This window comes from Sorex fumeus, unplaced genomic scaffold, assembly GCF_029834395.1.
Source record: "Sorex fumeus unplaced genomic scaffold, SorFum_2.1 ptg000073l, whole genome shotgun sequence".
In the NCBI taxonomy this organism is placed as follows: domain Eukaryota; kingdom Metazoa; phylum Chordata; class Mammalia; order Eulipotyphla; family Soricidae; genus Sorex; species Sorex fumeus.
In genome coordinates this window covers 1,432,123-1,504,211 of record NW_026606130.1, presented here as the reverse complement: position 1 = coordinate 1,504,211, position 72,089 = coordinate 1,432,123, and the positions used below count along the sequence as shown (strand labels likewise).

The 72,089-nt window shown below is 40.2% G+C and overlaps 1 protein-coding gene across 2 annotated transcripts; it reads left to right on the top strand.

The window, feature by feature from the left end:
• Positions 1-21,237: 21,237 nt before the first annotated feature.
• Positions 21,238-55,805, top strand: UPRT (uracil phosphoribosyltransferase homolog). Of its 2 annotated transcripts, XM_056130108.1 has the most exons (7): positions 21,238-21,711; positions 34,071-34,113; positions 36,061-36,130; positions 37,885-37,947; positions 41,431-41,592; positions 47,556-47,654; positions 55,594-55,805. In XM_056130108.1, the coding sequence occupies exons 1-7, from the start codon at positions 21,335-21,337 to the stop codon at positions 55,698-55,700; spliced, it is 921 nt and encodes a 306-aa protein (XP_055986083.1). In that variant the 5' UTR covers positions 21,238-21,334; the 3' UTR covers positions 55,701-55,805. The 2 variants fall into 2 exon arrangements, with proteins under 2 accessions (XP_055986083.1, XP_055986084.1); XM_056130109.1 differs by lacking the exon at positions 47,556-47,654.
• Positions 55,806-72,089: the final 16,284 nt, after the last annotated feature.

Genomic DNA, 72,089 nt, shown 5'->3' with positions numbered 1-72,089 from the left:
ACCATGCAGTTTTAATTATTACGGCTTTGTAGTAGAGTTTGAGGTTGGGAGGGTAATGCCTCCCCATGTCTTCTTCCCAAGAATTGCTTTAGTTATTCGTGGGCGTTTGTTTTTCATATGAATGTCAGGAGTGCTTGATCTATTTCTTTGAAGAATTTCATGGGTATCCTTATAGGGATCATGTTGAATTTGTATAATGCTTCGGGGAGTATTGCCATTTTGATGATGTTAATTCTTCCTATCCAAGAGCACGGGATATGTTTCCATTTCCTCGTGTCCTTTTTTATTTCATGGAGTAGCGCTTTGTAGTTTTCATTGTAGAGGTCCTTTACCTCTTTAGATAGGCTGATTCTGAGATATTTGATTTTCTGGAGCACAATTGTGAACGGGATTTTTTTCATGTCACTTTCCTCTGTCTCATTATTTGCGTATAGGAAGACCATGGATTTTTTGGCATTAATTTTATAGCCTGCGACTTTACTGTACAAGACTATTGTTTCTAGGAGTTTCTTCTTAGAGGATTTAGGGTTCTCGAGATATAGTATCATATCATCTGCGAATAGTGAGAATGTGATTTCTTCCTTTCCTATCTGGATGCATTTAATGTCTTTTTCTTGCCTAATCGCTATTGCAACTACTTCCAGTACTATATTGAACAGAAGTGGTGATAGTGGGCATCCTTTCTTGTCCCTGATCTTAGAGAAAAGCCCATAGATTTTCCCCATTGAGGATAATGCTTGCCATATAGTCAAAATGACATCTGAACTTCTATGTTCATTGCTGCACTGTTTACAATAGCCAAAAGCTGGAAAAAACCCGAGTGCCCGAGAACAGATGACTGGTTAAAGAAACTTTGGTACATCTACACAATGGAGTATGATGCAGCTGTTAGAAAAGATGAAGTCATGAAATTTACATACAAGTGGTACTACATGGAAAGTATCATGTTAAGTGAAATAAGTCAGAAAGAGAGAGATATACATAGAAAGATTGCATTCATCTGGGGAATATAAAGTAACAAAATAGGAGACTAACACCCAAGAATAATTGAGATAAGTTCTAGGAGGTTCACTCCATGGCCGGAGGCCAGCCTCACATGCTAGGGGAAAAGGCAGCTCAGATAGAGAAGGGAGCACCAAGTAAAGGGTGTTGGGAGGATCCTCCAGGATGGGAGATGTATGCTAAAAGTAGACTATAGGCCAAACATGATTGCCACTCAATGCCTCTTTTTTAAACCACAGCACCGAAAAGGAGAGAGAGAACAAAAGGGAATGCCCTGCCACAGAGGCGGGGTGAGATGGATGGGTGGGGGGATGGGAGGGATACTGGGATCATTGGTGGTGGAGAATGGGCACTGGTGGAGGGATGGGTACTTGATCGTTGTATAACTGAAACCCAAGCACAAAAATTTGTGAGTCTACAACTGTACCTCATGGTGTTTAACTAATAAAAAAATTTAAAAGTATGGGGGTATGGTGCTGCCAGCAGGTCAATCTGTACCTGTGAGGTGAGTGCATCACTAGCCTGATGGCGCCTTCAGACTTCCAGATACCCCAAAATTGTTGCTATGCCTTTGGCAAGACCCCAAAAACTTGAGGCAAAGTTTACCAAAAAGTAAACGGCCACAAGTTAGGTATGTGGGAGACATACCCACAAACCACCTACGGCTCAGCTATATAATTGGAGGCATGACCTCTCTGGTTCCTGATCGATCTGCTTAATGGCCATGATCCTAGAGACTCAGAAACAATTCTTGAAACCCAAAGGCTTTTGGCAGAAATGCGTCCGGTCCCTGCAGTAGGTTACTGGCGCTGGGCCACCCCAGGTGTGAATAGGTTTTGTACCTTGTCCTGTTCCCCTTGGCGGCCCGTTGGCCGCCATCCTCCAGAGGCCACTGAACAGTCAGAGTTAAGCCCACAGTGACGAGACACGTGGGGCCTCACGGAATGGAGGTGGAGCCAGCCATTTCCTCCCTGTCCCAACCAGACCCCGAGTCGCTGCCCACAAATGGCCTCTCTGGCTCCTGAACAAGCTGCTTAATGACCATGATCCCAGAGACTCAGAAACAAATTTGAAACTCAGTGGCTTTTGGCAGAAATGCATCTAAACCCCGCAGTAGGTTGCTGTTGCCAGGCCACTCCAGATGGGAAAGGGTGCTTTCCTTCCACCTGCTCCCCCTTGGAGGCTCGGTGGCCGCCATCCACCAGAGGCCATTGGACTTTCAGGTTTGGGCCCTCAGTGACGAGACAGGAGTGGCCTCACGGGATGGGTTGGAGCCGGCCCTTTCCTCCCCGTCCTAATGAGACCCCGAGTCGCCACCCATGAATGGCCTTTCTGGCTCTTGACCAAGCCACTTAACGGCCATGATCCAAGAGACTCAGGAACAAATCTTGGAACCCAGCAGGTTTTGGCAGAAATTCCTCCAGATTTAAGTGTTAAAATTTCAGAATTTCAAAATTGCCCAGCCACTGCTGCACCCACGCAACATCATATGTTATTCATAACCAGTAATAGAAAACAAATTGTCTACTGTTGCCTTTTCAGCAGATCTGAGTGTTGGGGTAAAATCCCAAATAATAATGGTGGGTCTGGTGTCAAAATATTGAATGTAATCAAAGTAGAGAGAGAGAGTAATGTGGAAATCACCTGCACAACAGGGAGAAGGAGGGTGTGGGATTGGGGTATACTGGGATTTTGGGGGGTAGAGAATGAACACTGTTGAAGGTATGGGTGTTTCATTGTATGACCGAGACTTTAACCCGAAAGCTTTGTAACTGCTCACACGGTGATTCAATAAATAAAATCATAAAAAATGGGGGAAAAATAAGGTGGAGTTCATGCCCAATTCAATCAGCTAATCGGTGGTTGAATAAATAGCAGTACTCCTACATAAAAAAATTTTTAAATAAATAAATTAATTAATCTTTTTATTTCTTGGGTGTAGATTCTCCAAAGTGAAATTGCTGTGTCACATAGCAACTCAATTCTATTTACTGAGGCCTCTCATTGTTTTGCACAAGACTTGAACTGACAACATTGCCACTAGCAGTAGGTGAGAGTTCATTTTTCACTACATCCCCTCTAGCACAGATTGTTCCTACTATTTTTGATATATGCCTTTCTCGCTGTTGTGAGATTGTATCTCATCAACATCTTGATTTTAATGTCCCTAGTGATAATTGATGCTGGGCACTTTTTTTGTGCCTGCTAGCCATCCTATTTTTCCTCTGACAAGTGTCTGTTTAATTCCTCTCCCTATTTTGATAGGGATTTTGAAATTTTTCATTGTTTTTTCTGAGTATTTTATATATCTTGAATATATATGATGTGTCGAATGCAAAAGTTTTTTCCCCATTTATTTCCCCATTTATATCTTTTAGTTTTAGCCTGTGTTTCTTTTGCCATGCAGAAAATTTTTAATTTGATGTAGTCCCATTTGTTAATTTTTTAATTTTGTTGTCATTGACAGTGATAACAGATCATTAAAAACGCCTTTGAGATTTAAATCTTGGAGTCGTCTGCCCACATTTTAGTCAATGTACTTTATAGTTTCTGGTCAGATATCAAGGTCTTTGATTTGCTTTGAATGGACTTTTGTGTAAAGTTATATATGAATCCAGCTATAATTTCTTACATGTAGTTAAGTAGTCTTCTCAGGAACATTTGTTGAAGAGGTATCTTTATTACACTTCATATACTTGGCTCCTTCATTGAAAATTAACTGTCCATGTATCTGGGGTTATGTCTTTGGGTGTTCAAGTCTGACCCACTGTTCAGAGAGCCCACCTTCATTCCAGTGCATTGCAGTTTTTATCTCTATAATTTTATAATATAGTTCCAAATTAGGTAATGAGATACCTCCAAATTTCCTATTTTTCTGTATGCCTTTGTCTATTCGTGGTCCCTTCTGAATCCATCCAAGCTTTATTATTTTTTTTGTAGACCACTGAAGAATGTTGTCTGAATTGGAGATTACATTGGGGATTACATTGAATCGATAGAATAGCTTATGAATGAGAGTCATTTTAACAATTTTGATTCTTTCCAGTATGGGATATTCTTTCATTTCCTAATGACTATTTTTACCCCTTTCTTAAGGGACTTAAAGTTTTCATTGTATAGATCTACCATGTATTTTGCTAAACTGATTTGGTTTTACTCTTTTTTTTTCACTTTATTTAAACACCATGGTTTATGACTTTGTTCAGTTGTTACAGGCTTTTGATGTTCCAACACCACCCCCACCACCTGAGTCACCTTCTTTCTACCATTGTTCCCATTTTTCCAACCACCCCCAAGGCTACCATTTTAGCTGGCACACATTATATTACTTGTTACAACCAAATGGCTAAAGGAATTATTAAACATACTTCAGTAAAAGAAAATTTGTGAAAATCATTATATCTCACCATGGGGTTGTTGAGTCTTTGAGATTTACAAGCTGTCCATTGCTTATAGAGTCTTTTGTGTTATTGTTTTTGTTTGCTGAGTTTACTTAACTTCTATGTTACTTTCTCATCTAAGTTGATATGCTCCTAATGGAACTATATGGCCATGTGGTCCAGAAACTTCAAGATCTGCAGAACTTGGGTGAGTTTGCAGAAATTCTGAGTGAAGCTGTGAAGTTAAACTATAGGCCCTTGGCATCGTGGCAGCAGTGGTGTGTGGGTGAGGCTGCTGGGTTTCGGCTGGGCAGGGACATGGCCTGATCCCTCCCAAGAGTGCCCCAAACTTTTCAGTCAGGGATACCAGTATGTCCATGAATTTCAGCGGTGTGGCTTGCATCTCCTCAGAAGTTTAGGCTGTGAATCTAAGAGCAGGGCTGGTGAGTAAGTCGACATAGTGATGGTTGTGGGAAGTGAGTGTTTTAATTTTAATGATGTTTTTGATAAAGAAAAGTGTTCAGTTATGTTAAGTGTAATATATCCACTTTTATTTTATTTCTGGTACTTACTGTTTTCTAGGAAGAATTCCATGCCTGTGTTGCAAAGATATTCTTTCATGATTTCTTCTAGTTGATTTGCAATTTTAGCTTTCTCATTTATGTCTATGATCCATTTGAAACTTATTTTTATGTATATTATGAGGTAGAAATTGAAGTTTATTTCTTATATGTAGATAAGAAGTTTATTTCTTATATGTAGATATCAAGTTGTCCCCAATCATTGGTTGAAAAAAATGTTTGCATCATTGAATTACTTTTGTGTTTTTATGTCTGTAAATATGTGAATCTTTTTCTTGAACCTCTCCTGTTTCATCAATCTCTTTATCTGTATACATGTAACTCAAATATGATTTAAACTATTTCTTACATCTATGTTGTTAACAAGAAATTAATTTCCAATGTCTTCTTTTTTGTAGTTTGTTTGTTTGGGGCCACATCCTGCTGTGCTCAGAGCTTACTTCTGGCTATGCACTCAGGGATCACTCCTGACAGTGCTCAGTGGACTATCTGGGGGCTGGGGATCAAATTGGGTCACCTGCATGCAAGACAAGCACCCTCTCTGTTACACTATTGCTTGGCCCCTCCAATCCCTTCTTTGGTAAAAATGATTTCAGAAAATGAGAAGGAAAAATATAAAAAGAAGCTTAAGTTCCAGTTTATAGGCATTTAGCATATATGCATATCCCCTTGTATTAACCTCATGCAAACAGGGTTAATTTCCATTTTTGTTCACTAAACAATGTCTAAGAAGAGTGTTTGACACAATGTTGGTCTCATTAAATATTTAAACATTTGTGAGGCATACAAAGGAAAGGCTCTCCTTTTTACCTCATAAGTTGGTAAAAAATCAATTTTGGATATTTATTATGAGTTGAATGCTATATCTTCTCAAAATGTATTCGTGAAATTTCAATCATACTTACAGTGGTATTTGGACATGGAACCTTTGAAAAATCATTAGATCATGAAGGTGGTTACCACATAAATAGCTGAATGCCTTCATCTGAAGAGATATGAGAGAAGTGATTTCTCTTTCCATCATTGTGAGAGCACAGTGAGAAGACACATGTCTGGGGCCAGAGCAATTGTACAGTGAGTAGCATATTTTCCTTGCATACTGCTGACCCAACTTCATCCCTAGAATCCCTGAACCCACCAGGAATGATCCATGAATGCAGAGCCAGGAATGAGTCCTGAGCATTGCTGGGTGTGGTCCAAAGACCAAAAAAGAAAAAAAGAAAGAAAGGAGGGAGAGAGGGAAGGTGGGAAGGAGAGAAGGAGGGAAGGAAGGAAGGAAGGAAAGAAGGAAGGAAGGAAGGTAGGAAGGAACGAAGGAATGAAGGAACGAATGAAGGGAAGGAAATATGACATGGATCTGCAAACCAGGAAGAGGATTAAGGGAATATGGATGAAGTCAGTGGGTGTGGTGTTTGGGATAAAAATGTGAAAGTGTTATTGACCTGGAGTCAAGCAACATTTTATCTATAGTTATTACTTTGCTTAGAACTTCATTATCCAACTCAGTTGTCTTCCACAGTTTGCTATAATAGCACTGTCCTCCCATTGTTCATCAATTTGCTCAAGTGAGCACCAGTAACGTCTCCATTGTGAGACTTGTTACTGTTTTTGGCATATCAAATACGTCACAGGTAGCTTGCCAGGCTTGGCCATGCGGGCAGGATACTCTCAGTAGCTTGCCGTGCTCTCCGAGACGGGTGGAGGAATCGAACCCTGGTCGGTGGTGTGCAAGGCAACGCCCTATCCACTGTGCTATTGCTCCAGCCGACTTTGCTATAATAGAATATATTATATAATTATATATTATCATATATTATATATTATATAATAGTATATAATACATAATATATTATTAATATATAATAATATATAATATATAATAATATATAATTATATATTATATATTATATAATAGAATATATTATATTAATTATATTGCAGGTGAATGTATCCCTATTAACAGATTCAGTGAAGAACTGGGGTCCTGAAAAGTGGGGGAAAACTTGCCTCTATTCCTATATAGATTAAAAATGTGAGAAATTGAAATCATTGTTTCTTATCTCCTAATGTGATAGCCTTTATTTCTTGCTTTCTTTCTTTATCTCTCTTTCTTTCTTTGTCTCTTTCTTTCTCTCTTTATCTCTTTCTTTCTCTGGTCTCTCTTTCTTTCTTTCTCTCTTCTCCCTTCCTTCCTTCCTTCCTTCCTTCCTTCCTTCCTTCCTTCCTTCCTTCCTTCTTTCTTTCTTTTCTGCTTGCTTTTTGGGTCACACCTAGCGATGCAATGTTCAGAGGTTGCTCCTGGCTCTACACTCAGGAATTACTCCTGGCTGTGCTTGGGGGGACATATGGGATGCCAGGGATTGAACTTGGGTCAGTCGCATGCAAGGCAAACACCCTACTCGCTGTACTATAGCTCCAGCCATCTGATAGCCTTTCAAGTAATACACGTTGAATTCTTTCTCATGGAGTGCTCCATTTACAAAGAACCTCTAAGATGAGCAGAATATTGTAACAGAATCCACCTGAAATACATAATATATGGTGCCATAATCGATCTGCAATATATGATAAGTGGTGCCATCGTATTTCTTCTTAGCAGTAATTAGAAAATATGTTGATACTTTTGAAAGCAGCTGCATATTAGTTCACAATCTTATCACTTCTTCCAACAAATCAAAATAAAACCAGAAAACACTGAATTAATATTTTAATGAAAATTCATTGTTAACTTGGTTTGACACTGCAACTTACAAAATGAGAATTTAATCCACTACAGAATTGTCTCTTTCCTTTTGATCTTTTTAACAATTTGAAGCATCAGTATCACATAGGATTTTTTCATATTTTCCCTAAATTTTATTTTATTTTTATAAAGTTGTTCACAATAATTCATTACATTTAATATTAAAATTTTCATTTCATTTCATCATCCTGTTAATCGTCGATTGCCTCGAGCAGGCCCCAGTAACGTCTCTTTCATCCTAGCCCTGAGATTATATTCACGGCTCTTTAGGAGAATGAGACCCATCATTGTTACTGGTATTTGGCATATTTGGTAGGCCACGGGGAGTTTGCCAGACTCTGCCCTGTGGGCAGGCTACATTCGACAGCCTGCAAGTTTGTCCAAAGTAGGAATGAGATAATAAGATGTCGCGCGGCCGCGAATGCGGCCGCGCGGTTCCGGGATCTGGATTTTATAGTCTCTGAGTCTTGGCCGCTGATGGGATTACACGGCGCCAGGGGGCCAGGTGGTGGGTGTGACCCCCGCCTACTGGAATTTGGAGGATCTGGGTGGAAGATGCTCGACTCCAATTCGAGTAGGCTTGGAGGTCTCGGCCCCGGAACCCGCGTGGCTTTGTCCCTCTGCCAGTACCTTCAGGTGTGCGGAGTGTGGTCTCAGCATGGTGGTGGCTGGTCCTGGAGGTCTTCGGCTGCCGGAGCCCTGGTCGGGGCGGGGAGGAAAGCTCAACCCGCTCCCCTCCAAGGGACTCCGGGAAGGAACACCGAGGCGCGGGGCCAGAGACTGCACTGCTCTCGTCCGGGATCTGGATTTTATAGTCTCTGAGTCTTGGCCGCTGATGGGATTACACGGCGCCAGGGGGCCAGGTGGTGGGTGTGACCCCCGCCTACTGGAATTTGGAGGATCTGGGTGGAAGATGCTCGACTCCAATTCGAGTAGGCTTGGAGGTCTCGGCCCCGGAACCCGCGTGGCTTTGTCCCTCTGCCAGTACCTTCAGGTGTGCGGAGTGTGGTCTCAGCATGGTGGTGGCTGGTCCTGGAGGTCTTCGGCTGCCGGAGCCCTGGTCGGGGCGGGGAGGAAAGCTCAACCCGCTCCCCTCCAAGGGACTCCGGGAAGGAACACCGAGGCGCGGGGCCAGAGACTGCACTGCTCTCGTCCGGGATCTGGATTTTATAGTCTCTGAGTCTTGGCCGCTGATGGGATTACACGGCGCCAGGGGGCCAGGTGGTGGGTGTGACCCCCGCCTACTGGAATTTGGAGGATCTGGGTGGAAGATGCTCGACTCCAATTCGAGTAGGCTTGGAGGTCTCGGCCCCGGAACCCGCGTGGCTTTGTCCCTCTGCCAGTACCTTCAGGTGTGCGGAGTGTGGTCTCAGCATGGTGGTGGCTGGTCCTGGAGGTCTTCGGCTGCCGGAGCCCTGGTCGGGGCGGGGAGGAAAGCTCAACCCGCTCCCCTCCAAGGGACTCCGGGAAGGAACACCGAGGCGCGGGGCCAGAGACTGCACTGCTCTCGTCCGGGATCTGGATTTTATAGTCTCTGAGTCTTGGCCGCTGATGGGATTACACGGCGCCAGGGGGCCAGGTGGTGGGTGTGACCCCCGCCTACTGGAATTTGGAGGATCTGGGTGGAAGATGCTCGACTCCAATTCGAGTAGGCTTGGAGGTCTCGGCCCCGGAACCCGCGTGGCTTTGTCCCTCTGCCAGTACCTTCAGGTGTGCGGAGTGTGGTCTCAGCATGGTGGTGGCTGGTCCTGGAGGTCTTCGGCTGCCGGAGCCCTGGTCGGGGCGGGGAGGAAAGCTCAACCCGCTCCCCTCCAAGGGACTCCGGGAAGGAACACCGAGGCGCGGGGCCAGAGACTGCACTGCTCTCGTCCGGGATCTGGATTTTATAGTCTCTGAGTCTTGGCCGCTGATGGGATTACACGGCGCCAGGGGGCCAGGTGGTGGGTGTGACCCCCGCCTACTGGAATTTGGAGGATCTGGGTGGAAGATGCTCGACTCCAATTCGAGTAGGCTTGGAGGTCTCGGCCCCGGAACCCGCGTGGCTTTGTCCCTCTGCCAGTACCTTCAGGTGTGCGGAGTGTGGTCTCAGCATGGTGGTGGCTGGTCCTGGAGGTCTTCGGCTGCCGGAGCCCTGGTCGGGGCGGGGAGGAAAGCTCAACCCGCTCCCCTCCAAGGGACTCCGGGAAGGAACACCGAGGCGCGGGGCCAGAGACTGCACTGCTCTCGTCCGGGATCTGGATTTTATAGTCTCTGAGTCTTGGCCGCTGATGGGATTACACGGCGCCAGGGGGCCAGGTGGTGGGTGTGACCCCCGCCTACTGGAATTTGGAGGATCTGGGTGGAAGATGCTCGACTCCAATTCGAGTAGGCTTGGAGGTCTCGGCCCCGGAACCCGCGTGGCTTTGTCCCTCTGCCAGTACCTTCAGGTGTGCGGAGTGTGGTCTCAGCATGGTGGTGGCTGGTCCTGGAGGTCTTCGGCTGCCGGAGCCCTGGTCGGGGCGGGGAGGAAAGCTCAACCCGCTCCCCTCCAAGGGACTCCGGGAAGGAACACCGAGGCGCGGGGCCAGAGACTGCACTGCTCTCGTCCGGGATCTGGATTTTATAGTCTCTGAGTCTTGGCCGCTGATGGGATTACACGGCGCCAGGGGGCCAGGTGGTGGGTGTGACCCCCGCCTACTGGAATTTGGAGGATCTGGGTGGAAGATGCTCGACTCCAATTCGAGTAGGCTTGGAGGTCTCGGCCCCGGAACCCGCGTGGCTTTGTCCCTCTGCCAGTACCTTCAGGTGTGCGGAGTGTGGTCTCAGCATGGTGGTGGCTGGTCCTGGAGGTCTTCGGCTGCCGGAGCCCTGGTCGGGGCGGGGAGGAAAGCTCAACCCGCTCCCCTCCAAGGGACTCCGGGAAGGAACACCGAGGCGCGGGGCCAGAGACTGCACTGCTCTCGTCCGGGATCTGGATTTTATAGTCTCTGAGTCTTGGCCGCTGATGGGATTACACGGCGCCAGGGGGCCAGGTGGTGGGTGTGACCCCCGCCTACTGGAATTTGGAGGATCTGGGTGGAAGATGCTCGACTCCAATTCGAGTAGGCTTGGAGGTCTCGGCCCCGGAACCCGCGTGGCTTTGTCCCTCTGCCAGTACCTTCAGGTGTGCGGAGTGTGGTCTCAGCATGGTGGTGGCTGGTCCTGGAGGTCTTCGGCTGCCGGAGCCCTGGTCGGGGCGGGGAGGAAAGCTCAACCCGCTCCCCTCCAAGGGACTCCGGGAAGGAACACCCAGGCGCGGGGGCAGAGACTGCACTGTTCTCGTCCGGGATCTGGATTTTATAGTCTCTGAGTCTTGGCCGCTGATGGGATTACACGGCGCCAGGGGGCCAGGTGGTGGGTGTGACCCCCGCCTACTGGAATTTGGAGGATCTGGGTGGAAGATGCTCGACTCCAATTCGAGTAGGCTTGGAGGTCTCGGCCCCGGAACCCGCGTGGCTTTGTCCCTCTGCCAGTACCTTCAGGTGTGCGGAGTGTGGTCTCAGCATGGTGGTGGCTGGTCCTGGAGGTCTTCGGCTGCCGGAGCCCTGGTCGGGGCGGGGAGGAAAGCTCAACCCGCTCCCCTCCAAGGGACTCCGGGAAGGAACACCCAGGCGCGGGGCCAGAGACTGCACTGCTCTCGTCCGGGATCTGGATTTTATAGTCTCTGAGTCTTGGCCGCTGATGGGATTACACGGCGCCAGGGGGCCAGGTGGTGGGTGTGACCCCCGCCTACTGGAATTTGGAGGATCTGGGTGGAAGATGCTCGACTCCAATTCGAGTAGGCTTGGAGGTCTCGGCCCCGGAACCCGCGTGGCTTTGTCCCTCTGCCAGTACCTTCAGGTGTGCGGAGTGTGGTCTCAGCATGGTGGTGGCTGGTCCTGGAGGTCTTCGGCTGCCGGAGCCCTGGTCGGGGCGGGGAGGAAAGCTCAACCCGCTCCCCTCCAAGGGACTCCGGGAAGGAACACCCAGGCGCGGGGGCAGAGACTGCACTGTTCTCGTCCGGGATCTGGATTTTATAGTCTCTGAGTCTTGGCCGCTGATGGGATTACACGGCGCCAGGGGGCCAGGTGGTGGGTGTGACCCCCGCCTACTGGAATTTGGAGGATCTGGGTGGAAGATGCTCGACTCCAATTCGAGTAGGCTTGGAGGTCTCGGCCCCGGAACCCGCGTGGCTTTGTCCCTCTGCCAGTACCTTCAGGTGTGCGGAGTGTGGTCTCAGCATGGTGGTGGCTGGTCCTGGAGGTCTTCGGCTGCCGGAGCCCTGGTCGGGGCGGGGAGGAAAGCTCAACCCGCTCCCCTCCAAGGGACTCCGGGAAGGAACACCCAGGCGCGGGGGCAGAGACTGCACTGTTCTCGTCCGGGATCTGGATTTTATAGTCTCTGAGTCTTGGCCGCTGATGGGATTACACGGCGCCAGGGGGCCAGGTGGTGGGTGTGACCCCCGCCTACTGGAATTTGGAGGATCTGGGTGGAAGATGCTCGACTCCAATTCGAGTAGGCTTGGAGGTCTCGGCCCCGGAACCCGCGTGGCTTTGTCCCTCTGCCAGTACCTTCAGGTGTGCGGAGAGTGGTCTCAGCATGGTGGTGGCTGGTCCTGGAGGTCTCCGGCTGCCGTAGCCCTGGCCGGGGCGGGGAGGAAAGCTCAACCCGCTCCCCTCCAAGGGACTCCGGGAAGGAACACCGAGGCGCGGGGCCAGAGACTGCACTGCTCTCGTCCGGGATCTGGATTTTATAGTCTCTGAGTCTTGGCCGCTGATGGGATTACACGGCGCCAGGGGGCCAGGTGGTGGGTGTGACCCCCGCCTACTGGAATTTGGAGGATCTGGGTGGAAGATGCTCGACTCCAATTCGAGTAGGCTTGGAGGTCTCGGCCCCGGAACCCGCGTGGCTTTGTCCCTCTGCCAGTACCTTCAGGTGTGCGGAGTGTGGTCTCAGCATGGTGGTGGCTGGTCCTGGAGGTCTTCGGCTGCCGGAGCCCTGGTCGGGGCGGGGAGGAAAGCTCAACCCGCTCCCCTCCAAGGGACTCCGGGAAGGAACACCCAGGCGCGGGGGCAGAGACTGCACTGTTCTCGTCCGGGATCTGGATTTTATAGTCTCTGAGTCTTGGCCGCTGATGGGATTACACGGCGCCAGGGGGCCAGGTGGTGGGTGTGACCCCCGCCTACTGGAATTTGGAGGATCTGGGTGGAAGATGCTCGACTCCAATTCGAGTAGGCTTGGAGGTCTCGGCCCCGGAACCCGCGTGGCTTTGTCCCTCTGCCAGTACCTTCAGGTGTGCGGAGTGTGGTCTCAGCATGGTGGTGGCTGGTCCTGGAGGTCTTCGGCTGCCTGAGCCCTGGTCGGGGCGGGGAGGAAAGCTCAACCCGCTCCCCTCCAAGGGACTCCGGGAAGGAACACCCAGGCGCGGGGGCAGAGACTGCACTGTTCTCGTCCGGGATCTGGATTTTATAGTCTCTGAGTCTTGGCCGCTGATGGGATTACACGGCGCCAGGGGGCCAGGTGGTGGGTGTGACCCCCGCCTACTGGAATTTGGAGGATCTGGGTGGAAGATGCTCGACTCCAATTCGAGTAGGCTTGGAGGTCTCGGCCCCGGAACCCGCGTGGCTTTGTCCCTCTGCCAGTACCTTCAGGTGTGCGGAGAGTGGTCTCAGCATGGTGGTGGCTGGTCCTGGAGGTCTCCGGCTGCCGTAGCCCTGGCCGGGGCGGGGAGGAAAGCTCAACCCGCTCCCCTCCAAGGGACTCCGGGAAGGAACACCGAGGCGCGGGGCCAGAGACTGCACTGCTCTCGTCCGGGATCTGGATTTTATAGTCTCTGAGTCTTGGCCGCTGATGGGATTACACGGCGCCAGGGGGCCAGGTGGTGGGTGTGACCCCCGCCTACTGGAATTTGGAGGATCTGGGTGGAAGATGCTCGACTCCAATTCGAGTAGGCTTGGAGGTCTCGGCCCCGGAACCCGCGTGGCTTTGTCCCTCTGCCAGTACCTTCAGGTGTGCGGAGAGTGGTCTCAGCATGGTGGTGGCTGGTCCTGGAGGTCTCCGGCTGCCGTAGCCCTGGCCGGGGCGGGGAGGAAAGCTCAACCCGCTCCCCTCCAAGGGACTCCGGGAAGGAACACCGAGGCGCGGGGGCAGAGACTGCACTGCTCTCGTCCGGGATCTGGATTTTATAGTCTCTGAGTCTTGGCCGCTGATGGGATTACACGGCGCCAGGGGGCCAGGTGGTGGGTGTGACCCCCGCCTACTGGAATTTGGAGGATCTGGGTGGAAGATGCTCGACTCCAATTCGAGTAGGCTTGGAGGTCTCGGCCCCGGAACCCGCGTGGCTTTGTCCCTCTGCCAGTACCTTCAGGTGTGCGGAGAGTGGTCTCAGCATGGTGGTGGCTGGTCCTGGAGGTCTCCGGCTGCCGTAGCCCTGGCCGGGGCGGGGAGGAAAGCTCAACCCGCTCCCCTCCAAGGGACTCCGGGAAGGAACACCGAGGCGCGGGGGCAGAGACTGCACTGCTCTCGTCCGGGATCTGGATTTTATAGTCTCTGAGTCTTGGCCGCTGATGGGATTACACGGCGCCAGGGGGCCAGGTGGTGGGTGTGACCCCCGCCTACTGGAATTTGGAGGATCTGAAATGAAATGAAAAAATATTAAAATACCAATCCCACCACCATTGCACCTTCCCACCACCATATTTCGAATGTTTCCACCCCCCAAATCCCAAATCATGCCCTCCAAAGCTTGGTACATCTGTGGTGTAGACTATGAGAGGTCACGTTGCTGTGAATGCAGCCACGTGCTCCAGTAATTCTAAAATTTAGAATAAAATTATACAGCAGACTCACTCATGGGTGAGGCCTATCTTGCTCTTTTGGGGAGCTTTATTTCTAAGTCTCTGGATCATGGCCCTTGGTGAGATTATATGGTGACAGGGGGCAGTTTGTGGGTGTGACAGTCAAGCTACTGGTAAATTTGGGAGATGGGGGAGGAGACCCATTTCCGCTCTGAGAGAGGTTGAAGATTTCAGTCACGGGTCTGCATACCTTGTTTTTTCTTCAGATCACTCATGGGTGAGGCTTGTCCAAGCCTGTGGAGAGCAACCATGAGGGTGGTGGCTGTTGGGTTCTGGAGGTTTTCGGCTGCTGGGGCTCTGTTGGAGGGGAGGGAAACTTAACCCGCCCCCTTCTGGGTTGCCCCACTGAAGGTATCCTGGTGTGGTGTCTGGACATTCTATATACATAGGATTTTAATAGTGAGGTTATTAGTAATTATATTTTTCTGCCTACATTTGGCAGTTTTTAAAAATCCAGTTGGAGATTTGTGTGTGGGAAATTTATTATGGAGTATTTTTGAGAACACAAGAAGGAATAAAAGAAGGATAGAGGGGAGTAGAAAATAAAGATAACTTTATGAGAATCTCTAAGTCTGAAATTGTCTAACAGAGACATGTCAAAATAAAGGAAATTGATCTTTATTGTTTGTTTTTGGTTTTGTGTCACACGTGGGTGTGTGGATTACTCAGGATTACTCCTGGTTCTCAAAACTCCTGAAGGGGCTCAGAGGATGATGTAGGGTGCCAATGAACCCAAGTCAGACATGTGCAAGCAAGTAGTCCTACCCACTCTATTATCTGTCCAGCCCTGGAACTTGATCTTTGTTCTCTGGCAAAGGAGTTGTTATTTTTTGAAAGAAAATGCAGTGCTACATTGAGTTAGGAAGAAGCAAGGAAAACTGACCACTGGACTCCTAATGCTTCAGATATTTTACAAAATCGTATGATAACTCTTAACATTTGGATAACTCATAGCCTCTTAAAATTCTAGTGTACATTATGTTATTATAGACTTCACAATGTTGAATGAGATAGCTTATATGAAAGCATTTAGTAATGGTGTTGGAGAGATAGTATGGTGGGTAGGGTACTTGCCTTGCATGTGACCCTCTGAATCCCATATGGTCTTTGTAGCACCACAAGAAGTGATTCCTGAGTGCAGAGCCAGGATAAAATAGAATGGAAAGCCTGGAAATAAACACACATACACATATATAGACATCTAAGTCTATGGAGAAGGAGCCAAAATCATACCACGTATGGGGAAGAAAGTCTCTTCAACAAATGATCCTGGGGAAACTGGAGAGAAAAATGCAAAATAATAAAACCAGATCACTATTTAGCACCATATATAACAACTCAAAATGGACTAGAGACTTGAATATTAGTTTTCACTGTTCACTGTTCACTGTCCTCCCGTTGTTCATCGATTTGCTCGAGCGGGCCCAGTAACGTCTCCATTGGAGACTTTGTTGTTACTGTGTCTGGCATATCGAATACGTCATGGGTAGCTTGCCAGGCTCTGCCGTGCGGGCGAGATACTCTCGGTAGCTTGCCAGGCTCTCCAAGAGGGGCGGAGGAATCAAACTCGGGTTGGCCATGTTGGTTGTGTGCAAGGCAAACGCCCTACCGCTGTGCTATCACTCCGGGCGTATTAGTTTTAAAACAGTAAAATACTGTTTTACTCGGGTGAAGACAGCTAGTGTGGGGCAGGAGATTCTGCGTTCTGGAGATTCTCTTCCAGGAGCTTTGTTTTATAGTCTCTGGATCTTGGCTGTTGATGAGGTTACATGGTGCTGGGCGCAGTTTGTAGGTGTGACTGCCAAGCTACTGGAAAATGGGGAATCTGGTTAGAGGAGGCCCAGTCCCCATCCGAGAAGGCTTGGTGATCTCAGTCATGGGTCCTGCATACTTGCGTTCCTCTACAAGTTCCTTCATGTGTGAGGCTCGTCTGAGCGTGTGGACTAGAGACTTGAGTGGACTAGAAACTTGAATGGACTAGAGTATGGCTGTGGCTGGGTTCTGGAGGTTTTCGGCCGTCAGGGTTCTGCTTGGGGCAGGGAGGGAAACTCAACCCGCCCCCCTCCCAGGGGCCCCGGTGAAGACAGCCTGGTGAGGGGGCAGGAGATTGGGCCAAGAGTAAACAACTAGGACTAGATAAAATTTAAAACCTTTTCTGTTTATTTTGTTTTGGGGCCACACCTAGATGTATTCAGGGTTTCTGGTGCTCCGTGATCACTCCTGGCAGTGCTTAGGGGACCATATGTGGTGCCAGGGATCAAAATTTGGTTTTCTTCATGTAAGGAAAACACCTTAACCCCTGTACTGTCTATCTGGCCCCAAAGTTTAAAAGATTTTATTCAGAAAAATAACCATAAAAACAAAAAGTCAACCTAGAAACTTTGAGAGGATTTTTGCACATCAACAACAAGTAAACAATGTTGTTGTTATTGATAACAACAACAAAACAGCAATCATCACAATTAAGAAGGGGACAAAATACTTGATACTTCTCAAAAACATGTAATGTATGGATCATAGACACATAAAACTGTTCATCATCAATTATTATTTTGAAAATGTAAATCGAAACAAGTGATATATCACCTCACACTTGTGAGTATGGCTTATATAAAAATGTTGGGGATAACAAGTACTTTAAGGATATGAAGAGAAAAGAACTCTAGCATGATTTTGGTTGGAAAGTAAGATGGTTTCCACTTTATAAGAAACAGAGAGTCTTTCTAAAATCAAAACTGAAAATTCCATGTCATCCAGCAGTACAATTTCTCAGCATTTATCTAAGGGATAAGAAAAAAATCAACTCAAAAAGATATTTGTAGGACTGGATAGATAGTTCAAAGGACAGGGGAGCATGCTTTGCATGAATCTGATCTGCAGTACCGCATGGCCTCCAAACACTGCCAGGTGTAGCCCTGCTGGCCCCCAGCTATGCTATATTTGAGCTTGGGATTGCCATACTGGAGCACTGACTCATCAGGACAGTACAAATAAGTATCACAGGAACTGCTCTCCCACCCATGTTCCTTCGGGGGATAAAAAACAGTAACAACAGATATTTTCACCTCTATGTTCATAGAAATATTATTTATAATAGGCAAAACATACAATCAACTGATGTGTTTATAGATAGATAGCAAGATAAAGAAGCTGTGGTTTATATACTGAGGCTATCATATTAAAAGGTAAAATCATGACTTTGGGGATTAAATGAATGGGCACTGAGGTGATTATGCTAAACTAAGGTAAATAATGGGCTGGAGCGATAGTATAGCGGGTAGGGCATCTACCTTGCACGCAGCCAACATGGCTGACCCGAGTTCGATTCCTCTGCCCCTCTCGGAGAGCCTGGCAAGCTACCGAGAGTATCTCTCCTGCATGGCAGAGCCTGGCAAGCTACCTGTGACGTATTGGATATGCCAAACACAGTAACAAGTCTCATGATAGAGGGGCCTGCTCGAGCAAATTGATGAACAATAGGAGGATAGTGATAGTGATAGTGAAGGTAAATAATAGGTGAAAGATAGTTCACCTATTATTGGATAGTTTCACTATATGTGTAATATGAATTACTGAAGTACACGAATTGTTCAAAACCAACAAAACTCTCAGGCTTTGAAAGCTATAATGGTTACTTAAAGGAAGAAGAAAGGCACTAGGAAGGAAAGGGAGAGGTGTCATTCTGGTACTGAATTGATGCTGAAGATTTGGTGGTGGCTGTGCTGAGTATTATATACAAATAGAGCTGTGGAAGCTATACCCCTGAAATCCTATGCTATTTTAAACCAACGATAAGTAAAAAGAATAAGTATTTTGTAAAGTTGTTATGTAGATGAATGTGATAGATTTCTCAGTAAATGCTGCTTCCTACAACTTTAGGAATCACATAGAATTTTAGTGCTTTAAACTGAAAATGAAGTTTACAGTCATCTTAACTGTTACAAGAGGTTCTTCCAACTTTTATCTGGTTCTGCACCTTCTTCAAGAAGTGGGAAACAAGAAAACTAAACCTGTTGATTTCTACGAACTGATTGACAAAATAGAGTTTAGCTTTGTTTTCTACTTCTTGGTTGGAACACACAGCCATATGAAAGAAAACAAACAAATAAACAAAAAGAGAGAATGAAAAGGTGGACTAGAAGTAACCTAAAGACAGTAGTACAAAGTCTTAGGCATACTGGTGATGGTGAGTTGCTATAATTGTGTCCATCAAAACTATGAATATTAACAATATTGTAACCATGCTGTAACCCAACTATAATTTAATAAAATCCATTCTTCATGATCATGAAATTCTCCCATTTTCGCATCTGTTTTTGCACCAAACAACAGTCTTGGCAAATATATAAAGACTCAACCAGTATTTAGATAAATGATTTCATGAATTTGTGGGTGTGTATGAAGAAGACTGGGTTAAAAGTCTGGAGATCCTCTATTGGTTTAACTCCCCTTTTTTGGATGTGTGGCCTCGGGCAAGTCCCTTAGGAAGAATTATACGAATAACGGAGGAATGGTAATTCTCAAATTTTGGGGTAGGTTTAAGAGACAAAGTATAAAATCTTTTGGTTTGTTTTTGGGGGGGGGGCACACCTGGTAGTGCTCAGGGCTTACTCCTTGCTCTGTGATAAGGATCATTTCTGGCTGTCTTGGGGTACCATAGGTATGCTGAGATTGAACCTGGGTCAGTTGCATGCAAGGCAAGTGCCTTTCCCACTGCACTATCTCTATGGCCTCTATAGAATTTGTTTGTAAATGATAAACCAATAAGTGTAAGGTGTTATTATGATTGATCATCATTAAGTTTTGCATTTAATAGCATCTTAATTAATCTGACTAAATAAGTACATTCTCTTATGGCAATTGATTAATATAGGTGTTTTCTACAGGAGTGAAAACACCAGACACATTTGCAGTTGTACTTTCTAATTCATGTTCTTTGGCATTGAGAACATGGTGACTGCCTGATGAGACACTAGACAAAAATAACTACAGTTCAGTTTTGGTCCTGGGATGTCACACCACATCATTTAGAATTCATTACTGCATTTAATTACTGATAATCATTCATACTACATTTCCATGTATTCCTCTAGAGAATTCTTGGGCAAAGTAGTAATTTAATAGTTCCTGCCCACATCAAGTTAGATTCATCCTTCAAGAGGTCCCCAAACTTACTTCATCTACTATTTCCTTTTAGAAAAAAAACCCTCAGCATCTCCCTACTTTCCCCTTAGGAAATATACAGAGTTGTTCACATACTTCCTTTAATCAAACAGATAGTGCCCCTCAATTGCACCTGAGGCTAATGACACCCCTGGATTGTATAAGCACCCTCCCAGGTCGGGAATAATACTGACTTTAGAAAACACAGACTCTAAATAACATTCTCTGCTGGGTGAAAGGATGCACAGACTCTCTAAAGTGGGTGGAACTACAGTTATTGTCTGCATTGCAACTCTTATCATCTGATTGAATTTAAAATCTGTAATTGCAGCTAAAATGTACTGACCTAGAGGTACAAGCACAATGCCGAGAAATTGGGAGGAGGGATAGAAATTCTATTATTACCAATACAAGATCAACAAACAAAAGCAGAAAATAGAGGGCCAAATGAAATCTCATTATCCAAATAAGGCCTGAATATTCCTATTATCTATCACTCATACTTCTCAGAATCCCTGCTTAGCTTTTGTTTTGTTCCTGTGTGGAAAAAGGAATTTTAAGTACTGTCTCTTTAAAAGACAAAACAGAATTACAGGATGTCAAAATCAGAAGAGTATTTAGCGGTCAACTAGTTAATGCATTTCACCTATTAATGGGATAAGTCAAGTGCAGAAAAGGGGAGAAGCTTGTTAGTTGTTGCTCAGTCTTTTTGTGTGTGTGCTCAGAATAAGCAGGTTTCTGAATTCCAGGTTATGACACTACACAAAGGGAGCCTGTATGCGCAAAGAGAACTATTTTTTAAAAGCATAGCAGCTGGGTTGCTTGTTAAAAATAAAGATTCTTAGATTCAAGCTCAGCTCTAATGAATTAGACTTTTTAAGGAAGGGCACAAGAATCCTCATTTTAAGAAGCTCTACAGTCGTTCACATACAGAGTGATGCTGAAAAATACTGCCATGGACACTGCTATCTTAGGCCTCTATACTGAGTCTGTACACTAAGCAAACAAAATATGTTTTTCCAAAACTTCAAAAAAGAATAAGGTAATGGATCTGAAAGGTATTAGGACCCCCAGCGTAACTGTATGATATAGGGCAATCAATAAAGGAAAGCTCTGGTAGTCAAGCACTTTTGAGAAGCTTTAGTTTGTAGAGCAGTCTAGTAGAGGGCAGGCTCTTAAGAGGCCTGCTAGGTATTTATCACATTTAATCACACCCCATCTCTAGCTTTATCCTGCTTCTACCACTCACCCAAATTTCTCAATACAGAATATCTTGGAGCTCCCAGAAGAATATCAACCGAGCATCCCTAGCCTCTCCCCATATGTCCGGCTAGTTGTGGGAACCCACATAGCAGAAGTGACTCAAAGGGTTAATGAGTAGTGCTCTGCCGAGTGGCAAGAAGAGAAGCCAATAGAGCGTCTGGAAAAGCAGTATGACTGTAGTAGGCGGGGCTGAGAAATGAAACCAGGGAGGCCTAGGGGTGAGAGGGCGGCGGGGGTTAGCAGTTCCGAGGAGGCGGGGGGGCCTTTTAGAGAGCGCACTTGAGCATTGGCCCCTCTCTCCTTTATCCTTAGGCGTTGGTAGCGCGGGTTAAACCCGGAACTCGGTGTATGGCCACGGAGTTACGGTGTACAGACTCCATGCCCTGTCACAACCAGCAAGTGAAATCTGTTTCAACTCCAAGCCTCGAGCTGCCGCGACCTGGCGACCTAATCCCGGACCATGCTGGGGGAAACAGCGCCTCCGTAACCAAATCGGCTCTCCTAACCGGGCACGCCCATTCTAGCCTACCGGACAAGCGGGACCCTGAGGCCTGCAGTGGCAAGAATCTCAACTCTGAGAGCAACGGCGGCAGTAGCAGTTATGACGCACCAGTCAGATACTCCCTCTTAGGTGACTGTGAACTCTCTCAGCAGATCGGGACGCAGCTTAAACTGCTGCCTATGAATGATCAGATCCGGGAGCTGCAGACCATCATCCGGGACAAGTGAGCAGAGAACAGGAGGGAAAAGGGAGGTGGAGGGTCTCTTAGGAGTTGCCTGGGATAGGAAGTTAAAGAACTAATGGGTGTAGTGTGCTTGATCTTGGGAAACCGGTGCCAAGAGCTCATACAGCCTCTCCGCCTTTTTTTTTTTTCCAAAAAGGAGGGGGATGTCATATGATACTGAGCTCCAACCCTCTTCCTTAGTTCCTGCGTTTAACATCGCTTTGTGTAAGAAGGCGGATGCTTTTCTGTTACCCTCTGTCTTCCTCTGTCTTCTACGCTAGCACTAATCCTCGGCTTTCCCAAGAAGATAAATTCGCCCATGTAATCTGCGGTATTTCTGTCCAAGTGGTAAATTTTATAGCCTAAAAATCGACACTCCCCAGATTTATGCTGTTCTTCCAATCACCACAGGCTTACATAGAAATGGAATATAAGTAATTACAAGGAAATTTTATTGTGCTCAACAGTCATCTTGCCCCTTTAGTTTTTGCTAGTAGAAAATTTGTCATATTGACAGGGATCTTTTGTCTTGGAGTTCGGTTTCACTCGGCCACGTGGAAGCTAATCAATCTTCCAACTTTCATCAGAATATTTTAATGTAAACTTCCAGAATTTAAAATGCTCCCACTATAGTAAATGGAGGCACCATTGCTGCCTATCCGAGTCTAGTAAACTTATATGGCCAAAACTTTGTTAAAATGTTATTTTAAGGAACTCTAAATTCATGTTGTAGTTGGAGTTCCTCTAGGAAATAGCTCACCGATGAGTGAACTACAATGGCTTTCTTTACAGATTATCCTTAAATGAATAACTACTGCATGCCAAAACGTGTTTTTCAGTGGATTATTTATCTTTTAAAATGGCCACTGAGTCAGGATGCCACTCCCTAAGTGAAACTCTAGTAACTTTTTCTTCAAACTATTGTAATAGGCTTCTGATTTGTTTCCTTGCCTCCAGTTTTTTCCTCTTCCACATGTACCCACACACTACAGCAAAATCAATCTTTTTAACATTCTACTTTGATGAGTAACTGCCTTCCTCAACAGCCTTCTTTGTTTTTTCCCAGGCTACCTAATAATAAAGTATATGATCCTTATTTTATATCAGGTCCCTCTTGATGTTTCCTAGGAACTGTTTTGAAACATTCCTGCTTCTTCCCTAATATGAAATTCTCTTTAGTTTTCTGCACGTTCAAATCCTGCTTATTCTTCAAGGTCAAATCCAGCACTAACTATACCTCTACCATGAAGCTTTCCTTTATTCATTCCTCCTCAAAACTCTTCCCTAACCTTTCAAATACAGAATTCACGTCCCATTTTATATAGTAACTTGTTCATCTCTTTACATACTAGATTTTAAGTTTCTTCAGGGAAGAAATTAGACCTTTTACATTTTTTAATCCAACTTTATTTTAAAATTAATAGACAAGTGTTAAAGATTCTTTTTAAACTTATATTTTAAAATTATGTTACTAAATTTTACTTAATCGATGTTAAAAACTTGAAGTGATGCAATCTAGTAAATGAAATAGAGATATTTAAAACTAGGAAGCACAGTTATGAAGAATGCTAAAATAAAACCTGTATGTAAAACAAATAAAATGAGATGATGATTCTTGTTTTTATATATTTAGTGAACTTGAGTTTTGGACCCCAATGCAACTGTAGATATAACTTCAGGTTTCATTAAACCCTTACAAAATATCTGGAAAATTTTGTTTCTATGTGCTTTTAACTTTTTAAAAATTAACATCCTTATTGGATAATACTTCATATACCATTTTAAATGTATGATTCACTTGTTTTAAAGTATGTTAATAGTTATGCAGTCATCACCACAGTTAATTTTAGAACATTTTCATTACTCTAACAAGAATCTTCACACCCATGAACACTTATCATAACCTTAACCCACACAAAGTCTATTATGGATATATCATATAATGGACTCATAGAACTTTTGGTCTTTCATAACTAGTTTCATTTCGCATATTTTTAAGATCATTCATTTTGTATCAGTATACCATTTTTTAAGCTGAGTAATATTCTATCATGTGAATATGTCACGTTTTGTTTAGCCACACCAGGTGGTAGACATTTGGGTAGTTTATTCTCTTTATTATGAATAATATACTGTGTATATTTGCATATCAAGCTACTATAAATATTTTAGATGAGTTTTTTAATTGAGAATGATTCCTTATGTTTTGTTAGATGTCACAAAGTAGTCTTCATGACTATTTTATCAGTGAAGTATTGCTAAAGAACTTGGAAAGTTCAGCATTCATTTTATGACAGTATCAGTGCACTATGTAACTACGTTATTAAGAGAAGATCAGGTTTCAATCATAAAATGGGCATAGGATATGAATAAACATGTCTCCAAAGAAGATATGCAATAGACATATGAAAAAATGTTTCTCATCTTTTATTAGGAAAATACAAATGAAAACAAGAAATCAAGAAATACCACCTTATATCTGTGGGAAAAACTATTAACCAAAACATGATAAATACATCTTGGAAAAGTTTTGGAGAAAAGTTGGGCAGAATTTAAATTGGTGTGGTCATTATGGAAAACGGTATCAAAATACCTCAAAAAACTAAAAATATAAATTCCATATGCCAGTTATCTCACTCTGGATATTTTTTATGAAAAATATAAAGCTCTAATTTAAAAAGATATGTACAATCTTATATTTATTTTAAAAATATTTTCAATGGAAACTGTGAAGAGCCTAAGTGGTCATCAGCTAAGTATGGATAAGTAAGATGTAGTGTACATGCATGGAAATAGATAGATAGATAGATAGATAGATAATGGTATACTATTTGACTATAAAGAAAGTGAAATGCTGTTTGACTGACATTTGTGATAACATGAACAGAGACGTTATTATGCTTCATGAAACAAGTCAGAGAAATATACTCTCTGATTGCACTGACATGTGGTATATAAAAAACTAACATGAATTTTAAAAAAACACGAATTTTTGGATAAGACTTATTAATGGTTTGCAGAGGAGAAGGGGATGAAGTAGTGGATAAATTCATGACACAAGAAACAATTATGATAAAGGATAGAATTGAACTCTGCTTGGTGAATGTAATATTATATATGCGTACTAATTTTCAATAAAGTAGTCTGACATTTTACATTATAATGTAGTTTACTTATCATTAAAATGCTCTAATAGCTAATAGTTTTTGAGTATTTATCATAAAAAAATGAAAAACCTGTGTTTTATAATAAACTGGGTAAGTAAAAAACTTTTCTGAGTTTGGAAGGAAATGGCAGGATCAGCATTAAGAGTTACTGAAAAAAATTTAGTATCTCTGTGATTCCCAGCTCCCAACTCAGTAAAAAGAATTTAACAATATATAAAGCTCATGTTCTTATTTTTAAAAGCAATTCTGAGAGACCTTAATTTTTTTTTCCTTTTCTGAAAAACTCACTACAAATTTTGACAGTTTTTAATTTGTACTTATTCAGGCAAATGACAATGCTTGTATTCCTTTATCTTCAAAAAATTTGACATACCATCAAACAGGATTTATTTATGTCATCTCTTTTAGGGGCCTGGTGTAGGGTGACTCCAGTAAGAGGAACTGCATTTTCACATAAGTCTAGTTATAGAATGTGCTATCATTTATCACAACCTGTCTTCCTTGACGCCTATGCTTTTCTATATTTTGATGTGACATGGATATACAATATGGAACTGTCTGATAATAGAGATCATTGGAGTATTTCCTATATAATTTATTTTATTGTTTTTTATATTATTATGTATCTAGTTAGGGAATTCTTTCTTAACTGACTCTGGCATGAGGTAGCGGGGGTTGAACCAGAGAGACTGCAAGTTGTGAATATATGAAGCAGGTAAGATTAAAAACGTTGTCTGCACTAATTTAAAATATCTTTTTTAATATACAGTATTTGTAATGTAATGTAATGATTGCATTACTTAATATCAAGAAAATATTTTCTCCATTTGAGAATGTGATAATATAAACACTGAGTGATCAAAAATTTACTCTGTCACAATTCACTGGTGAATTTAGGAAGAGAAATTGTTCCTTAATCTCCAGTTTTTATATTTGTAATGGATTAAAACACATCCTTTTTTTTTCTGAATCCCTAATATACTATACCAGAAAAAAGGCACTTGTGCTTGAATAAAGTTTATGACCTTGTATTTAAGGGAATGCTGTATATTCATCTCTCCTCCTCCATTTTTTATTTTCTTTTGTCTCCTGAAATATTGAAGCTGATAAATATTTTCTGTGTGGTTTATACATTAGAGGGACTTTGCCATGGCCTCAGCGGGAATCGTAAATGAAAGTTGGGCAATTTAAGAGAATGAAGTCTGAAATAGCACCCAAAACATAATGTATTCAACCCTGTAACATTTTTTGTTTACTTTGAGGGGAGACAATTAACCTAAGGGTAGATGCACATCCTGTGCAGCCCTAATAACATAACATGATTTGAGTCGTCTGACTAGGTAATATAATATTCCTAACCAAAACAGTATATCTGAACTGCTTAAAGAATCTTATTTTTTTATTAAAAAAGTAGCTTCATAAAAAAAATCTTATTTTTTTTTATTTTTTAAAAATGTTCTGGGCTCCTCTACTTAGTTATTTGAGTAGTTTTGGGTGGAACCTAAACCACAAATAGTTGTACCAATACCACAGTGCTGTGCTCTTAACTAGTCTGCTCTCCAAAGAAAGTTACTTGTTCCTAGCATGGGACTTTCAGGGTCTCAGGTTTGGGGAAGATGCAGGAATCAGGGATTCTACCCAGGAAACAACCAGTAAAGAGACTGTGATCCAGCATCACTCTGAGATGGGAATAATCTCAGAATTTTCTGCTTCAACTTTTATGAAACCAAAATTTTCTCCAGGAAAAAACTTAAATTTAGTGTAAATTGTTTAAAAAATAGAAATAATTTTGGTTTTCCCATATGAAGTTTCAACTTACTTTTAGTTTAGGAGGAAGGAGGTCATGTTTAAGCTATGCATGATACACATATATTACATACAAATATATAGTATTCATTAAGCATACATTTGTAATGTCTCATTAACTATAATGTACATTGTACCTCATATGTTTAAAATCCAATCATGAACAACTTTGTAACCGTGTATCTCACTGTGACTCAATTTAAAAAAGAATCTAAAAAAACCCAAGTTAAAAAAAAATACAAAGCAAACTCAGAGGCCTTCCTCACTACCTCTTTGAATTTGCTTCCTCTGAGGTATGTGATCAACTGAACGCTCTCTTAGGAAGTCTTTCATTGCTGGCCTCTGCAATTCCTGTGACTCCTCTCTCTGTTTGTCCTGGTTTTCCCTTCTTTCACTGATTCCTTCACCTCCCCCACCCAAAAGTTCAGATATTCTCTAGGGGCCCACTCTTTGATTTCTTCCAGTTTTGCTTCCTCTTATCTCCTGCGCATATATCTCTGATGGAAAAAAAAAACTATACTGTACAGAAAGGAAATCTGGATTGACATAGTACATAACAACAAAAGAAATAAATTGAATTACTAGGGTCTGTCTGGGTTCTAAGATAAAATGGTGTTTATTCTTTATCTGACTTTGAACATTTATATTGAAATCTGAAGTACAAGTAAAAAAATCGATGATACTTTATTATATGAACTGTTTAAGGTGTTGAAAAGTAGTGACTTTGATGACTTGTACTGGGCAAGTAGTAAAAGTAAGTTTCATTTTTTAACTTTTCACATATGATTACATGTTTTCCAAGTAATTCATGGTTCATTGTTTTATTTTTGAAGGTAAAGAAAGAGAAAAATATTTATAAAGTCATCTGAAAACCATGACAATGGTACACGTTTTTTATTTAATGATCACATAAAAACAATTTATTTATGTAAGTAGAGTCTAAGTTTTCAAAACTTTCCCCAAAGATTTACTTTAAACTAAACAATCTTCTAGTTTAAATATGCTGGGAAAGCTTTTTTGTTCTGTGTACTTTTAACCTGTTTCTAAAAAAAAAAATCAAAACCACACAAGAACTGAGTTTGAGTCCGAGTCCATTTAATTCTCTTCCTCAACTCAGGTTCCCAGATAAACACAGGATAACCAATTAAATTTTAATTGAGATAAATAAATAAATACTTTTATGTATAAGTATTTTCTAAATATTATTTGGGACATATAAGATTTAACTGGGTAGCCTCTAATTTTTTTAGATCCTGCAACACTATGCCCAACACCAATTTCTCCTACGCTGAATCCTGAAAATAATCCTTGTATGATCCTTATTTTTCAAATAACACTTCATTAACTGCTAATAGATTTCCATTAATTTTGTTTTGTTTTGTTTTGCTTTTTTGGGTCACATCCGGCAATGCACAGGGGTTACTCCTGGCTTTACACTTAGGAATTACTCCTGGAGGTACTCAGGAGACTGTATGGGATGCTGGGAATCAAACCAGGTCAGCCGTGTGCAAGGCAAACGCCCTACCCACTATGCTATTGCTCCAGTCCCAGTTTTTTAAAGTTATAATAAAAGTTTTTGATTTAATCATTTTTGGAAAGGGTATATTTGTGTATGTTATGCATACTCTTAATACGATTTTCTCTCTTTATAAAAGGGGAAATAGCTTCTCCCTTTTAGAAACATTTTAATGATTTTACTTAGCAACCTTTATTTTATTGTTTGCATTTTATGTACATATCAATATGAATCATAAGGAGACAGCTATAACTAAAATTAATTCAGGAGCTGAAGAGATAGTACAATGGGTAGCATGCTTGCCTTGCATGATGCTAACTTGGGTTTGATACCCAGCACCACCCCATGTGGTCCCCTGAGTCCCATCACGAGTAATCACTAACCATAGTGAGCTAGGAATAAGCTTGCTTTATGTAAGTAACATCCCCTTACTAGAACAAAATATAAATAATAGCTTTACTCAGGTACTCAGAGAGATTCTGACTGGGAAGTAACCTGAAATATTTCACCTCTGTAAGCCTCTTTCATTCCTAAACTGATAGTAATGATGGGAACTACCTTTTAATTTAAATGACAACTGTAAAATCACCTTTTTCATCTAATATATTTATAAATTCTAGGAATTTTTGTGTAGACACCTTTATAGGGCCATCCTGGTGATATATAGTCAAGTTTCTAAGTTTGTTTTTTTTTCTTTTTTATCCTTTTCTTGGGGTTACACCTAGCGGTACACAAGGGTTACTCCTGGCTCTGCACTTAGGAATTACTCCTGGTGGTGCTGGGGGACCATATGGGATGCTGGGAATCGAACCCGGATTGGCTGCGTGCAAAGGAAACGCCCTACCCCCTGTGCTATCACGCCAGCACCCTAAGTTTGTTTTTTAAAACAAAATGAAATAATTTTTTTGCTAAAACAAAATTAAGTACCTAACTAATATTTAACTTATATGCTCTTTAATGTCCTAAATGTCTTAATTGCTAATACTGAGATACATTTTAAAATCTCCTTCCCAATTGCTTCAGTCCTACATTAAAATCTTCCACTTGAAGCTACGAAATGATTATATTAGACAATACCTCTATCTATCTAGATGTTTTTAACAAAGGGTGGTTGTCAGATTCATTATGAATAAAGAGAATTATCATAGTGTGATAAAATAGCATTTTTTGCTATAGAAATCGAACTTATAATTGTCCCAGGGGAGAATTCTTCTAATACCTTAGATAATTAGTGAAGTTCTATTATTAGTAGTATTAGTGAATGTTACTGTTATGGTAGTAATAATAGTAGTAGTAGTAGTAGTAGTAGTAGTAGTAGTAGTAGTAATGGTGAGCCTTAGCAATAAGAGGGGAGAGAAACTCTACTCAAAGTAGTAATTCTTTAATATTATAAAACACTTCTTTCTGTCTCAGTTATATGCCTTGCACAGTTATGTTCCTTATACAGTTATGAACCTTACATTTTGTAAATAAATACCTATCATACTTTTGAAAGAAAGATGAAAGGGATTCAAGTAGTTTTACTTAAGTTTGGGTTAGCTATAAGATGTACATGTTTTTAAATGTATGCAATTGCTGTAATCTCGCTTGAAATTTTAAAGTGCTATATTAAGTCTTACATAATAGAAAGGGCTGGAGCGATAGCACAGCGGGTAGGGCGTTTGCTTTACACGCAGCCAACATGGCCGACCGGAGTTCGATTCCTCTGCCCTTCTCGGAGAGCCTGGCAAGCTACCGAGAGTATCTCGCCTGCATGGCAAAGCTTGGCAAGCTACCCGTGATGTATTTGATATGCCAAACACAGTAACAACAAAGTCTCATACTGGAGACATTACTGGGCCCGCTCGAGAAAATCGATGAACAACGGGAGGACAGTGACAGTGACAGATAAATAGAAAAAAGTCTATTTTTTATAAACTCTGTATTAAGGTAAGAATTTAATTTACAATATAAATCTCATTTGTTTAACTGAAAAGGATCTCTTTTTAAAATAGCCTTTGTTTTCCATGTTATTGCAATAGATGAGTGAGGTGACAAGAAAAATATAAGATATGATTACATCTGTTTTATGAATCCTCTTTGAGGTTTATACAATCCTGCTCAAGCTAACAATAAATAGATTTATATGCCCAGAATTTTGAGCGCATAGATATCACAATTTAAACACCTGATATTTGATCATTTTAATCTGTTTTATAAATTCCAAGGAGGTATGTCATTGAATTTCTTGCTTTGTGAAAATTTTGCATTAAATTTTAGATGATTAAAATGTTTTTGAAAGCTTTATTGCCAGAAGGAAGGATTTCGTGGTGAGGTGTAGTAATTTAGTTATTGATACCATAAGCCTTAACACTATTATAATTTCCTAAACTATAATTCTAAGAAAAGGAAAAGGAGAAAATGATTTTTTGAGATAAAAGTGACATGTTATAATTTGAAGTATATAGAGTGAATAAGACTTAGAATTTTGTTTACATGAAAACATCTACATTGTTCCAGGGAGGTAACTTAATATATGGGAGATCCAAGTCTAATTCCTGGCACTGCATGGTTATTATGTGTGGTCCCCAAACTAAAAGTAAACAAATAGCAACTTCCCTTATATATGTATTATCATATATTTTATTCTAAATAAAATAGAATAGTAACTAAAAAAATAGTGACTCAAAGAATATGTGCAGCTTGATTGATCCAACATCTACTTTATGAAACTCTAGTATTAACAATGTTAAGGCTTTTAATCGGATATTGAAAACCACTATGGATTTTTTAAGTGCCATCAACTTGTATTCTAGCTGTAATTTAATTTTAAAATCTATTTAAAGTGAACAGGATAGATCTAAAAGCTATATAAAACAGCAGGAGATAGTACTTACTGCTTGAAGTGGAGTGGCTTGGAACAGTGAACACATTATTTGGAAATTAATCTATCAAGAGATGACAGTTCATATTAAGTTCTCATAGAGCCTGTTTGTTTTTAGGGCCACACTCTGTGTGCAGAGGAAATGTTCCTGACTTCTTGCTCAGGGGTTGATCCCAGTAGTACTTGGGGGAACCATGTGGTGCTGGTTATTGAAGCCAGGTCCCCATAATTAAAAGCATTTACTCAGTCATATCTCTTTGACCCCCTCAGTGTGAACCTTTTTAAGGATATAGAGAAGGTGTTTATTAAGCGAAAGTTATAAACTAGGCTTATTTTCTTGGAGACAATGAAGGTGTTAAAATTCTAACAGACTTGGATGACTGATCACCTAAGCAAATAAATTTTTTCTGTATAATAAGTTTAAGCATAGCCAATAGAAAGTCTAAAAGAAATAATTGATATGTATTCCCAAGAGGTTGTAACAGATATTTCCTTAAGACAAGTACAGACTTTCTTCCACATTGAAAACATTTCTAGATACCCAGAGAAATTCATATAGGTCTAGCAAGCAGGACAGTAGGTTCCAGTGTTTTTTATGCTTTACTGTGTTTTTTCCTCCTTTGGAGAGCATGTGTGAAGATTAATTATAGAAAAAAAGATGTTAGAGTAATAGTGTAATTTCATTTGAAAACCACAGTATGGAAAATAACCTTTTAAAATAGGCTCTCACGTGTATAAGTAGGTGTGTGTAGATAAGCTTTCTGAATTTAGAGAATATCTACATATAAGTAATACAGATATATATTCTTCCTCTTGCTCAATTATGGTCCATAATTTAGAGAGGTAATGCCTGTAATATGATAGAGCTGTGGTTAATCTAAGAAATCTAATGTCATTTGTGACTGGGTTATTTCATTGCTTTTCTTTGGCAGTGAAAGCAAATGCATCTTGGAGAAAAAGGGTTATGATTAATGGTATACTGAGATAATATATGCCTGCATATGCCATTTTGATTCTGTGTTGAGGAATATTTTAGGTGTGCTGTGGATACGCAGATGGGGATTTTGAAGCACATAACTGTAAATCAGTCTGTTTTAGTCAGATCTTCTAACTTATGTGGAAAAGGAGGAGGAACAATACCAGATTTTTATACAGAGGGAAAAAAATTCAGTCTTTTAACATTCCCTTTTTAGTTGATTAACAGCTTGTGGGTAGGTGAAATCCTGAATTATTATTCTGGATACTTCAGGATAGAAAAGCACTGACCAGAAAGAAATGAACAAGGAAATGGCAGAAAAATCTAGTGAGTAAAGGGTTTGAAGAAAGAAAATGATAAAAGGAAGAAATTATGTATAGTTTAAGAAGTTTTTCTAGCAGTACCACTTCTGAAATATACCGTGGGGGCACAAAACCACACACAGCAGAAACACTATCTTGCTCTTATGTTCACTGCAGCACTATTCACAATAGCCAGAATCTGGAAACAACCTGAGTGTCCAAGAACAGACGGATGGATAAAAAAAACTATGGAGAGCTACACAATGGAATGCAATGCAGCTGTTAGGAAAAATTAAGTCATGAAATTTGCCAGTAAATGGATGGACGTGGAGAGTATCATGCTGAGTGAATTGAGTCAGAAGAAGAGGGATAGATAAAGGATGACTGCATTCACTTGTGGTGTATAATATAATTACATTATATATAATTATACTTATGTAAATCTTAAATATAATATGCATATTATATATTAGAAGACTAATGTTCATGACTAGGGAAAACAGAGGCTAGGAGTACTGGTCAAAGGTTGAAATCAACTACACTTGTGTGGGGTGAAGAGAAGGTAAGATAGAGAAGAGAACAGTATGACAATAATAGCTGGAAATTATTACATTGGACAAGAACTGAGTGATAAAAGTAGATAAAGGGATATTCCTGATAACCTTTTAGTATCTGTATTGCAAACCACAATGCCCAAAAGGAGGAGAGAGAGAGTGCACCTGTCATAGAGGCAGGCTGGGAATTGGGGGGATGGGGTGGTGGGAGGAAAACTGGGGACTCTGGTGCTGGGAAATGTACACTGGTGGAGGGGTGGGTGTTGGAATGCTATGACTGAAATCTAATCACGAATAGCTTTGTAATATCACAATGATTCAATTAAAATTTTTTTAAATGAAAGAAGTCTTGGAAATTAGTGTGATATTTAAAGCAGTGTCAGAGAAGAAAATTTATTCCAGAAAGAAAAGGGTGTTGGGAGGATCCTTCCAGGATGGGAGATGCATGCTGAGAGTAGACTTTAGACTGAACTTGATTGTCACTCAATGCCTCTTTTGCAAACCACAGCACCCAAAAGGAGAGAGAACAAAGGGGAATGCCCTGCCACAGAGGCAGGGTGGGATGGGTCCGGGGAGGGGGGGGTGCGGGGGGGGGGGGGGGGGCGGAGTGGGGAGGGATACTGGTATCAGTGGTGGTACCGGTGGAGGGATGGGTATTCGATCATTGTATAACTGAAACCCAAGCACAGAAATTTGTAAATCTACAACTGTACCTCATGGTGTTTCACTAATAAAAATCTAAAAAAAAGAAAAAGAATTAAATACAAATTAGATGGGTTGTAATATGGGATTTCGATCAAGATGGGGGGCAGGAAATTAAAAAATCTAGTTTTCTTACAGTGAAGTTGCCTCTTAGTTTGAGCTGTGGGTTTGCTGTTACCTTCCAGGGAGAGCTTTGTTCATCTTCTGGTTAAATAATAAATAATTGGAAGATTATAATTTTTAAAACCTCCATTTGAAGGTTTATATCAAATAAGCACTTAATATCAATTATGTCATTTGATTAAAATTTCTGTATCTTTGTGAAAAATATCTTGCCTTAGTAGTAATCTATGTATTTAAACATTTAATTTGTAATGCATCTGAATATTACTTAATATCACTAGTATAAATATTAAGAAATATTTTACCTTAAAACTTTCCTCTAGACTAAAACTTGTACTCCTTTTTTTTAGGACAGCCAGTAGAGGGGACTTCATGTTTTCTGCGGATCGTTTGGTAGGTGGAGGATTTCCATTCTCATTCTGTTGTTCCTTGTGATATAATCACATTAGGTTTAAGGGGAATTCTTGTTTGGTAACATTCTGGGTGTGAGAGATTATTCAGGTAACCATCTCACTAGGCTTTTGAAGTTTTGTTGCTACTGTTGCATGAGGTCTACTCCAACTCATTTTATATAAAACTATTTCCCATTAACTTATTCTTTGTAGTTCTGAGGTACTACTATCCTTCAAATAGATTTTGGTAAACTGACCCTGAGGAACACTTAAATGCCTGATCTTAGATCAGTGAAAAACATTTTAGGAAACTAAAGAAAACCAAAGAGAACTGATAGTTACCTTTGTCATACCATCTGATGCACAAACACTAATACTCCTCTTGTGCTTTACATGGAAGAGGTGTAGTTTATTTTTCATTTTTGCGTGTGTGCTTTGTCAGTATGTGAAGTATTAAAGTTGTCTATTAGTGCTTTCTTTAGTACTTTTGTTAAGAACTAACAAAGCCCATTTCCTATCTAAGTGTGATCTGAATTGTTCTCAGGCCAAATTCAGTTGTCCTTAGGCTAAGATCTGTATTTCCTTCTTGTGTTTGTGTCCAGTGCCTAATATGACACTGACACATTTTCTGCTCTGATTATTAGTGTTTACCCATTAAAAATACTGTAATCATGTGAAGCACTCACTAGGAGTTACAGCAGTGCAGAATATAGACAGGGTCCCTGATCTTGTGGAGCTTACAATTTAACAACTGTTGTATTTAGTTGAGGAAAGAAATAAAAGTGGATTGTTTAACCTCATAAGTATAATCATTAGTAGAAGATAACTTATTAAAGGGAATATTGTGGGCAGGGAGATGAAAAAGACATGACATTTTTAAATTTAGATTTTTATCTTGGGAACGTCTTCACTCCGAAAGAGTGTAGAAAATTCCTGTTCTATTTTGGACTTAAATATTTTTGGTTCAGAGGTCACTTCTATTTATAATTATTTGAGCATGAAGGTGCAGTAATAACTCTTAGGTTTCATATAGATAATATGTAGTTAGTATTCCCAGAGTGATAGATAATTCTATATACTTTTATCAAAGCAAGAGAACAGGTTCAAAAAGGAATGAACTTGTTTCTGGTGTGGTTGAGGTAGGGAAAACTGAGGTCTTATTTGGTGTTCTCCGGCAGAAAACGGCTTCTGTATATATTTTGCTTATCTTATGCCCTCTTTCTATACAAAGTAGCAGTCAGGTTGATTGTTATAAAAATTGTAGAATGATTCCTTGAAAGGCAGGTGTTATGTATTAGTCAAATAATATCAACAAGGACCCATGGCATAGCCACTTGAAAAGATGGTAACTGTGTGTTCTCTGTTCGCTGCAGTTAGCTTTGACTATCCTGATATTAAAGTGACTACTGTGACTATAGTACTGTCAGTCCAGGCATCATGTCTTACGAATTTCTTGTACACTGTGTCTTCTAGCACATGGGTGCTATTGGATTTGACAATAATTTTAGTCTGATTTTGTCACATTTAACTTCCTGACATTAATATCTTTAATTGTTTATATTCTATTTACTCTTATGATTTTATGTTCTCTCATATGTCATGAACACACTAATTTCCGTTGCACTCTTGTAAGAAATAGTTCTACAGGTCACTTGCTATAATTTTACATCTCTCATTTTGAAGCATGAATTGACTGAATCAGAATCAGAACACTCACTCGAGCTTTTTGGTTTAATAGTATGCCTAACCAAGGTTGGATACCTACCAATGAGAAGCCTGGCTTAAAGATCTGTCTTTCCATGTAACATATGATATGGGTCCCCATCCAATCTGCTTAAGCTAAATGCTTGCTCAGTATGTTAATGCTTTTTGGCCAAGTATTCGGCTGAGGCTAAGCTACAGGAGATTCTTGGCAGATTCTTAACTCATTCTTCCTTTGACTCTCTAGATCAGACTTGTTGTGGAAGAGGGATTGAATCAGTTACCATATAAAGAATGCATGGTGACCACTCCAACAGGTAATCAGAACCATTGCTCTCATAATCTCACACTTCAGAGATAGAATTGGGGGCGGGGGATAGAAGGAATATGTGAGTTAATCTGTTTAAGCTGAGGAGTCTAATGAAGCTTTTTGTTCAAAATTAAACAAAGACACATTTAGTAATTTACACGATTAACTTTTTGTTAATGGATTGCTTGTCAATTCGAGTTAAAGGCTAATATGTATTCTTCAACTTGGAGGTGTTGCCTTTGATGGTAGTCCTTTGGGTCCAGAGTTAAGAATTGTTGGCAGCTTATCTTTACCTCTGTGTTGAGGCTGCTGGTTTTAACTAATGGGTGAACCTGGTTTAACTTTGAAACTTTAGCTAAAAGAATGAGAAGTTTTTTTCAACCTTGTAATTATATGAGAAGGCTTATTTACAATGTATGAAATTCACAATAAAATAATAAAGCAATGAGAAAAGAATGAGGAGTTTAAAAAGAATAAGTAAAAACAAAACTAGATAAGGTGCTTTGTTCTACTGTCTAATAAAAAGCAAAAACCCCTGTTTCAGGGGCATGGAATAATGGAATAATGGAATCTTATCTACTCAAAAATTACCTTTATGAAAAATGGAATTGAGCGTGCTGCATCTTAATTGACACAAATTCAGGATGAAAACATGTGTGAAACAAATATTGTTAACAAGTATTTCAGCCTCTGTCTTCTGCTTTCTTTATGGTGGAGGTGGGGGTGGTGTTGGCACATACTCAACGGTGCTCAGGGCTTACTCCTGGCTCTGTGCTCAGGGATCACACCTGGCAGTGCTTGGGGGACCATATGTGGTGCTTGGAATTGAAGCTTCATGCAAGGCAAGCAAGGCTGTGCTATCTCTCTGGCCTTGTATTCTGCTTTTTAAGGCAGATGGAGACTCATAAAAACAGACAGAATGAAGAGGGAGAGTCTGCTGTGGTTCACGGTAGGGAACCCGTTTGAATTGATGAAGTTTTTTTGTGGGTAAATGATTAAAAGTTTGTGTTTTATGCTCTTAAAAGTTCAGTAACTTTGCACACCAAAAGCAAAAATGTTGATAAAATTGTAGCCATGTTACTGCAACATTTTTATGCTCAACAGCTACATTTTAAAATGTTCAAGTTAGAATTTTTTGGTGAATTAGAAGGTGTATAATTTCTACTTTGCAAACTATGTAGACACCCACCTGAAGAATGTTATTTATATTATTACATAGTGTTCAAAGTCAACTTGACATTGTTATAAAGCTTTTAAAAGGAAGATGTATTGGACAAGACATAATGGTTTTATAAGACTTGAAGTGAAAATGTTGCAGGGGTGTTACAGCATTTACAGTATTCTTGTACTGCAATGATCCTCCTCTAATTTCAGCTTGAGGAATCCATACTAGAATATAATACTATATGTATAATGGTAAGTCTTATTACCACTCGATGAAGTACATTACTCTCAATTATCTATACAGATGGTTTTAAACTTTTTTAAAGCTAATGTTGGTATATAAAAGTGTAGATGTCTATGTTTTAGGATTTCAAAGCTTCATACCCACTACCAAAGTATCAATATCCTACCCACAAGTTTCTTATGAAGAATTAAGAAATAAATGAAAGTATGACATTTTTCATTACTATCTCAGAGAACCTAAGATATTGTGTGTCTGTACAGGGTTGCTCTATATCCATCAACTTTAGAACTTTATAATAAAAGTAGGTTGCTTCAATAGAGGAAAATAAATTCTTTGGTTTTATTCCCCAACAGGGTACAAGTATGAAGGAGTGAAATTTGAAAAGGGAAATTGTGGGGTCAGCATAATGAGAAGCGGTAGGTTTGCATGTATATAATTTTATCTTTGCACACATAGAAACAGTTGCTATTTTCCAGGGTAGAGGTGAGCTCCTTTGTTATTGTGTCCTACCTTATTGTCTTTTACACTCATGGCCTGAATGTTGTTGAGTTTCACTAATTTTATCTATAGAGCATCTTTACAGACATTTTCAAGATCAAGCTAACTTTCGAAGAGATTGATTTGGAGGGTGTGAGGATAGAAAAATGTTATAATGCTATCTTGGGTTGAATGGGACAGTTTGAAGGCCAATAGCATAGGATTAAAATTCAAATCTGACTCAGAATTCCAACTCAAAATACCTTTACTTTATAAATCTTTTTTGGAGTAATCCTACCCTGTCAGGAGTTGGAATGAATGTTTTATTTTTAGTTTTGTATTTAGTGTTTGGACAAGTAGGCAAAAGCACTCGCTATCATTAATTCTAGAAATTTCCAATTGCTGATCTTATAAATATTGTGTTTCTCTTTGAGTCTTATTATTCTTTTAAGTCAACTTTTGTGCACCATAATCACATGCCTTAACCTGTCACATTGGGATGGATAGTTATTTACATTTAGTAACTTAATTGACTTTTTAGACTCAATGTAAGATATGGTAAAGGCCAAATTGCATGTACTAGAAACAGATAGATTATTCTTTTTCCCCTAGTATTGTCATATATCTGTATATTTGTGTTTCTTGTTTGTTTGCTTGCTTGCTTTTTAAAAGATTTTAAAAATTGAACCACTGTGATATAGACCCTTACAAAGCTGTTCATGATTAGATTTTAGTCATACAGTGTTCTGACATCCACCCCTCCACCAGAGTATGTTTTCCAGCTCCAGTATCCCCAGTTCCCTCCTATTACTGCCCCTCCCCCGCCACCCTGCCTCAATGGCAGGTGCTTTTCTTCTTTCTCTCTATCTCTCTCTTTCTCTCCCTCCATCCCTCCTTCTCTCCTTCTCTCCCTCTTCTCCCTCTGTTTCCTTTTGGCCATTGTGGTTTGCAATACAGATACTGAAAGGTTATCAGGTATATCCCTTTACCACTTTTACCACTTTTAGTTCTTGTCCAGCGTGATCATTTCTAGTTATTATTGTTATACTGATCCCTTCATGTTTTATACATAGTCACATTCCCTTTTTCTCATCTTAGAAGTTCTGTTTGTGAATAATTGAATATCTTTTTTGAGGGGGGGCTCACACCTGGTGGTGCTCAAAGGTTACTCCTGACTTTGCACACAGGAATTACTTTGGCAGTGCTCATGGAACCATATGAGACGACGAGGATCAAACCCACCCAGGTGGACACCTTACAAGGCAAATGCCCTACCTTCTGTACTATTGCTCTGGCTGCATAATCAAATATGTTAAGGAAGGCAGAAGCTTTTAGCTCTCTATTTTATGGAAGGTAGCTCTTAATCAGTGATCGGATTCTCAGGATAGTGTTTTTCTACCTTCTAAAATCAGTGAAGAAAGTCAAGATGGACTTTTAAGATAAAATTGCTGCTCTTTCAGTCTGGCTTTTCGTGCCTAAAGAAGGCAGCATGGTCCATGTGCTTCTAGTGTATATAACAGATAACATGGACTGATGCATTGAAGGTAGATTTTTGTTTTGTTTTAATTTCTGATTATTTTTTAAATACAAAGTTATTCGTGATTGTGTTTCAGATTTACACTATTACAACACCAATTCCTTCAACAATGCCCATTTCCCTCCATCAGTGTCCCAGTTTTCTTCCCATTCCCCTGTCTGTCTCTGTAGCAGGCAATTCTTTTCCATCCCCTCTCCTCCCCTCCTCTCCCCTCCTCTCTCCCCTCCCCTCCTCTCTCCTCTCCTCTCCTTCCTTCCCCTCCCTTCCCCCCTCTCCTTTCCTTCCCTTCCCTTTTTTTTGAGAGGCCACACTGGAAAGTGCTAGGGATCACTCCTGGTGGGGCTCAAGAGACCATATGGGTGATAGGATCGAAAACAGCTCAGTGCCCTACTTACTGTACTATTGCTTTGGCTCCCCTTTTCTTTCTTTTCTCTTTAGCATTGTGGTTTACAATACTGTTACCGATAGGGTATCATGCATGTCACTTTAATGTTCCCTTTCCAATGCTATCCTATCCCCCCATCCCCAGTGACAAGCTTCTTACTAAAGACAGGCTCTCATATTCTTTATGGACAGGTAGTTTTTATTTTTATTTTAGTTATTTTGGAGAGAGTATTACACTCAGTGGTACTCAGTGCTTACTCATTTCTGCACTCAGGGATCACTCCTAGAGGGACTAGGGGGAGTCATGTAAGATGTTGGGGATCAAACCTGGTCCACCATGCACAAGACTAGCACCATACCACCTGTGCTCTCTCTTCAGCGCCCTTGACAGATATTTTTAAAATTTTTTTTATTTTGTTACCGTGTATTTACACAGTTATTCATGACTGGGTTTCAGGCATACAATGTTTCAGCACCAATCCCTTCACCAGTGTCTACTTCCTTCCACCACAGCCGCCCCCCTCGAACCCTATTTGCCTTCCATTAACCAGTCTGCTTCTTCATGAAGCTCTTTAGTGTGATGTGTATATGTAAAGTTTTTGCACTGGGGTTTATAGTACTGTTGCTGATAGGGTTTCATACATAGCACTTTACCACCTTTCGGCACCACCTCTTCCTCCCAGTTGAATGCTTCCTACCACTCAACAGCTAGATTTTAAGCTTTGTAATTATACTGGTTGATTTTAATATTTATTAGAAATTTTTTATTGATGCTAGTGATTGATACAAAGTTTCTTTAAATAAATTAAAACAGTTCATTTAAATAAAAATATTAAATAAAATATACTAGAATAATATTTATAAAGCCTTGAAGATGGTGTGGAAATGAATGACTTTTAACAAATACTTTAAGAAACTCGTAATTAAAAGTAGCTTTATGATCAGATACCTAAGGTCTTGGTTGCATTTTTTATGAAGGAGGGGAAAAGTTTTTAAATTGTTTACCAGGAAAGCCACTGCCGCTGAAGTCATTGTCTAAGATATTTCCCAAAGAGGCCTTGATCTAAAAGAAGCTCCTTTGGTCTGTAGCCTCTATTACATGCATCTTTTATATTTTTTAGATTTAATTTAAAAGTAAGTGTTGTAAATACATCTTTAAAATAACAGCACAGAAATGTTTCTTACATTGGAAAGCTCAAGGAGCAGCTTAACAAAATCCCTTATTTCCTGTAATTATGGAAGCTTGGCAACTCTAGAAGCCAGTAATGAAACCCACTTAGCTTAGTTTCACTGACTAACACTTAACCTAGTTTCACTGGTCTGTGAGATAAGTATAAAATAAGAAGATATCAGAAGTAAAAGCTGTTCGCTTAAGTAAAGTTGCTTCCATCTTGACAATGTTCTTTTTTCAAAGTACCACTCACAAACACTGCTTTGACTTCTTGGACTTTCACTCTATCCCCCCTTAACCATTTTTTCCCTTTTTATGTCGGTTTTCAAGGTGAGGCAATGGAACAAGGTTTACGAGATTGCTGTCGATCCATACGAATTGGAAAAATCCTGATTCAGAGTGATGAGGAGACACAGAGAGCCAAAGTGTATTATGCCAAGTTTCCCCCAGATATTTACAGGAGAAAAGTCCTTCTGATGTATCCAATTCTTAGTAAGTGACTTGAGCTTAATCTGTAACTTTTGGTTAAGATATATATTCAACATAGTGGCAGTTTCACTAAAGTAAAAAATCCACTCCACTGCCCAAAACACAAAAACTGTTTCTCAGTTGAATTTGGAGTTGCCCAAGGATGTTCACTGGGGAATTTTTATTATGTAAAAATGAGAATATCTATTAGTCAAATTTTATTACCTCCAATGAGTCGTCTTTAATACATTGAAGTAATGGATCTAATGAGGCAGAATATGTAGAATACAGAAAATATTGAAGCATGTTACCTCTACAGGCAAATAAGTATACATATGATTTTCTCAAATATTTATGCTCTCTGAAGGTAATATTTTTTCTCCTATTATATTGTTTCCTAAGCTTTAATCACACATGCAACACTGTGGGTCTCAATACTGAATAAATTTAGAGCTTGTTTTGCATTTGAATACTGAAAGTATTTGTCATATCCATTATTGAAAATAAAAGCCCTGATTTAAAAAAAGACACATTCAATGAACGAATGAAGCTTTACCTGTAGTACTTTTTACAATATATTTTTTAATTGAAGCACCATGAGGTGCACAGTTACAAAGCTGTTCATGTCAGGTTTCAGTCATACAATATTCCAACATCTATCCTTCTTCCAGTACACATTTCCCACCGCCAATGACCCCAGTTTTCCTCCTGACACCCCCACCCCAAACCCCACCACAGACTGTCTCTGACTGGCAGGCACTTCTCTCTCTCTCTCTCTCTCTCTCTCTCTCTCTCTCTCTCTCTCTCTCTTCTTTTGTGGTTTGCAATAGACACTGAGAAGTTGTCATGTTTGTTTCTTTTTTAAATTTTTAAATTTTTTTATTTTTAATGAATCACTGTGAGATACAGTGACAGACTTACAAACTTTCGTGATTACATTCCAGTCATATAATAATCCAGTACCCATCCCTGCACCAGTGCTCATTCTCCACCAGCAATGTTCCCAGTATCCCTCCCACCACCCCCATCCTCTCCTGCCTCTGTGACAGGCACATTCTCTTTTACTCTCTCTCTTGTGTTTGTTTCTTTACCTATTTGCATCACACAGTTCTTACCCAGAGTGATCATTTCCAGCTATCTTTGTCATAGTGGTTCCTTCTCTGTCACAACTGACGTCTTCCTCAGCACTTGAGGCAGTCTTCCAACAATGGGTCATTCCTCCTGATCCTTGTTTCTACTGTCTGTGGGTATTGGTCACATATTATGTTTTTTAATATCCCACAAATGGGTGTAATCATTTTATGCTGCCCCTCCCTTTCTGACTCATTTCAGTCAGCATGATACTTTCCATGTCTATCCATTTATAAGTGAATTTCATAACTTCATTTTTCCTAACAGCTGCATAGTATTGCATTGTGTAGATATACAATAGTTTCTTTAACCAGTCATCTGTTCTCAGGGTGCTTGGGTTGTTTCCAGATTCTGGCTACTGTGAATAGAACTGCGATGAATATAGAAGTGCAGGTGGCATTTCTGCTGCGTGTATATTCCCAGAAGTGGTATTGCTGGATCATATGGAAGTTCAATTTCTAGCTTTTTGAGAAATGCCCATATTGTTCTACAAAAAGGCTGGACCAGTTGGCATTCCCACCAACAAGGAAGGAGAGTTCCTTCCTCCCTGCATGCACGCCAGCACTGGTTGCTCTTGTTCTTTTTGATGTGTGCCAGTCTCTGTGGTATGAAATAATATCTCATTGCTGCTTTGATTTTGATCTCCCAGATGATTTGTGATGCAGAGCATTTTTTAATGTGTCTTCTGACCATTTGTATTTCTTCTTCGAGGAAATTTCTGTTCATTTCTTCTCCCCATGATGGGGTTGGATTTTTTTCCTTGTAACTTTTTACCAGTGTCATATATATCTTGGATATTAAACCCTTATCAGATGGTATTGCATAAATAATTTTCCCAATATGTGGTCTATCTTAGTATCTTGGTGACAATTTCTTCTGAGATGCAGAAGCTTCTTAGTTTAATGTAGTCCCATTTGCTTTTCTTTGCTTCCACTTGCTTGGACAGTGGTGTTTCCTTGAAGATTTCTTAAGCTTCAGTGTCATGGAGGATTCTACCCGTATTTTCATCCATATACTTTATGGATTCAGGTCTGGTATTGAGGTCTTTAATGCATTTTGATCTGAATTTTGTGCCGAGTGTTAGAAATAGGTCTAAGTTAATATTTTTCACATGTAGCTGCCCAGTTTTCCCAGCACCACTTGTTGAAGAGGCTTTCCTTGCTCCATTTCATATTTATTCTCCTTTATCAAGTATTAGTTGAGCATGTATTTGAAGGTCAGTGTCAGGATATTCAACTCTGTCCCATTAATCTGCGGGTCTGCCTTTACTCCAATACCATTCTGTTTTAATTACCAATGCTTTGTAGTAGAGTTTGAAGTTGAGGAAAGTGATGCCTCACACTTTCTATTTTCCATGAATTGCCTTAAATATTCTTGGAGGATTATTCTTCCATATGAATTTCAGGAGTCTTTGAACTATTTCTTTGAAAAATATCATGGGTGTCCTTACAGGGAATGCACTGAATCTGTATAATGCTTTGGAGAGTATTGCCATTTTGACATGTTAATCCTCCTAATCCATGAGCAGGGGATGCGTCTCTGTTTCCTCCTGTGTTTTTCAATTTCTTGAAGTAGTGTTCTATAGTTTTCTTTTTATAGCTCCCTCACCACTTTAGTTAAGCTGATTCCAAGATACTTGATTTTCTGAGGCACAATTGTGAACAGAATTGTTTTTCTAATATCTCTTTTCTTCTCTTTCATTATTTGTATATAGGAAGGCCATGGATGTTTGGGTATTGATTTTGTAATCTTCCACTTTACTAAACAAGTCTATTGTTTCTAGGAGCATTTGTGTAGATTCTTTAGGATTTTCTAAGTACAGTATCATGTCATCTGCAAATAGTGAAAGCTTGACTTCTTCCTTTCCTATCTGGATCCCATTGATATCTTTTTCTTGCCTAACTACTATGATAAGTACTTCCAGTACTATATTGAATAGGAGTAGCAAGAGTGAGCAAGTCTTGTAGCTGTCCTTAGGGAGAAAGTCTTTTTCCCCATTTAGAATAATCCTTGCTGTGGGCTCTTGGTAGATGGCTTTGACTACCTCGAGGAAAGTTCCTTCAACTCTCATTTTGTTGAGAATTTTTGTCAGAAATAGGTGCTTGATCTTGTCAAATGCTTTATCTGCATCTATTGATATGATCATATATATGCTATGTTATGTTTATTGGCTTGCATATGTTAAACTGTCCTTGCATCCCCTGAATGAATTGAATCCTACTTGGTCATGGTGTATGATCCTTTTGATTAGTTGTTGGATTCTATTTGCAGTGTTTTGTTGGGGATCTTTGCATCTGTGTACATCAGGAACATTGGAGTCTGGAGTGATAGCACAGCGGGTAGGGCATTTGCCTTGCATGCGGCCAACCTGGGTTCGATTCCCAGCATCCCATGTGGTCCCCCTAGCACCACCAGTAGTAATTCCTGAGTGCATGAGCCAGGAGTAACCCCTGTGCATCACCGGGTGTGAATATCCTGGAAACTCTTGAAATGTATTGGCAACTGGTCCTTTTTAAAGGTTTGAAAGAATTCACTAGTGAGTCCATCTGGTTCTGGGCTTTTGTTTGGGGGAAGACTTTTGATTACCATTTTGATTTCCTCAATGGTGATAGGTATATTGAAGTATTTCAAATCATCTTGGTTCAACCTTGGAAGTATAGGAATCCAGGAATTTCTCCATTTCTTCAAGGATCTCTTGTTTCATGGCATAGATTCTCAAAGTAATCTCTGATGACCATATGGATTTTTGTAGTTTCTGTTATGATGTCCCACTTTTCTGATTCGGTTTATTAGCATCATCTCTCTGTTTCTTTCTGAGCCTTGCTAGTGGTTTATTGATCTTTCTTATTTTCTCAAAGAACTATCTCTGATTTTGTTGATTTTTTTGAATTGTTTGCTCATTGATTTCTTCTCTAAGCTTTATTATTTCCTCCCTCCTGCCTTGTTTGGGTTCCTTTTGTTGGTCATTTTCCAAGCTGTGAGGCTAATTTATTTATGTGGACCCCTCTCCTGTCTGGATGAATGCATGCAGAGCTACAAACTTTCCTATTAACATTGATTTTGCTGCGTCCCACAAGCTCTGGTAGCTTGTGTTCTCATTTTTATTTGTTTCTAGAAATCTTTCAATTTTCTTTTTGATTTCTTCTCTAACCTACTTGTTGTTCAAAAGCAAGCTGTTTAAATTCCAGGTGTTTGATTTGATTCTCCATTTATATGTGTGATTCAATTCTATTTTCAGTGCATCATGATCTGAAAAGATAGTTGATATCATTTCTATCCTCTTAATTTTATGGGGGTATAGTTTATAGCCTATCATGTCTATTTTTGAGAATGTCTTGTGTGCACTGAAGAAACATGTGTATCTAGCTTTTTGAGGATTTAAAGTCTTGTGTATGTGTGTGTGTTTCTGTGTATGTGTATTGATGCCCTCTCTTCCATTTCTTCTGGTTGATATATTGAGAGGTGACAAAGTGATATTGAAATTTCCAATTACTATTTTGTTGCTATCAATGTCTATCTTCAAATTTATTTTGTTGTTGTTTTAAGTGTTTTGCTGTTCCCCCGCTAGGTGCATATATCTTTAGGAGTGTGAATTCTTCCTGATGTACAGATCCCTTGATCATTAAAAAATGACCTTCACTGTCTCTTATAACCTTCAACCTGAAGTCTATGTGGTCTGGTACTAGTATAGCCAGCCCAGAATTTTGGAGGGGGTTGTTTGCCTGGAGAATTGCTTTCCAGATGACTTTGAGTCTGTGTTTGCTCTGATGTTCAGATGTACTTCTTGTAGGCAGCAGATGGTTTGGTTCAATTTTCTAATCCATCCTGTCACTCTGTGCCTCTTGATTGGTGCATTTAGTCCATTGACATTGAGAGTCATTATTGTGATGGGGATTTGTGCCATCTTTATGTAAGAGTTTGGTGTACTTGTGGGATTGTCTTGTCTTAAATTAGCCCATTTAATTCTTCTTGTAACAATGATTTTGAGTCTATGATGTTCCTGAGTTGTTATTCATCTGAGAAGATGTATATTGTTTCTTCAAATCTGAATGAGAGTCTGACTGGGTAAATTATTCTTGGTGAGGCATTCATTTCATTAAGTTTTTTCACTATACTCCACCACTGTGTTCACCCTGGAGGGTTTCATCTGATTAAGTCAACTGTGAATCTTAAGGATGTTCCTTTACAAGCAATTTCCTTCTTTAATTTTGCTGCTTTCAGTATTCTATATCTGTCTATGGTTTTTTCCATTCTGATTAGGATGTATCTTGAGGTATTTTAATTTGGATTTTTTTCAGCTGGTAACCTTTGGGCCTTCTGGTTTGTGTGCATGCATTCTTCAGCTCTGGAAACTTCTCAGCAATGATGGCTTTGATGGTTGCTTCTTCATCAGGGTTTTCTTTCTGTCCATCTGATGATTCTTATGTTGTTACCCTTAACTTCACCTTGATGTTCTCTTTGCCATCTTTTGGTTTATTTTGAGGGTTTTATTCCATCTTCTGATGCTGTTTAGAGATTTTCTGTGCCTCATCTTGGAGTTCCTTGAATCTTTCCTCAGCAGCTGTTACTCTACTGCTGAGGCCTAAAGTGAGTTTTTCATTTCACCTACCAGATTTTTCAAATCTGTCATTTCTGCTTTTTTTCTTTCTTGTTTTCCTCATTCCTGCTCTCATATCCTCATATATTTTATTGGCTGTGCATTCTATTGTTTCTTTGAGCTCCTTGTGCATTCTTAACAGTTCCATTCTAAATTCCTTCACTCTAGTATTTTATATTAGATTATTGAACTACTCTTCAGGGAAACTTTGAAATAAGTATTATTGTTGCCAATGCACTTGGTTGTCATTTTATTTCAGGCACTGGAAATACTGTAATTGAAGCTGTAAAGGTTCTTATAGAGCACGGAGTTCAACCCAGTGTTATTATTCTACTCAGTCTATTCTCCACTCCTCACGGTAAGTTCAACACAAGACAGTAAATGGGCTTCCACTCAGTTATGGGGTGTGTAAGTACACATTTGTCCAGCACCTCATCTTAAGAAAAGTTTATGTACCTCCAAATTAAATCTAAATATAACATTTGTAATTAATACCTGTGTTTTGTCACGTCCAAACTTAATGATAATATTCTACACCACTTTGATGATCAAGTTCAATTGGGAAATTATTGATTAACTCTGCTAAAGAGGATGGAATTTTTTTTTCCTGGTGCCCCACTCTGGGCAGAAACTGCAAGTAACCGAGAGATCACTTTATCACTTGAATCCCCATCTGAGTCTAAGAGTTTCTATTAAACAATAAAATCAAGGTTCTAGCTAACACCATAGTCTTCATAAAATAAACATTGAAATAAGAAGCAAAGAATATAAGTATTTAAGTTAGACTTCTGTTAAAAAGACAAGTACATAGTCTCCATTTCTTTTTTTTTTATTTTTTGGAAGCCAATTAATTTTTTTTCTTTATTGGGTCACACTCAGCAATGCTCAGGAGTTACTCCTGGCTTTGCACTCAGGAATTACTCCTGGCGGTGCTTGGGGGACCAAATAGGATGCCGGGGATCGAACCCGGGTCGGCCGCGTGCAAGGCAAACACCCTACCCGCTGTGCTATCGCTCCGGCCCTAGTCTCCATTTCTTAAGTAAATATTAATGCCATATTTAAGATCTCAGTTTTACCTGATAATCTAGGATAATTTGAAAGTAATCTAAGAAAATAAACATATCCTAAGAAAATAATCATTAATAGAGGGTGAAGAGATAGTACACTCAGTACTACCTCCTGCGGTAGGGCACTTGCCTTGCATGCAGCCGAGTCAGGTTCTATCCCCAACATCCCCAAGTGAAAATATCCTGGTCCCCAAGTGAAAACATCCTGGTCCCCAAGTGAAAACATCCTGGTCCCCAAGTGAAAACATCCTGGCACAAAGTCCAGGTCATATGGAATTTAATTTATTAATATTTGAAAAGTATCTGTGCTGTTGTTTTGTGGGGTTGGGGTCTCCCAAGAAGTGCTCAAAAGATCCAGAGGCCCTTAAGGCAGACTGTCAATTTAGTGTGGGACCTAGTGGTGTAACACAGGTTACACCACTAGGTTACACCTAGTGGTGTAACACAGGTTAGGGCCTGAAGTACCATGGGTTACTCGACACATCCTACTCTGCTTAAGGACCTCCAGAAATGCACCTGTTATTGTTCAGGAGCCTCCAGGGCTTCATCCATTGATTCTTGGGGGACCATGTGGTACTGAGGATTGAATCAGGGTCAGTCACATGCAAGTCATGTATCTTAACCCCTGTACTATCTCTCTAACTTTATATTCTTTTCTAAAGAGGCTGAACTGGTGAACATTTCCATCAAGAGTGAATGGGGGTTTCTTTTTCCCCACTTCTCCACCAGCACTGGTTGTGTTCAGTGCTGCACACCATTGTCATTTTGTGAGGTGATGTGTCATTGGCTTACTGATTTGTGTTTCCCTGATGATATGTGATGAAGAGCACTTTTTCATATACCTATTGATTCTTGAGAAAGTGCCTGTTCAGCTTGTCTCCTCATTTTGGTATGAGATTTTGGGTTTTTTTTTTTGAGTGCTCTATAAATCTTGGATATTGGACCTTTATTAGATTCCTGCGAGATTATTTTCTCTGTTTCAGCAAGGCATATTTATTTTCAAGTCATCTGGACTTTTGTAGTACCATTAATGTATTTGCTTCTTCTAATTTTTTAAATTCATTGATGACACCTCTGAAGTCAATATTTTGGAGAGTTTGCTCTCAATTTATTTTATGGTTTTGAAACTGATATTGAGGTTTTTAAGTCATCTTTAATTAAATTTGTGTATGGTGTGAGATAGCAGTTCAGTTTTGGTTTTTGTTTGTTTGCATGTGGGTAACCAGTTTTCCCAGCATCATTTAATAATGTAGTGTGTAAGTCCCCTGTAGGTCCCCCTCTCAGGCTGTGTGAACTCCTCACGCGCGGGGATGACACATTAAAGGATATTCTCGGGCTCTCCGGGCGGCTCTCTCTCGCCGCCCATGTTTGGTGCTCTCGAGCTGCTTCTTCACCCGGATGGCTCTTGCCTTGGGCGGACGAAGGAAGAACGAGGGCCAAGCTGGTGGCTGATTAGTTGCCGTTTATTCAATTCTCTCGTCTCTCCCAGCTCTCTCTCTAACTTGCTCTACAATGCTCTTCAGGACTCCTCTCCAATCTCCCCAGCCACTCTTACTCTCAGCTCTCAGCCTTCTCTCTAACTCGAAACCTTCTCTAACTCTCCTTCCTCTCTCTACCCCCACAGCAATCTTCTACCTCCTCCTAGCGGCAGCTCTTTTTCTTCTCTTTCACTACGTCTCCCGAACCACACCTCCCCAGAGAAAACACAATCGAAATGTTTTTTCCAGTCTTCCTAACCATCTGCAGCCCATAAGGGCAAAACAGCCCTTAAGGTGTGTTTCTCCTCCCCTTAGACCTGCAACTTGGTTAACATCTTTAATTCTCCTTCCTAATATTTTATTACTGTGTCCATACAGAATGGTAAATTTACCATTCTGTATGGACACAGTAATAGACACGTTTAGACTTGAAGGGTGACTCTCCTGGGGCCATCTCACCACAGACTCAGACTACAGTGCTCAGGCTGGATTAATTATTCATAACCCCAGCAGGGTTCAAATATAGTTATTAATTTTTGATCATGACAGAATTTGTCCATGACCAAGCACTTAACTTATAGTTAAGCATTAGGGCACTTTGGCCAGGCCCATTTTGATGCCAGGGTTGCTCATAGCTCACTGCTTGCTCTGGGTCCATTCAGTCCCTGGTCAGGACATGCTTTTGGGGATCTAGGAAGAAAGGGAAACTGAGGCTTAAGTTGAGAGAGCAGATGTCCAAGAGGTAATATTATCTGGAATCAATCAACTCCCAAGCCACAGGCTTATCTTTTTATCTTTCTTCCTGTATCCATACAAAAAGCAATTGCTCTTAAATAACTAACCACGCAAAGGACAGTAAGGGGAAGAGAAAGACAATATTTACAAGTCAGAGTCTGATCAGGAGACAAAGGTAATATAGAGGTTGGAGGGCAATCAACAAACACAAACTCCCAGCGGCCAGGGAGGAATATTATTATTATCCTACAGTGTAGGTTCTTTGTCATAGATTAACTGTCCATATTTCTGACCTTTGGTCTCTGGGTTCTCAATTCTAGACCATTGATCTGAGAGTCAGCCTATATTCCAGTACCACACAGTTTTTATACAATTTAAGTCAGGCAGTGAAAAACTTTCTATCTTCTTTATACCAGGATTTCTTTCTCTATTTGGGGAGTTATTAATTACTCCATATAAATTTTATTTTCCAGGTCTCTAAAAAAATTCCACAAGAATATTCGTGGTGGCCAAATTCAGTCCGTATAGTATTTTGGGTAGGATGGTCAAGTTGTGTAATAATGCTAATCCTTTCAATTCATAAACAGAAGATATATTTCCATTTTCTGTGTCTTCTACTATTTTTTTAAGAGTAATGCAGTTTTTGTGGAAATCTAGGAATTATTTTGTTCAGTTGATTCCTAGTTGCTTGATTTTGAGAAGCACAATCATAAATGGAACTTAAAAGTACTTCAATTTGAACTTATTCTTATTCAATGAATTTCTGCATATTTATTTTGTAGCCTGCCACTTTACTGTATAGGTTTATTGTTTCTAGGATTATACTGTTGAAGATTTTGAGCCTTTCTATCTGTGAATACTTCTTTTTAAATTGGAAAATATTTCTTTTTCAATTTAAATCCCTTTATTATGTCTTTCTTGCTTAATTGCTGTAATACAGACTTTCAATACTCTGTAAAATATAGTGGTAATTTTTACCTTATGCCTAATCTTAGAGAAAAGTCTTTCAAGTTTTTGCCCTTGAGTATGACGTTACCAATGGGAGTAATATGTTGAGTAAAGTTCTCTCTATCCTTTTATTGTTGAGAATTTTTATCATAAATGGGTATTGAATCTTTTTGAATGCTTTTTCCACATTCATTGATATGATCCTATGATTTTTATCTTTCCCTATTTAATGTGGTTCACATTAATTGACTTCCATATTTAACTTTCTTTACATCCCTGAAAAACAAATCTCAATTGATCATGATGCATAACCCTTCTAGCATATTTTTTGTTGAATTCAGATTGTTCAGATTTTTTGTTAAGAATCTTTGTATCTTGGGCTGGTGAGATAGAACAGCAGGTAAGGTGCTTCCCCTGCATGTCACTGATCCAGGGTCAATCCCTGGCACCCCATATGGTCACTGAGTGCAGACCTAGGAGTAATCTGTAAGCACCACTGGATGTGACTGGAAAACAAGCAAAAGGATATTTGTTATCTAAGTTCTTCTGGGTTACTTATTGGTCTGCAACTTTCCTTTTTACTGGTATGTGTATATGTTTTTGGTATCAAATTGATAGTAGCCTCATAAAACTGTTCAGTGGAATTTTCTGTTTCTTTGACTTTCTGGAAGAGTCTGACAAGGACAGGAAGTATGTCCTAGCCCCTCTTTGAAGGTTTGGAAAAAAATACTAGTGAACACATCTGGGCTTGGGCTTTTGTTTGAGAGAACTATTTTGATTACAGTTTTGACTTCTGCAATAGAAATAGATTTGTTCAGATGTTCTGATTCGTCCTAATTCAGTATTGGTATTTATAGACTTTAAATTTTTATCCATTTATTTTACACTTTAGAATTTCATGGAATAAAATCATTCATAGTATTCATTTTTGTTATTCCCCTTCTATATTTCTTTTTTTATTTTATTAAATGACTGTGATTTACAATATTATTTATCACTGAGTTTTAGACAATCAGCACCCCAGCACCAATCTCACCTCCAGTGTCAACTTCCCTCCACCAATGTTCCTCCCATAGCCTCCCCCCACCAGCATAAAATTCTTGCATTATCTTTTGTATGTCGCTGGTATCTGCTGTAATGTATGCCCTTTTGTTTCTGAACCTATGTGATAAAAGTTCTCCTTTGTGAGCATAGCAAAGGGGCCAATTGACCTTGTTTGTTCTTTTGAAAATTAGGTGCTGCTTTAATTAATTTCTTTAAATTTAGTTTCTATATTGTTGGCTTCTGTTCTAAGTTTTTATCATTTTCCTCCTACTTTCTGAATGCCCTTCGGTTCTCTTTCTAATATTTTAAGGTGCATAGTTAGGTTATTTATTTGGGTCTTTTATTATTTCCTCCAGCTGGAGCGATAGCACAGTGGGTAGGGCATTTGTCTTGCATGCGGCTGACCTGGTCGGCCCAGGTTCGATTCCTCCACCCCTCTCGGAGAGCCCGGCAAGCTACCAAGAGTATCTCGCCCACACTGCAAAGCCTGGCAAGCTACCCATGACGTATTCATGGTATTCGATATGCCAAACACAGTAACAAAAATTTTCACAATGGAGATATTACAGGGCCCGCTCCAGCAAATCGATGAACAACAGGAGAACAGTGCTACAGTGCTATTGTTTCCTAATGGTAAAGGTAAAGGTAATCCTTGCATTCTTATGAACTTCTCTTTTAGCATGCCTTTGCCTTGTCCATGTCTTCTGGTGACTCATTTCCTCATTTTATTTTGTTTCCAGGAATCTTTTGAATTATTTAATTTCCTCTTTGACCCACTGTATGTTAAGTCATAAGTGTGTCATTTCCAAGTTCTTGATTTCTCTCAGGTTTCTGTTTGTGATTGATTTCTACTCTGAGGCAGTATTTATTTCTTCTCTCTTGATTTTTATGAATTTTGTGTTTCAGTATTTGGTCTATCTTAGAGAATTTACCATGTGCACTAGAGACAAAATGAAGTCTGCTCTATAGTGGAGATCTCTTTTTAGGCTATTCTTCCATTTCTTCTTTTAAGGCCAGTGTTTCCTTATTGAGTGTTCAAATCTTTTACCACTATTACATTACTTTCAGTGTTAACAGTTGCTTCATATATTTTAATGGTCTTTAGTTTGATTTATATATGCTAAAGAGTGTTGTCTTCTTGATATATGCATCTGCTAATAATTATGTAATGTTCATCTCTGTCACATACAACATTTTAACTCTAAATTATCTGACATAAGTCTGGCAATCTTGGCCTTTAATATGCTTCTATTTGCCTGTAAGTTTGTTTCCTAGTCTTTTATTTTGAACCTGTGTTAATCGAAACCATTCAGATATGCCTCTTATAATCAACAGAAGTTTGGTTTCAGTTTTCTGATTCATCTAGCCATTCTGTGCTTTTATTTGGTGAGTTCAGGTCATGGATATTAAGTGAGATTATTGAAATGAAAGAATTTATTGCCATCTTCTTATATCAATTCTGAGTGTTTGTGAAGTTTTTCTTTGCTTTTTTGGCAGTCTTTTATTTTATTTCCCTATACTTAGATATCTGTCTTTTATGTAGTGGTCAGGTTACAATGGCCTTGTCTAGTGTGTTTTCCTTGAGATTAACAGGTTGCTTACTTTTGAAGTTCTGAGACTGTATTCCCTCCTAACTTTAAAGCTGGTAAGTCTCATGTGCATTATAGAAGACTCCATACTCCTCTAAACTCCAATTTATATTTTGGTATCTCACAACTCCCAAGCAGAATTCCTTTGTTTTTCAAAAGAGAGCATGTAGTGTGCTCCTTGCAAATCTGTTTCAGTATTTTAGTAACTATAAATTTCTTTAGCTGGTATTTGACTATAAAGACTTGTGTCACTTTTTTTTGTTTTGGGGCCGCACCAGGCAGTGCTCATGGCTTATTCTTGACTCTCTACTCAGGGATCACTCCTGGCAGGTTTGGCAGACCATATGGGGTAGTGGGGATTGAACCTAGATCAGCTGAGTGCAAAGCAAAACGCCCTACCCACTGTACTGTTGCTCCAAGCCACCTTGTGCCATTTCTTAAGTTTAAATGATAATCTATAAGTATTATTGCTTGCATATTTATTTCATTCAACATATATCATAGAATTTCCTATTGATCTGTAGGATTTCATTTGATATCTTGACTGTGAGTGTTATGAGCGTTCCCTTATATGTAACTTTCCTCTGTGGTCCTGCTACTCTTATGATTCTATCTTAGATTTTTTTTTGTAATTTTAATTACAGTGTGTCTTGGTATTACTCTCTTTGTATTTATGTTGATTGCAACTCTTTGGGTTTCTCACATCTGGGTGTGATTTAATCCTTAGATTATAGATGGTCTGATAATTTCTTCTACCAATAGTTCTTTAATATTCCTTCCTTTCCATTGGAGATCCTTACACTTTGGATTTTGTTCTTTGTTGTTTTTAGTCACATCTGGTGGTGTTCAGGGCTTATTTCTGGCTCTACTCTCAGGAATTACTCCTCGATTGGTTGGGGGACCATATAGGATTCCATAAATCTAACAAGTATTTTTCATCAACTCATGCAGGGGAATGTCTGTCTACCATCTAGACCTTGAATGCAGTTGGGTCACCTCCCTGCCTGGGGCTGGATATGAATGCCCCACTGCCACTCAACAACATATATTTTTTCCAACAATTATTCTAACATAGATATATTTACTCCCCTGTCCTCAAAAATTCTGAGTCCATTTTATTTACTGGTACTAGGAGAATATGCTTTCAACCATGCAGGAAGCCAGGAAAACTATCTTGTACATTGAGTGTGCTACTCAAAATAACATCTCTCTCCTCCCTCTAATTCCATATACAGTGTTACTGTATCTAAAGAGAAAGTCTGTACCGGAAGAGAAAGCACATTGCAATGGCAGATATCACTCACCTTAAACATCCAAAAGTATTAATACAGACAGTCCCTATTTAAGGATGAATTTGATGAATATAAAATTCTTGTACTCCAACTATCACCAGGAATTCTGACATAACAGTAATTGTCTTTTTTTATTTTCTGAAGGTGCCAAATCAATCATTCAGGAGTTTCCAGAGATCACAATTTTGACTACTGAAGTACATCCTGTTGCACCCACACATTTTGGACAGAAATACTTTGGAACAGACTAAGTTAATAAAGGGAATGATTTTGTGTAATATTACAGTTATGTTTTGAATATCTACCTGTTTTGTGAATTTCCTTGAGGAATGGCAGATAAAATTATGTTAAAGATGCTTTGTAATTTTTGGAAGTGGATATAACAAAAGGAAATATTTGAATTTTAATCATTTTATTTGTTTATTTCTTGATCATTGGCATGATATTTAACAATGAAGTATACACGCTTTTAGAAAATATTTTAATAATATATTCATTCAAATTTATGAATGCTCAGTACATTGAAACTGTTCCCTAACATATGAAACTCTCAGCTTAGAGACTGAATAAAACCCATAAATAAATCCATGAACAAAACCTAATTGGAATTGGTTCTTTGTTCTATTGTAGTTTGCATTTTTTAATTTGCCTTTAGGTCAAGAAAGGTTTTTCATACAATGTTATTGTTACTTCAGTCTAACTTTCTTGCTTTCTGATACTGTACATGTTTGTAAGATGACAGTATAAAAAACATAAAGAATGCCTCCTGGAATTTCACATTTTCATTAATAAAGGTAAAGGTAAAGGTAAAGGTAAAGGCCCTCCCGTTGATCGTCGATTTGCTCGAGCGGGCCCAGTAACGTCTCCATTGGAGACTTTGTTGTTACTGTGTTTGGCATATCGAATACTCTCGGTAGCTTGCCGGGCTCTCCGAGAGGGGCGGAGGAATCGAACTCGGGTCGGCCATGTTGGCCGCTTGTAAGGCGAACGCCCTACCGCTGTGCTATCGCTCCAGCCCATATTCTCACTCAATTTGCAGATCCAGAATATATGGATAACTATTCACTCAGGTCATAATGTTTTTACCGGTCCATTTTCAACATTGCCTTGGTGGTATGTTCCTTGCAAAGCATAACACAATGGAGATGATTATGGGGCATTTCTAGAAACTAGACCTTTATTATTATAACTTACATGGATTGAACCAAGGATGTTTGGACATTAACAAGGATAGTAGGTTAAGTACTCTTAGTGGCCTCAGTGCTTTGGGAAATAATTTATTGTGGCTTTTTCTGAGATTTGGAATAAAGGATGCTTGCTGTGTCTTGTGGTTCATAAATAAACTAAGATATTTCCTTTTCAAATTGGAGGTTTCTGCTGAATATCTCTGACTTGAAAATTAGTTCCATTGGATATTTGTCAATTTTATATGGTTAAAATGGGAAAAAGTACCATGATTTTTTAAATTCCTAGATTTATATGTGATCATATATTGGCTTCGGAAAAAAATAGAATCTTGGGGCTAGAGCAATAGTAGGGTGTTGCCTTGTATATGGTTAACCCAGATTTGATATCCAGCATCCTATTTGGTACCCTGAGCTCCGCCAGAAGTGATCCCTGAGAGCAGAGCTAGGAGTAATCCCTGAATGCCATTGTGTATGTCAAAAGAAGTAACAGAATCTTTTAGAAATCAGTGTTTTTTTTTCCTGAAACTTGCTTATCAGATTCTGTTCTCATGTTATATTGACATCAAAACATTTTAACAGTGATTGCTGTTAAAGTTGATTAATAACAATCTCATAGCCCAATAAACAGGTAATGTGGGCCTCTCTTAAACCAAACAAACAAAAAAGTCACAAAGAATAGAAGGCAATGCCTTAGAACCCAAGCTGATAAAAGTCAGCAAAGATTGGGTGATAGCAAGGAAAACTGATATAAAATCACAGCATCTTGATTTAAACATAGGAAGATTAGAAAGGTTTCGCTGTATTTTCTTCTCTCTGGAGCAATAGCACAGCGGGTAGGGCGTTCGCCTTACAAGCGGCCAACATGGCCGACCCGAGTTCGATTCCTCTGCCCCTCTCGGAGAGCCCGGCAAGCTACCGAGAGTATTCGATATGCCAGACACAGTAACAACAAAGTCTCCAACGGAGACGTTACTGGGCCCGCTCGAGCAAATCGATGATCAACGGGAGGGCCTTTACCTTTACCTTCTTCTCTCTGACTTTAAAGATTGTCATAATTGATTAATAGATAATCCATATTATGGTTACTTCATGGTAAATACATTTTTCACATTTTTATTGCAAACATCATCTGTACTTGTAATTGAAGTGTTTTGATACAATATGGCTTTTGTTTATTACTGATTAGTAGAAACTCTAATGTAAGCTCATTAAAGCAACATTATCTTCTTGTCCCAGGAAAGATATGAATAAGAATATTTAGATAAAATATAAAATTACATTAAATAATGAATTGAATTAGACGATAAGGTGATGTCTTACCACTATAAGAGTCAAAGCTTCTGAATTAGTGCCTATGTTCAGCTTTATTATTTTGTTTAAAGTGTATCTCCAGAGTATCAGAAAAATTCATACTCAGGTCAGGTATAACACCATATTTTAAGTCAATTATTTTTATCTACCACAGATTTAATGTATCATCACAGTAGGAATTATTTAGTGAAACAATATTCCCCACTGGTGTTTGTCTTCTACCCATCTATAACTTTCAAGAAATATTGTAAACACATCATCTGAAATATGGATGTTTTAGCAAATGACACATAATCTCTTGCAGGATTCTTCCTTTGGGCCTTGAAAATTTTCTAAGTGATACAAGATTAAAATATTATCCAAAATAAGACCATCAGAGCTATATAAACTTGTGTACATTGATGATTATAGAAAGTAAGCCTAACAAAATTAAATGACAATTGAATGGTTTGTGATTATCGTCTACAAAAGCTAAATGTACATCAGAATCACCTGGAACTGGGCCTCACCTGAGAGTTTCTGAATTACATTTCTTTCTTTACATTTCTTTGACCAATTTTCTAGCTTTCTGTTGGTGGTTTATTTCTACCTTCACATCATTGTGATATGAGAATAAGTTTTATTTGATTTTCATCCTCATGAATTCCGGGGACTTGTTTTGTGTCCTAACATGTGGTCTTTCCTAGAAGATGTCCCATGCACACTGACTGGAGAAGAGTAGGCACTTAGGTTTGGAGGGGGTGGGTGGGAGGGGGGCGTGGAGCTCCCTATACATATCTAGTAAGCTCAGTTTTTACATTTCTTCCTTTAAGGTCAGTGTTTACTTACTGATTTTCCTCTGATTAACCTATTAATCAATGAGAAGGGTTGTTAAAATCTCCTCTACTGTTTTATTGCTGCCAGTTACTTTAGGCTTGCTGGATGTTGCGTTATGTAGTTTGATGTTTCTTCATTTGGTGAATGCACATCAATGAGTTATTGTTGTATAGATCCATTATTATATAATGTCCACCTGTGTTTATAAACTTTACTTTGAAGTCTGTTTTGTCTGATATATTATTTTTATAAATATGACCATAATAGGTTTCTTTAAAAAAGCTATTTACCTTCATGATTGTTTCCTAGCCTTTACTTTCAGCCTGTGTTTATCATGAAAGTTTAAATATATTTTATGAAAGCATCAGAATATTGGGTTTTTTTCTGATCCATTCAGTCACTCTATGTATTTTGGTTCAAGATATTATACCACTGATACTGAGCGAGATTACGGAAATGAAGGAATTTATTGCAATCCAATCTTCTTATAAGAATTCTGAGTGTTTTGAAGTTTGTCTTTAATTCTTTCGCAACTTTCATTTTCTTTCCCTGTTCTTAGATATCTGTTCTTTATGCAGTAGACAGGGTCCAACAGCCTCTTCTTGGTTTTGTAATTTTGTTTTGAGATTATTACACACCATTTATATCTGAAATTCTGAGTCCTCTTATCTTCTTAACTTCAACGAGGTTAGACTTGAGCTCATTATATGACACTCTATTTTTCCCTCACGTTTTCTCCCCACATTTTTAGCAGCATACTACCACCATGTATGCCTTTATAGATGACTATTTGTTGCCTCTTGTATAGCTTGTTTAGTGGCCATGAACTTCTTTATTTTGGGGAGGGGGCACATACCCAGCTATGCTCGGGGCTTACTTCTGACTCTGTATTTACGGATCACTCCTGGTGGATCATTGGAGTGCTGGGTCACCACATCCAGGTAAGCCATGTTCAAAGCAAGTGCCTTACCCACTGTACTATTGCTCTAGCCTCTGCTGTGAACTTCTTTTTAAATTTTATTTATTTATTAGTGACACACCATGAGGTACAGTTGTAGACTTACAAACTTTCGTGCTTGAGTTTCAGTTATACAATGATCAAGTACCCATCCCTCCACCAGTGCCCATTCTCCATCACCAATGATCCTAGTAGCCCTCCCACCCTCACACCCCATCTCCCCACCCCACCCCACCTCTGTGGCAGTGCATTCCCTTTGGCTCACTCTTTCCTTCAGGGTCTTGTAGTTTGCAATATTGGGTGGCCATCGTGTTCAGTCTATAGTCTACCTTCAGCAAGCATCTCGCATCCCGAGCGTGTCCTCCAAACATCCTTGTTTTTTTTATTTTTTAAAAAATTTTATTAGTGAAACACCATGAAGTACAGTTGTAGACTTACAAATTTTTGTGCTTGGGTTTCAGTTATACAATGATTGAGTACCTATCCCTCCACCAGTGCGCATTCCCCACCTCCAATGCTCCCAGCATCCCTCCCACCCCCAACCCCCATCCCACCCTGCCCCTGTGGCAGTGCATTCCCTTTTGTTCTCTCCTTTTGGGTGCTGTGGTTTGCAGAAGAGGCATTGAGTGGCAATCATATTCTGTCTATAGTCTATTTTCAGCATGCAAGTAAAGGGTGTTGGGAGGATCCTCTCTGCCGTGAACTTCTTTAGCTGTTATTTGGCAGAAAAGTTTTGTGTCACTTCAAATCTAAATGATAATCTGGCTACATCATTGTTTGCATGTTAATTTAATTCATCATGTTGTCTATATGAGAAACAGCCTTGTTCCTGACGCCCCATTCGCTCTCAATGGAACGACCATCTCCGAATGCAACAGCTATGTGTACCTAGGTCGAGAGGTCAACATGAGAAATGACCTGGCACCCGAGCTGCGCAGGAGGAAGAGAGCGGCTTGGAACGCCTTCAAGAACGTCGAAGAAATAGCTAAGAGGACGAAGAACCTCCGGCTCCGGGCACATCTCTTTGATTCCACTGTTCTTCCTGCATTAACATATGCCTCAGAGACCTGGGCCCTACGCAAACAAGATGAGAACGCCATTCAGGTCTCCCAAAGAAGAATAGAAAGAGCTATGCTTGGAATATCACGTTTCACTCAAATGAGAGAACGAATCCGGAGTTCTGACATCCGTCGACGATCAAGGATCAGGGACGCTGTCTCATTTGCCAAGGTGTCGAAAATCAGATGGGCTGGTCACGTAATGAGATTTAAAGACGACCGTTGGACTAGAGCTGTTACTGATTGGATTCCACGGGATGTCAAGAGACCGCGTGGCCGCCCACCTACCAGATGGTCAGACTTCTTTGTCAAGGTCATGAACGATCGGTTTGAGGCCCTCCATGTTCCCGGAGCGAAGAGATGCCATTGGGCTACACTAGCACGCGACAGGGACAAATGGAGACGTTACTGGCGCCCGCTCGAGCAAATCGACGACTAACGGGAAGTTAAGTGATTAAGTGATTAAGTTGTCTATATCGTAGCATTTGCTTTTGGCCCATAGAGTGTCGTATGATAGTCCCACTGTGTGTCTTATGGGGACTTCCTTGTATGTAAGCTTTTACTTTGGATTGCTACTCTTGGGATTCTATTTTTGTCTTTGCATTTTTACCATTTTAATTATACTGTGTCTTGGTGTTCTTCGGTTTGGGTTTGTTTTGTTTGATCTTCTGAGCTTCTTGGATCTTAAGATATGTCCTGATTCTTATATTGAAAAGGTTCTTAGTTATGATTTCTTGACCCAATAATTATTCCCCATTCTTTCCTCTCCTACCAGAATTCCCCTAATTTAAATGTTATGCCTTTTGATGCTGACCCTTACACCTTTTATATCTAAGTTTTTTTTCTTTTTCTGTTCTTTGTTGATGGTTTTATGTCTTTTAACCTCAAGCACACTGAGTTATTCCTTGGTTCAGTCTTTCTATAGCTGACCTCCAGTTTGGCTCTCGTGTTCTTTAACTGACATCTGGTTGAAGTTTTCTCATACTTTCTCTTTTTCTTTTTCACCTTTCTTGTAATCAGGTGACATCTTTACCATTTTTTACTTTTAGGCCATCAGTACGGAGTTTAGCAAGCTCTTGTGTATTGGAATTTCCTGAATTTTTTTTTCATTCATTAATGCAGGTGAATTGATCCACTTCTTCATTGTATACAGTGCAACATAAAACTAGTATTTCAGGGAGTTTTTGTGCAGGCCCCAGTGACTAAAAATAGTTCACACATTCATTAATTCTATAGAGAGTGGAATCAAGAGTATGGTTTTGAATCTGTGTTGCTTTGGATTGCTGGTTGGAATTTGCCATTGCATGCTTATAGCATAAGCTGTAACCATGATTTTTGGTAAGACTCAAGTGAAATTGTAAGGCATCATGTGGTCTTACTCTGAGTTAGATCAGATTTTGGCTCTTTTTGTTTTGTTCATAGGAAGGCTGTGTGTAAGCATAAAAGGCAATGGTTGCTCTCTTGCTTTGATTTCTTAGTCTCAGCAAAAAGTATTATTAATAGTATTTTAAATATTGATACTTCAATAAAAATAGGGAAAAAGCCTCTTCTCCCACTTATTTCTGTTTGAAAGCTACAATGTAACAACTCAGATTAGGAAAGAGGTCTTTTTTTGCTTTTTAGTTCACACCCAGTCTTGCACAGGGGTTATTCCTGGCTCTGCACCCAGGAATTACTCCTGGCATTGCTCAGGGGACCATATGGGACGCTGGGAATTGAACCTAGGTCGGTCGTGTGCAAGGCAAATGCACTACCCACTGTGCTATCTCTCCAGCCCCAGAAAGAGGCCTTTTGCTGAGACCAAGTCAAGATATAAATGCCATTCACCTCAACACTTCAAAGACACAAAAACATTCATCAAAAAGGACATATGTGGGGCTGGAGTGATATCACAATGGGTAGGGCATTTGCCTTGCACGTGGCCAACCCAGGTTTGATTCCCATCATTCCATATGGTCCCCTGAGCACCGCCAGCAGTGATTCCTGAGTGTAGAGGCAGGAGTGACATCTGTGCATCGCTGGGTGTGACCCCCCCAAAAAAGGACATATGTACAGCACTATTCATAGCAACAATCAGCACATTAGCTAAACTTTGAACTCAGCCTAGGTGCCCAACAACAGATGTATGGATAATGAAAGTATGGAGTGCAATGGAATTGCATACAAATGAAAGAAATGATCACTTAATCACTTAATCACTTAACTTCCCATTAGTCGTCGATTTGCTCGAGCGGGCACCAGTAACGTCTCCATTTGTCCCTGTCGCGTGCTAGTGTAGCCCAATGGCATCTGTTCGCTCCGGAAACATGAAGGCCCTCAAACCGATCGTTCATGATCTTCACGAAGAAGTCTGACCATCTGGTAGGTGGGCAGCCACGCGGTCTTTTGACATCCCGTGGAATCCAGTCGGTAACAGCTCTAGTCCAGCGGTCGTCTTTAAATCTCATTACGTGACCAGCCCATCTGATTTTCGACACCTTGGCAAATGAGACAGCGTCCCTGATTCTTGATCGTCGACGGATGTCAGAACTCCGGATTCTTTCTCTCATTTGCGTGAAACGTGATATTCCAAGCATAGCTCTTTCTATTCTTCTTTGGGAGACCTGAATAGCGTTCTCATCTTGTTTGTGTAGGGCCCAGGTCTCTGAGGCATATGTTAATGCAGGAAGAACAGTGGAATCAAAGAGATGTGCCCGGAGCCGGAGGTTCTTTGTCCTCTTAGCTATTTCTTCGACGTTCTTGAAGGCGTTCCAAGCCACTCTCTTCCTCCTGCGCAGCTCAGGTGCCAGGTCATTTGTCATGTTGACCTCTCGACCTAGGTACACATAGCTGTTGCATTCGGAGATGGTCGTTCCATTGAGAGCGAATGAGGCGTCAGGAACGAGGCTGTTTCTCATATACATTGTCTTCGTAAGATTCAGCTGTAGTCCGACCTTTCCATACTCATGTTCGAAGTTGGCCAGCGTTTGTGCCGCTTGGCTGATGTTTGGTGTTATTAAAACAATGTCATCAGCAAAGCGGAGGTGGTGTAGTTGCCGACCATCTATCTTCACTCCCATTCCTTCCCATTCTAGTCATCGCATGATGTTCTCGAGGGTGGCACTGAAGAGTTTTGGTGAAATGGTATCACCCTGCCGCACCCCTCTCTTGACATCAACGATCACTTCTTTGTAGAATGGTGAGATCCTGGTAGTGAATCCGCAATACAGCTCACGGAGGATCCTGATGTATTGGGCTTGAATGCCCTGATTGGCTAGGTCTTCAATGACTGCTTCTGTCTCAACAGAATCAAAGGCCTTCTTTAAATCAATGAACGTTAAACGGAGCGGCATTTTGAACTCCCGAGAAACCTCAATGAGCTTGGTTATTGTGTGGATATGGTCGATGGTGCTGAATCCTTTGCAGAACCCGGCTTGCTCGCATGGTTGTCCTTCATCTAGTGTTCTGCCAATCCTATTTAGGATGACTCGAGTGAACAACTCGAAAGAAATGATGGAATCTTTTAATTTGCTGAAACTTGGATGGAACTAAAGGATATAATATTAAGTGAAGAGAGTCATAATGAGAAAGATAAACACCATATTGTTTTACTTATCTGTTAGAACAATCACTGGAGGAGAAAATACATGTGTATAATCTCAGGGGTGGCTAGGGGAAAACCCTGACGGCTCTCTTGCCGTCCACATTTGGTGGACTTGGACTGCTCCCCGACCCCGGGGTGGCATATGCCATGGGTGGATGAAAGAGGAGACAGGGGCAAGGGTGGTTGATGATCAGTTGCTGTTTATTCCAGTCTCCCCACACACCTGTTCCAGTCTCACTAAGCTCCCCACTCTAGTCTCACACTGCTCCTCATTCCCATCTCCTCCTGTCTCTCCCGCTCATCGCTCTGCACTCCCTCTCACAGCCCCGTCTCTCATTTCTCCACGTGCCTGCTACTGCATTCTTCCCCTACATTCTTCAACCTCTGTCCCCCTTGCTATTCTCTTCGTACTCCATCTTGCTGCTCTCGTCTCTCCAACATATCAAAAACCCTTCCTCCGTTCAAGGGAAAATACCACTCAGGGGTTTTTCTGCTCTCTTTAGTCCAATAACTTAATTAACATCTTAATTAACATCTTAATATTAGTTATTTTGTATGGACACAGTAAGAGATACATTGAGCTTGTAGGGTAGCCCTCCTGGGGACATCTCACCACAGACTCAGACTACACAAATCACAAATCACAAATCATCCTGTTATTCGTCGATCGCCTCGAGCAGGCCCCAGTAACGTCTCCTTCATCCTGGCCCTGAGGTTATATTCAAGGCTCTTTAGGAGAATGAGACCCATCATTGTTACTGGTATTTGGCATATTGGGTACGTCACGGGGAGTTTGCCAGACTCTGCCGTGTGGGCAGGCTACATTCGGTAGCCTGCCAGTTTGTCAAAGTAGGAATGAGATGTCATTATAATAAGATGTCCCACGGGCGCGAATGCAGCCGTGCGGTTCTGGGATGCTCGACTCCAATCCGAGTAGGCTTGGAGATCACGGCCCCGGAACCCACGTGGCTTTGTCCCTCTGCCAGTACCTTCAGGTGTGTGGAGAGTGGTCTCAGCATGGTGGTGGCTGATCCTGGATGTCTTCGGCTGCCGGGGCCCTGGTCAGGGCGGGGAGGAAAGCTCAACCCGCTCCCCTCCAAGGGGCCCCGGCGAGGAATAGCCAGGCACGGGGGCAGGAGACTACAGTGCTCAGGTCGGATTAATCTTTCCTAACCCTAGCTGGGTCCGAATCTAATTATTACTTTTTGGATCATGACAGAATTTGTCCATGACCATGTTCTTAACTTATAGTTAAGCATTATGGCACTTTGGCCAGGCTCATTTCAATGTCAGGGTAGCTCACTGCTTGCCCTGGGTCCATCCAGTCCCTCATCGGAATCCTGCTTTTGGGATGCTAGGAAGTAAGGGCAACTGGGACTTAGGTAGAGAGGACTGATGTCCAGGAGGTAATATTATCTGGAGTCAATGAACTCCCAAGTTACAAAAGCATAGCATTAACTGTCTCCTTGTGTCTATACAAAAAGAAAATTGCTCTGAATTAACTGTGCAAAGGACTTAAGGAGAAGGGAAAAACAATATTTACAAGTTACCAGAGTCTGATCAGGAGGCAAAAGTAATTGACAGGTTGTGGAAGCAGAGCACAAAGAAAGAAGTTACAAGTAAACAGAGACAAATGGGAGCACTATGATGGGAGCAACCCAATAAACTTAAGCTCCCTGCGGCAAGGCTGAAAGGACAAACCAACGTTATCCTACATACATGTATCAAATGGTGCATATCCAGATTACTCTTTACCATATATTCTGGAGATGGGGACAGGGAAGGAAAGAAACTTCAACAAAGAGATGTATGGGAGGTAATGGGTCTAGGTATGAGGAACTTCAAGCATATAGGTGATATAAAGATATGGTATATGTCTATATCTAATCAAGAGAGGCAATAAATACTGTAAGCATGAAATCCAATTTACAAAACCAAACTTAAAAGTATTCCTGTCCCCTAGATGGGACTGGAATATATCATGTTGGATGGAGTAAGACGAAATAAGAAAAACAAATACAGGATGATCTCACTTATTTGTGGTATGTAGAATAACTGGATGAGGGAATGCAATGTTTTTAGAAGGGGGATGCCTAGATTAACCTTGAATCCAGAATACAGGGAGGAGGACAAAGAAAGAAAGAAATCAAGGTGGGGAAGGAAGATGAGAAAGATATGTAACAGAGGATGAGGGATCAGGAGCCTTAGATATATTGGTAATATGGGGGAGTGATATAGCTATATATCCAAAACACAGACTCAACAACAATGAAAACACAAGATCCAAACTACAACTACCAAAATTTATAATATGCCCGTCAAGGTGGCAGGCTGGGGTGGGTGGGAGTTATTAGAACACTATATGCCTAAAACGCAACTATCAATAACTTTGTAAAACATGTTTCTTTCAATCTTTTTAAAAGTGCACACACACTAAAAAATGTTACCACACCCAGTAATAGTAAAGAATGTGCTTTGTCAAGAAGGCGGGCTAGGAATTGGGAGGAAACCCTGGGACATTGGTGGAGGGAAGTAAACTTTGGTGTTGGAATTGTTTTTTTTAACATTGTAGCCTGAAACTCAACTATGAATAACTATGTAAAACATGTCACAAGTCATGGTCCTACTGTTATTCATCGATTTGCTCTAGTGGGCCCAGTAACGTCTCCATCGTGAGACTTGTTGTTACTGTGTTTGGCATATTGAATACCTCATGGGTAGCTTGCCAGGCTTTGCCGTGCAGGCGAGATACTCTCGGTAGCTTGCTGGGCTCTCCAAGAGGGGTGGAGGAATCGAACCCGGCTCGGCTGGGCCGGTTTTGCGCAAGGCAAACGTCCTACCGCTGTGCTATTGCTCCAGTCCCATGTAAAGCATGATGCCTTAATACTTAATACATAATATGAAACTGTAGTAAATACACAAAATGAAATATGCTCTGCTGCAAGAAAAATTGAAATCATAAAATTTTGTTACATGGTTAGAGCTGGAGAATAAATGAGTGAAGTTAGAAGGAGATGGACAGACACAAAATGATCCCTATTGATGTGGGATCTGAAGAAACAGAATAGGAAAAATAACAAATGCCCAAAGGAAACAGAAAGTGAGAATTTGTTTTCAGTAGGAAGCTTACCACTGGGACTAGGGGGATGGGGGACACAGGAACAATGGTGGAGGAAGGTGGACACCTGGGTTGAGGGTGTGCTATTTGAATATTTCAGATATATAACCCTATAAACAATACCTTATAAATCACAATACCCAAAATATATATTTTTAAAGAATTAAAATCATAAAATCAAAATATTTTAGCACCATAAAAAGACTGTCTCCAATACAGTCACATTCTGATACATACACACACACACACACACACACACATATATATACATGCACATATATATGTCCAATTTTATCTGTATTGCTAGGACAGAATGTGTTTGACACGTTTGTTTGTTTGGGGAAGTGCTGCACTCAGAGGTTCTCAGGTTTTACTCTTGGCTCACTCAAGGATCACTCCTGGAGGGCTTGGGGGACTATATGGGGTTCTGGGTATCAAACCTAAGTCAGCTGTACGCTAGGTACTAGGCACCCTACCTGCTATATCAGTGTGTGCTACTATGTAGTAGAACCTGTGTCTTTTCCTATAGTGAATACATGAATGTAACTCAAAATGGTTCCTCTTCCTGACAACTCCACTAAAGGGCATATCTTATTTTTGAATGATTCTAGGAGTGAAGGCAGGCAGATTTCATCAACTTTCTATTAATCCCAGAAAATTTCTATAAATATGGAGGTCCACGTTGGTTCCAGAAGTGTGTCCTACAGTGAAGAGTCACCCTGAGCCATTCAAGGCTCTGAGCACAGAGATCTTAGCACAGAGCCAGGAGTAATATCTGACCACAGCAGAGTGTGACCCCCACGCAAAAAAATAAACTCTGGGTGGACCTATGGATCAAAGAGGGTGGAGTACATGACTAGTATGTGCAAGGTCCCAGGTTTAATATTTGGAGCTACATGGCCTCTAAGCAACTCAGATTCTTGCCAAGTGTAGCCCTTGTGGCCCTTAGAGCTGCATTATCTGAAAATTATATAAACAGGCCCACTTAGCTGGGCCAAGTAGCTCAGGGAGTAGGTCCTGTTCCCCCCCCCCCCCCCAGCACTGCAAAGTATAGCCTTTATAATAGAAAAATGAGGGTAAGTTCAGAAACAAAACTTTTTGGTGGTGATCCAACATATATAGCTGATAGATATAGAATTACAGTGTTGTAAATCAGAAACATACAGTGTTACAAACCAATGTTACCTCAATAAAAATTTACTTTAAACTAATTTGGTTTGTCTTTTGATGCCCGAATTGTCACCTTTCTCTCCTACAGTTCTCTACTATGTTATGAACAAATGTTTGATCTGGCAGGTATGTTGTTTCTTAAATGTAATTTACACACTGAAATATTGACTCATCTACACTAATATTATGTGGGCAATAATTACACCTAGGTATATTTTACTCTGGGCACCCCTTATCCTTACTCTTACCTTGATAAGTGACACTCTTACCCTTCTTTGTCTCAATATAAAGTCATTTCTTGTGGGGATTTGAGTCGAAGTTACTATGTGTACTACTTTATTCTTTTTTTCAACTCCTGTGCTTCTATTTAATAGTTTTACACCCACATAAACAAAGGGTGATAAATATTATACACAGAATACTTTGTCATCCTGGCATATAGCTATGATATTTTGTCCATATTGGCCAATATTTAATGATCAGAGTTTATAGTTGCATTATGACTCATGTACTAGGAAGTAGTCTAACATGGATCAATTATTGGAAGTTTCTTCCCAAATTATATTTTTTACAGTACATACAATCTGAACTTTAAGAATCAAGAGATACTGGCTCATTATTATAGTTCAATTAGATTATCAACAGGTGCTCCTATTCATCATCATAACCTAGGGCCAGAATGTTTCTCAAAGAGATATCACTCAAGTGGCAGGCTTCCATATGACGTTGTTGAGGTATGAAAGTGAGCGTGGTCTGAATAAACATAAAACTTCAGAGACACTTGATCTTGCATTCCAGCTTGGGGGTATATATTCTCTGTTCATTTCATGGAACTCTCTCTCTTTTTACATTTCCTAAATGAACTCTTTTACTTAAACCCAAAACCTTTTTGAGGATCTGGTACAAGTGAAGTAAGAGTATTATTTTTGTTTTCTCCTTTAGTCTCTGTCAAGGAACTGTGTAATGTTGGATGTCTCTCATTGCAAGCTTTTTAACTTCAAATGTTATTTTTCTTGTATTCCCCATTAATTTTAGCTCAAACTTTTCTAACTTTGGAAAAAATAACAGATTCAGAGACAATGTGAGCTCAAATTGCAGGTAATAGCAATATCTATCTACCAAATGGGTTCTTTTTCAGTCAACTTCTTCATGAACTGAAAAGGGTTATATAGATACAAGAAATAATAGACCACCTTAAACACCAGTAAATACAGCTGCAGTCCTTGTTAAGCCTAATTTTGCAAGGTGGATTGAAAGTGTAACCTATTTCAAAAAGACATTATCGTTTCTTGGTTAGAGATCATCATTGATTACAGAAGCATTGTTATAGTCCTGTTCCTTAAATCATGACAAGAAATGTGAGTTGATGTGGGGAAAGATTGTATAGTTGCACAGTATCTTCTTTGCACTTCTCCCTCTTGTTGAATGTGAGCACTCTTCATAACAGCATTCAAGGATTTTTTTCCTTTGTCTCTTGCAAATTTTATGAGACAGTTCATAAACCATAAAATGAGCCTATCAGTACAATCAAGAACATTTAAACTAACAGTTGAATTAATAACTGGTAAATATTTTATAAATATTATTAATCTCAAATCATTGATTTCATTATTACAGAAGCATTTTATTTTTCATTTTAAACTTTATTTACAAAAATTTTATTAATGCATCATGATTAACAAATTTATTCAAAGTTGAGTTTTAGACATAGAGTATTGCAGCACCAATCGCACCACCAGTGTCAACTTCCCTCCATCAGTGTTCCCAGGTTCTCTCCCATATTCTCCTTCTCTAGCCTGCTATCTTGACAGGCACCTTTCTAAATTCAGTTGTTAAAGTTTGGGTCTCTTGATTTCAGTACTTATAAGTGGTATCTAGAATAACTACAAGAAGGAATGCAACTTTTTAAAAGGGGGTGCCCTGATCAACTTTTGTTCCAGGTAGAGGAGTAAGAAGGAAAGAGTGGATGGGGAGAGAAAGAATAGACATCTGAGAAGCACGAAGGGGTGCCAGGTAAGTTGATCAAGGTAAGGTGGTATTAAGGAATGATTAAAGAACATTTTCATTGGATGTTTTTCTTCATTATTCCCTCAGTCTCTAAAAAACACTGATTTAATTTCATCTCTATGCGTTTTCCTATTCTAAATATTTGGTGTAAATGGAATCATAACATATATGGTCAATTTTTCGCTTGGTTTTTAAGTATGGTATAAGAAAGATGTGTGACTTTATTCTACCGTGCATAGCGAACTGTTGACCAAGCACCATTTGTTGAGATGTTTATGTATGGCTGCTACTTGTTGAATTATCTTGGTTAATTTGTCAAAAATGATTTAAGTGTTGATTATTAATTCTGTTTCACTGTTAGATATAACTATTCTTAGTGGGTTTTGCTTATGGTATGCTTCATTATTAGGAAGAATGAGGAATTCTAATTTTTGAAAACTGTGTTGATATTTGGGGTTCCTTAACCTTTTTAGGGATTTTAGAATCAGGATTTTTGTGCGTGTGTGTAAATGGTCGTTGGTGTTTTAAGTATGTCATTGAATCTGGAGATCACATTGAGTAATCTTAACAATATTGTCTTTCATTATATAATCGTTATCTTGATTCTGGTAGTCCCTCTCCATCCTTTCTCTTTGTGGTTGCACTGCTTGGGGACCACACACAATTGTTTGTAGTACTTACACTTGATTGTGGGGCTCACATTAAATTGTGGTTGTGTCATTTGCTTAGGAGTTTCATACTTGGTTGTGGGGTTTTCACATTTAGGCATTATACTTAGCAGGTGATCACACACTTTAGTTGATACATAATTTATGTCACTGAAGATCACAAATAGGCAATGCCATTGGGATCAAAATCAATATTTGGGTAATGCTGTTGATAGAGCTTATGGTCTCATGCCTGCTATGCGGGTGCTTTACAGTTGAACCATATCCCAGGATCTTTTTTTTTATATTTTTTTATTAGTGAAACACCATGAGGTACAGTTGTAGACTTACAAATTTTTGTGCTTGGGCTTCGATTATACAATGATCAAATACCCATCCCTCCACCAGTGCCCATTTTCCACCACCATGGATCCCAGTATCCCTCCCACCCCCATCCCTCCCATCCCACCTTGCTTCTGCGGCAGGACATTCCCTTTTGTTGTCTCTCCTTTTGGGTGTTGTGGTCTGAAAAAGAGGCATTGAGTGGCAATCATGTTCGGTCCATAGTCTGCTTTCAACATGCATCTCCCATCCACCCCAGGATCTTTTTAATCCTGACTTTACAAGGAATGATTTCAGTATTTTACCATTTGTATCATTATTAAATGTACAGCTCATTTCTCCTAAAATATTTTGTTTAAAGTCTGCTTTTGCTAGACTTTTTTCTGCTCTTAAGAAGCTCAAGTTCTCTATGAAATTTGTATCTCTCTCTCCCTTCAAATTAC

Bases quoted from the DNA above. Each gene is read 5' to 3' on its own strand.
- UPRT (XM_056130108.1), top strand. From the start codon at position 21,335: ATGGCCACGGAGTTACGGTGTACAGACTCCATGCCCTGTCACAACCAG. The intron at 21,712-34,070 runs GTGAGCAGAGAA...CCTTTTTTTTAG, and splicing joins CAGACCATCATCCGGGACAA to GACAGCCAGTAGAGGGGACT. The intron at 47,655-55,593 runs GTAAGTTCAACA...TATTTTCTGAAG, and splicing joins TCTATTCTCCACTCCTCACG to GTGCCAAATCAATCATTCAG.